The sequence below is a fragment of the Toxorhynchites rutilus genome, chromosome 2 (assembly GCF_029784135.1).
Source record: "Toxorhynchites rutilus septentrionalis strain SRP chromosome 2, ASM2978413v1, whole genome shotgun sequence".
Lineage (NCBI taxonomy): Eukaryota > Metazoa > Arthropoda > Insecta > Diptera > Culicidae > Toxorhynchites > Toxorhynchites rutilus.
In genome coordinates this window covers 157,613,600-157,678,450 of record NC_073745.1, presented here as the reverse complement: position 1 = coordinate 157,678,450, position 64,851 = coordinate 157,613,600, and the positions used below count along the sequence as shown (strand labels likewise).

General features: G+C 39.5%; 2 protein-coding genes across 3 annotated transcripts; one reads left to right on the top strand and one right to left on the bottom strand.

The window, feature by feature from the left end:
• Positions 1–6,125: 6,125 nt before the first annotated feature.
• LOC129769144 (protein unc-119 homolog) lies at positions 6,126–20,058 on the bottom strand. The gene is made up of 3 exons (XM_055771225.1): positions 19,422–20,058; positions 19,178–19,350; positions 6,126–8,506 (listed from the first exon to the last, which is right to left on the bottom strand). The coding sequence occupies exons 1-3, from the start codon at positions 19,868–19,870 to the stop codon at positions 8,394–8,396; spliced, it is 735 nt and encodes a 244-aa protein (XP_055627200.1). The 5' UTR covers positions 19,871–20,058; the 3' UTR covers positions 6,126–8,393.
• An 8,214-nt stretch (positions 20,059–28,272) lies between these two features.
• On the top strand, positions 28,273–36,314 carry LOC129769398 (zinc finger CCCH domain-containing protein 18). 2 transcript variants are annotated; one of them, XM_055771650.1, is made up of 8 exons: positions 28,273–28,454; positions 28,875–29,172; positions 29,844–30,779; positions 33,991–34,691; positions 34,764–35,286; positions 35,350–35,447; positions 35,508–35,709; positions 35,770–36,314. In XM_055771650.1, exons 3-8 carry the CDS (start codon positions 29,852–29,854, stop codon positions 35,958–35,960), a joined length of 2,643 nt encoding a protein of 880 aa, XP_055627625.1. In that variant the 5' UTR covers positions 28,273–28,454; positions 28,875–29,172; positions 29,844–29,851; the 3' UTR covers positions 35,961–36,314. The 2 variants fall into 2 exon arrangements, with proteins under 2 accessions (XP_055627625.1, XP_055627624.1); XM_055771649.1 differs by lacking the exon at positions 28,875–29,172.
• Positions 36,315–64,851: the final 28,537 nt, after the last annotated feature.

Here is a 64,851-nt window from a genome sequence, read left to right as displayed (position 1 = left end):
GAAAACTACGCTCATTCACTCGAAGCTGCGCTACAGTAGGAGGCCGAACATAACGAAGTTTCTCTTAAGGACTGCCGGAAGATGACTGAAACAGCTATCAACAGCGTAGCGTTGAACATCTTAGGTCACGTGGAAAGAAGACGACAGGATGAGTGGCTCGTTGTGGAGCGTCAGCAGGTGTTACACGAGAAGAACGCTACGCAGGAGCTGATTCTACGTCAAGCAGAACGTGGAATGATATAAACAGAAGTGGAGACAGTAAACCTAACTCTTTTGGGAGAAGAAGCGCCGGCAGGAAGAGGAGTGTGAAGAATTAGAACAACTGTATTGCTCTCATGTGACACGAAAGTTTTATCCCGAGCAGACATCGTGCCAAGAGCAGAAATGTGTCGGAATAAGGACGGGAGTATCTTGACGAACGATCGTGAAAGATGGAGGCAACACTTCGAGGCGCGTATGATTTGGCGTACAGCCAGAGGAGATAACGATGGAAGCGATTACGGTGGTGCAAATAATTAAGATGTGCCAACCCCGATGATAGTTGGAGTTAAGAATGCCATCAAACAGAAGAATATAGAGCATTCCCACGCCAATACAGTCGAAAAACATCAAATTTTGATGCGATTCGTTTCGATTTCATTGAAACTTGGTACATATGATGGAAGCTTCGCAAAAACACAATTTTTCTTTATCATACCTATGACTAATTTCAATTACGGATGATTTTTCAAAACGACGTACTCAAAATCATTGATCCTTCTTTCAAAACATCGTAGGTTCTCTGCTCATCTGGAAATCTAGATGTCTGATTAAAATATGATGTTATGATGATTCCATTTTTATTCCTATATAAATTCACGCCTCCTACTTCTGTTCAACTTCTATAAGACCACCCTGAATATATATCATTATAACACAAGCAGTTAGGATTTCAACAATATATTTTCATACATTGTTTAATGGTTAGATATATAGTATATTTACCAGTCCAAAAAATTAAGTTTTTGGTCCTTCATTCATTGCTTAGTTTTCTTGCTAGTATGAATAGTAGAATTCCCCCTTATTCCACGCGGCGAGTGACATGAGATAGCAAAGTTTCTCGCTTCATTGTGGAAGCTACATTACTTTTCAGTACAATCCAAATCGAACTTTTTTCGTCACTGGAAATAACCTATACATTGAAAAACTTTTCGTTATGGTATATAGCAAAATTTATTCCTTTGAAAACAGTCTTTGTCATAACATACCATGCCGCACTGTCGGTTCATGTGAGCTTTGGCGAAACTCAAACGTCTTCCGATGTGAGATGGTGTAAGATTGAGAGCTTTAACCTTTCAAGCCCTCTTTATGTAAGGTCTTTTTACTAAAACGAATTGTCTCGCGGGAAACATTTAAATTCAATAAATGCTTCATTTGCATAATCGATTTTAAAGTATTCGAAGCTGTTCTAAATATTTCTCGCTTATCCCGGTCAAAGAGCTTCGATTTATATGGAGCTCTCTTCTTCTTACCGTATGTTTGAGAATTCGCCAAATAATTGAGAACTACTTGATGGGATTCATGATCCATGGGTCCAATCCTACCAGCAATTAATCTGATACCAACATTTTCTTGGTGAAATGCATCCATTTGTGTTTCTTCTCTCTCCGTCAGCAGTTTTCCCTTCGGATTTTTTCAGATCAAAAATCAAAACAACTGAAACAACTTAAAAAATACAAAAACATTTATTCACGATCAGCGCTTGCATACACACATATTGTATTGTATTGTATTGTATTGTATTGTATATTGTATAATTCATCCGACATTGTGTTTGTGTTAATGAATAAAAACTTAGACTAGTTTACATACATGAAACTCCATATAAATACACAGATAAAAACAGTCATGCTCTCCTCAATCTATTCCTAAATCGGTTTGACGGTTCTCCAAACTCAAACGCAGATTCCACCAAAGAAAATTCACGAATCATCGCTGTCATCGGTTCATGATATCCGTATAGAGTTCGATGGAAACTTGGCTGTAGCAGGGATGATTGCCGCAAAGTCCTTCGGGGAACATGGAAGTCAAGTTGTGCAAGTAACTTTGGGCAGTCCATTTCACCGTTCAGGAGTTTCGCTACGAATACCTGCCGGTGCAGTTTTCTTCTGTCTTCCAGCGTGTCCAAGGCTAGTAACATGCATCGATGTGAATAGGGTGGCAAATTCAACGGTTCACGCCACGGTAGGTTGCGCAATGCGATTCTCGCGAACCTTTTTTGGACACACTCGATCCGATGTTTCCAAATTAAATCATATGGAGACCAGACGATAGATGCATTCTCGAGGATAGGTCGCACTAACGAGCAATACAGCGCTTTCAGACATTGCGGGTCTTTAAAGTCACGAGCTATTTTGGATATAAATCCCAGTTGTCGATTTGCTCTACAGATGATAGAAGAGTAGTGAAGATTGAAATCCAACTTCGGGTCCAATAGAACACCAAGGTCTGTTACACGATCTACTCTGCGCAGCGTAACATTTTCAACAAAGTAATCGTAGAGGATTGGGTTCATAGAGCGGTGAAACGTCATCACCGCACATTTTGGAACGCTGATATTGAGTTTATTGCGATGGCACCAGTCAACGAAAGTATTCAGCAAAGTCTGAAGACGATGGCAATCCTCAATCGAGTAAACAACAGCATACAGTTTAAGGTCATCAGCATAAATCAGTTTGCATCTGACTCCCAGCAGAGCTGCCACATCGTTGAAGAACAATGTGAACAGAAGTGGTCCCAGGTTGCTTCCCTGCGGTACGCCGGAAGTGCTACTGAACGCGAAGAGATACACGAGCCAAGTCGCACCCGAAGAGTTCTTCCCGTCAAGTACGATTTCAACCACGTTATTAGATGCTCGGATACTCCAAGTCGCGAAAGTTTGCAGAGCAGGACTTGTGGTCGATCTTATCGAATGCAGCTTTCAGATCCGTATATATTACGTCCACTTGCACTCTTTCCTCCAGAGCGTTGATGCAAGTACTAGTGAAGTATAAAAGGTTGGTAGTTACCGATCGCCCAGGAATAAATCCATGCTGGTCAGTTGATATGTACCGTTTCGAGCGATTCAAGACTACTTCACTCAAAATAATCTCGAACAACTTGGACGCCGCCGAAAGACTGGTGATACCACGATAGTTTCTTACATCCCGCTTGTCCCCCGCCTTGAAGACAGGAAACATAAATGACTCCTTCCATAATGTTGGGAATTTACCTTGCTCAAAAGATGCATTGAAAATGGCTGCAACAGGCTCAGATAAAGCAGCTGAACACCGACAGAACACCACCGCCGGGATTCCATCCGGACCAGGAGTAAGCGAGTTCTTCAGTTTTCTCGTTGCTGAATGCACCATAGCTGGAGTTACTGTGAATGTGGACAGATCCAAGAAGTCAGCCGGAGTATCAGTTGCAGCAGATGTCGCATCAACATCACAAGTTGTTCTTTGTTCGAAGACTGACACAAAATGTGTCGCAAACATTTCACACGCATCGTCAGGGGATACTGACTCTTTCCCATCAAGAATCACGTTGGACTGAATGCTCGAGTTTTTCCTTTTGCTGTTGATAAATCCCCAGAAGCTTCGAGGGTGGCTCCGCAAATTCCGCTGAACTCTGAGTACGTGAGATTTATACAAAGCACTATTTAGCCTACAATAAGTAGCACTAGCGCGCTTGAAATCACGCTTAGTGTCAGGCGTTTTATGACGACGCAATTTTCGCTGTGCTGAGTTACAATCACGTTTTAGCTGTCTGAGCTGAGGGGTACTCCAAGCTGGAGAAATAGGACGTCGCTTGGGAGGGACATGTGATTCCAGCCAAAGTCGAATTATTTTACAGAAACGGACAGCCATCAGGTCAACATCTGCACATTCGGTAACATCGATCCAGTTCTGACTGAGCAGATATTGCAGTAGGGAGGCATAATCAATTTTCTTATAATCAAGCTGCCTTACTCCATCATTCACATCTCGAGGTATGTAAGATGGGCAAGTATGAGGCACGGCAAGTGAAACGACCAGAGGCGGATGGGGAGGATCGATCGGCAACAATGACACGGCAGATTCATCTACTTTGAAGTCATGTTCATCGCTGCAAAACACCAAATCTAGAGTACGACCGCGTGAATTCCGGACTGAATTTCGTTGAATAAGATTGACGAACTCCATTCCATCAACGAGGGCAGAGCTTGCAGTACTCAACGACGATTCTTCGGAAAGGACAACCCTGTTATTACTGGTCTCCCATTGAAGCAGAGGCTGGTTATAGTCACCACAAATGAGAACTTTGTCCTCAATACTTGTCATGTCATACAACTCCTTGGCAGAGGCAGTGTGAGCGTAAATTACGTCAACATCGCGGCTTCGATCGGGTGGGATGTACACAGCACATACGAAAAGCTTAAAGCCGGGTAATTTTACTAAAACACAGACTTGTTCTAACATATGAAAATCATGCAGTGTATGGTAGTCACCAATACCAATACACAAGAATATAAACTAAAGCATTGTTTGTTAACGACACAAAGCAGCAAGATTATCATCTGGTCTTATATAAGTTAAACAGAGTGTATATACTTGAGCGACTGGCTTCTATTCTGGGACTGATTAAGGTGTGTTTGCCAGGATAATAAAGCGCCTTGGTCATGCTGAAGCAGTTCAATACAGTGGCCCAATATATGTTGCAGTTCGGTCAAGAAGGCGCTGTTTTTCGAACGCATTTTCTCGTGGGTTCGATTTGAGAAGGGTGTATAAGCTGCCTAAATTCGATATTAATAGGTATCAATCAGAGATCGAAATCCTCGCTCGGATGCACGATAAATATTCAGTCAATCAATCTAGTTTTCGATGAACCGTGTATTGTTGATATTTTCGTCTCTTCCTTTTCACCGAAAATGCTTTTTCAGAGAGAAAGAGATGTGGAAAATCTCTATCTCGGAAGTTCAACGAGAATGCTTTTTCGTCTCTCATTTGGTACTGAAAATATGGAGCGAATAATCATAGCTAACTTTACCAACGTTAGTCTGTTAGGACAGCGTCCAAACGATCTGCATTTGGATAGGGTCTGAATTGTACAAATATTAATCCATCTCATGTTCACTTCACGATGAAACCCAATATTGCCGCATATTTTCATCCAACGTTTTCAGCTGTACTGAAGAAGTGAAAAACCATTATCGGCATCAGGGAGTCACTGAAAACGAAACCATTTTTCGGCAATCATAACTCGATGAAAAATAAAAATCGGCATTGAATTTCTCACGAGAATCGAAGTGAGCGTATAACATTTTCTCGCCCCCTATATTCTCAGCTATTTTTCCCTGTGGATGAAAACGGATGTTTTTCGTCTCAAATCGGCAAGCATTTCGATCTCTGGTATCAAGGAATAATCAAGCCAATAATCATAATAAATGGTAGTGTTTAAAGATATAAAAGATTTTAATATTTAATTTAATTTTTGAGAAAGATTTTTCAGCAGTACATTTGAAATATGATTTTTCCTAAAAATTTATTTTGCAACAACGTTGTCACAAATCATATTTTAACATCTGGATTTTGAGTTACAATTTTTTGAAAGAAGGATGAATGATTTTGATTACCCCCTTTAAAAAAATTAGTCATAATTTAAATTGGTCATATTAGAATGAAAATTGTGATTTTAGATAGTTTCCATCATAAATAACTAGTTTCAAAAAAAGGAGAGGCTCGGGTCAGTAGCCTGCTGATTTGGGGTGGAATTGCTTCATACAAAACAAATATCGGAGGGAAGGGGGCTGTATTTTGAGATTTCAATATTAAATTAAATTTTTGAGTAAAATTTTTCGACAGTGCATTCAAAATGTTATTTTTCCTAAATAGTTAATTGATTTTTCAACAACTTTGTCAAACATAATATTTTGATCGGATATCTGGATTTTGACTTCGACTAAATTGTGTGCGAATATCGAGTGAATTGTCTCATTCATTCGAGTCTCGCAGAGAGCTTCGACAAGATGATGGGTTTCTCTTGCCTGCTCAAGTTTTGTGATTCGGATAGCAACCGCAGTAAAGCTAATAATGCAATTGGAGTTATAAGTAAGTAAATCAAGTAAATAGTTTACATCGAACATTTGATAGCTTTTATTCTTCAAAATATTATTATCTGCATATAAAATTTACAAATAATATTCGCACTAAGAACAAACGAAATCCTCTACATGCTATTCTCACGTTGACTAGTAATAGATTCATTTTTTGCTCGCAGTTACAATTTGAATTGATTTTTACGTAAAAGTATTCCTGTATTTTCAGTTGATATTGTAATTTGAATAACCGGATTGAATGTTTAAGGTTTAATGTTCTGCTCTTCACTTCATCAGCATAATGTTAATCATTTCAAGTAGCTATTTTATTGTATATCTTTTGGGCGGTCTATTATTCGTTTTTATCAACGGTTTTGTTTTGTTGGTCAAAAAGTATATTTTCACTAAACTATGTTTCTGCATTTTTTGTTCTCTTCATTTTCAATGGTGTACATTCGTTATTACTGCTTATGTGTTATGTGCTGCACATCTAAACAATGTTTTACATTTTTCTAACATTTTCTTATATCTATATAGTAGTGTAACAAACGCTTCTTTTATTTAGAAGATCTACTTTTTGTCTATCGAGGGTCTAATGGACTAAAATATGAGATCTATGTGAGATCGATTAAACAATACTATGAATAACTGATGGCTTTAAAAAAAAGTCCGAATCCGTCCAAATTAAATTCATTAGAGCGTTCAAATCAAGCCTCTTACAATGTGAAATGTTCGTTGGGATTTAATTCAAAGTTTCATGGAAAAAGACGGTTATCTCATTTAAACGTGAACTTAAGTACAATATTTGGACCAATCAAACAACATACAATAATGTGGTAATGATAAAAAACAGTCCGGCTCCGCGGCTAGATAGTTCCCACTACAGCAATGCTAAACTCGTTTCCAAAAGAACACCCACAATCAAGCTGGGACGAGAACATGTAATTTGGTAGTGTATGAATAAATAATGTATGATAGTGAGTACATAATTTATTAATTTGCGATGTCGAAATAAGAAATCTGTGGAATGATAAAATCAAATTTCTACTCAAGTGGAGACGAACTAGCGTAGTGGTAACATCCATACCTCTCAAACTAAAAACCAAAAATGGAAGTAAAAGTGACGAACCAGCCAAAATGTGTTGAATGTCACTGTAATATAGAAAGAAAAAAAAATCTACTCAACCTCCATCATCGAACGAAATGCATTGAACTGGTGAAGTAATTATGTAAACGTGCATTTGGTTTTGTAGTATACCTGTTATTTGCTAGTGTTCTTATGGACAACCACCCACACTTAAGCTTTGAATAAGGTTCAGTTAATAGCCTTTTAACATCTATTGGATTTCTCAGTTTTTAGTGCTAAGACCTGCATGTAGTTCATTATCTAATCTGCTTCTAGAGACTTATTTAGATGTAAAGAGCGCCACACAGCACTTGAAGTGAAAATAGAACTTTTTTTTCAATATTTGACATAGCTGAAACGTGACATGACTGTATGATCGTATTTTTTTAATTCAATTGATGATTTATACTGATTCGATTCAATCCTCAGTATCGAAGTAAATTGTGATAGATACATATTCGAACGTATGAAGTATACCATCCAATGCGACTCAATGTTAGAAAAAAATTTACACTGCTTTGTATTGCCAAAGAGCTTGTTATATACTGCTTACGATAATGAGTTTCTATGTCACATTCCACTTTGTCATTAGAATTATATCTTTGCTTTTTTTTTTGAACACTATTACTCGCCTCGTTCGATCCACTGGAAATGAAAAATTTCATCAATGCCATGAACCACATTTTTTCACATCCGCTATATATGTATGTACATTCTTATGTGTCATGTCTTGTACGTGCTTCAAAGTTCTGGAACAAAACTGTGTCGTTAGAGTGGGCACAAAAAATCTTAATTATCTGTTCAACAATTTCCATTGCTTTTGGTACTGATCGGTTGCGCTTTTGTGGTATAAAAGTTCATAAACATTCATTAAATAAGTGAGCTTTCTGCTTTTTAACTAGCTTTATAAAAACAATCATTATTTGATATCATCTATGGGAAATTATATATCATTTTTACTTATTTGTGTATCTCCTCTCCCTAATACGAAAAGTTTTTTTAATGATACGATTTTTGCACACTTTAAAATTGTGAACGTGTTTCCCTAGTTGTGTTCTTAACCTTAACGTATTCTTTGTTCGCCTTCTTCAATAATCCTTTTATGGTTGTAATTCACGAAAGTATACAAAACATAAATCCATAAAACAAACATCTATCGGCGCGTTCTTAAACTCACATTCCGCCATTATATGCGTAGTCTGCTTTGTTATGCATCACCAAACAGTTGTCGACGAAGTAAAAACTATCAGAACGTGTATCGAATGGGTTCATAATCATCTCGTTCACTGGAATGTTTTGTTAGAAACGATTTAAAATAAATAAGTTTAAACATTTATCACAATTGATATGTTATCAATTTTCATCAGGACAAACTAGTGGCTTCTCAGGTCAAAAATGGTATTCAAAATGTTCAGAAATCAATTACTAACGCTCTATCCCACCATTTGATTCAATATAGTTTGTTGATAATTAGGAATGCTGAAATAAATGACCATATAGTAGCTAAAAGTTTCTTCCAAACTTTTGCTGAAACGTTGTTACACATGGTAACTGCAAAATCTGTGTAAATTTCGAAGCTTTTCAGTTTTTTCTCCGGATCCACAGGCGATCATAAATACCACTATCATGAGACTTCTATGTAGACGATAACAAATACTATGATCAGACAAAATAAGGCAATATTTCTGATTTAGTTTCCTCTTTTTTAAGAGGTTTTGAAAGCTCCATCAGCCTGTTTCTTCCGCACTTTCGCGTTCCGGAGCAGGCAGATACTCCGCCATCGTGGCTATGAAACAGACTCAGGGTGGCCACTCAATTTCAATTTTTGAATTCTCGCGTTTTTCTCGACTTTTTCCCGCATTAATTCACGCCGTTCCCGACTCTCAAAAATGATAATTCAATAATATTGTGTCGTTAGTTAAAAATAGATTTTTGAAATCGGAATTGTGAAAATATTTTTACTTTATTGTTTCCAGGTTCCTCATGTGACAAAAAATTGGCCATGGACGGGATTGTTTCTGGAATATATGCACCTGGGACCTGAAGCGCTTTAACCCTTTATAAGGCCGTGGTAACTTTATTTCCACCAACAAAAAATTTGTTTTTCGCTGCTCTCGGAATATTATTTCAATATTTAACTTGATCAAAAACTTGTAAAGGTATCTGGCAATACTCCATTTTATACGATATTAATTTGGGAGTCGTTTTTATGTAACAAAACCGCGATTTTAGAACAAGTTTAGAATGCATCAAGTTGATAAGTTTTTCACTGTAAGTGTAGTATTTAGGATCTACTGTGTGAGATCATGCAGTTTTTTCAATGAAATAAATGGTCTATTTGATGAAAAATTCAAATACACTAGAAAAATTGTTTTAATTTTTGCATAACCAAATTTTTTTCTACCGTTTCAATAGTTTGTTTTATCAGAGATAAAAATGTGTTCTTCCTCATGTAAGGATTATGTTCTCTGAAGTTTGAGTCGATAGCTTGCCTAGTTTCCACGGTCTTATAAAGAGCTGATACGTATCAGATCCACCCCATCTCTACTTACTCTCAGCACCCAAAAGGTTTCATTTATTAGAATAACTGATCAGTACGTCATTGATCACATCCAAACATATTTCGAAGATGTCCCGTATATGATCAGTTCCTGAGTTGAACCAAAAATCCATAATGCGACTCTTATATGCAATCGAAATTCTACAATCAATTCAATATAAGTCAAATCAAGTAACTAAGTTACTTAAATCAAATCTCATCAGCATGTCTGCACAATCAGAATACAGTAGAACCCCGATTATCCGCGGAATAGTCTGGCTAGCTCACCACGAATAACGAAAATCGCAGAGAACGCAATAAAGAACTAAAATTGAGGTTCAAACACGAAAAAAAAAATTTCAGCACGAAAACTATCTTTTATCAATACAGATATCATTGAACATTCATCTATAAGGTCGTATACACCAGTGGTTAGATAATGTGAAAGCCACGACCAAATGTGAAAGTGCATGAGCCTATCCCTCACTGACAAAGGCCTATAGATTTACTATGGAACTCGCTGTCGCGAATAATCCGCACCACGGATCATTCGCTCGCGGATAATCGTGGTTCCACTGTAAATGAAAATTTAGCAATAATATATACTCATTGTACTCATTATTATACTCATTATTTTCAGTAAGATTCAGATTTAGTTTCAGTAGGATATGTGGATTTATTCAGGTTTTTATTTAAAATAATAGCCCGTGCTTAATTATTTCATTAACTATCGCAAATGAATTTACACAGAAAACCTGTCTTGTTAAAATAACGCTGAACAAAAATGTTCAGCAGGAATAGGAGCATATGTGACGAGATGGAGTAAATAACACGAATGGACGCAGTGGTTCACACCCAACAGGGGGGAAAAATAACACGAAAAAAGAAGCACTTTTTAATGACCCTTAATCTGGCTCCTTTTTCTTTAAATGCGTCCCATTTTTATTCCAGAGCCTTGATTCATTTTAAGGACTTTTCGTATGCTGGATCTACATTTCAATTATCAACTACTATTTTTTCGAAGAGATGAATGCTCTAAGAAAACCATAAGAGAAAAGAATTTGAATTGATCGTATTATGTTTCTTAAGCGTTATCACAAATCCAGTTCAACTTTCAATACTTTCTGGACACCTGTATCGTAGTAACGACGAGGAACGACAACCAAAATGTGCCTCTTTCCTCGTGGCCAGAATTTTTGAGCATGATTCTAGTCTCCCACTCTATGACAGTACTGTGCTTTCATAGTCTTTTCATAAACTTAGTCGACGTGGCTGTTGAAGTTCAGCCGATCATCAATAAGCACTCACAGGTATTTCACTTCTCCGAAATCACCAGAATCATGGCCGATTTCACTTCGTCTGAGTTTTTAGAAGAGTCTAGTTATTGATTGAGTGATTATTATTTAAACAGATATTTAACAAGTAGAACACGATTTTAGTTTACGTGTGATTTCTAAAACCGTATGTGAGTAGAATTTGACTATTTTTGTCATATCTTCTGATACTTACCAACCTTACCTACGCAGCGAAAAATTTAGGGAGAGGCAATTTACAATCCAGGCACATTTATCGTAGTAGGAGTAAAAAACTAAATCTGTATGTAGTACAAAAAACATGTACCCTTACATCCTCAATCTAAAAATAAATTCATACTCTTCCAGTTTGAGCAGATTCAAACTGAATTACTACAAAAGGTGTTTTAATTCTCAACATTTCTCAAAAGATTTACATAACCTCCCTTTGCGATGGGAAGCTGCCGCTTATGTAATGGCCCGAACAACGAACAGATGGTTGCCTGCGACGGCTGCGAGACATGGTTCCATTTCGCTTGCGTGAATGAATCACCCGGTGTGGAACATCGTGATTTTCGATGCTCGGAATGTGCCGCGAAGAGGGAGAAAAAGGGGACAATATCCGGTAGCAAATCCGAGACCGGAACTGTTCCGAAACCCTTACCTCAGTTCGTGGCTCTCTGTCATCGTCAAGGGGGCGGTGACAAATCGCTTGTTTCAAAAGTCAGCAAACGTTCCACTGTTATGGAGCTTGAGATGCGTCGGATGGAAGAGGAATTGGCGATGAAGGAGAAACAGCTAGAGGCGGAAAAGCTAATCCGCGAGAGGAAGTTGGAAATTGAGCAGTTGATAGCGTAAAAACGATTTCACCAGGAAAAGGAGCTGGAGGAGAGGCGACTGGCTGAAGAGAAGGAGATGCTAGAGAAGCAGCTGGCAGAAGAAATCGAATTTCAGCGAAAGCAGCGCACTCTACAAGAAGAGTATCAGCGTGACCGCCACCAATTGGTTTTGGAAGAAATAGGAAGCGATGACGGCGCAGTCGGAGGAAAATATTTGGATGATTTTTCCGAAAACGATAACCGGGAAAAAGTGCACGATTGGCTCATCCACCATGTCGATCCGGGTACGAAACAGGGGATTCTCAACGAAAGCGTAGACCAGGTCCTGAAAGTGTACGAGAACCAAACGCTCAAGCGGAATACGCGCCAGCCGAGACAACTCCAGTACCAACAGGTCAACCGTCAATTCGGTAAGCAAGAATCCTATAGGGATGGAAGTCGGAGAAATGAGGAAGTATTGTCAACGTCGACGAGCAATTCTTGTGACGGGTCGGAGCCTACCAGGGATGCTCCGGATGTTGTACGGCAGACCCGAGCAGTTTCATTCAGTTTCACGCGCTTCTAAATAAGGTCCGGGAGGCGGATGCTCCAAGAAGCGATCGATTAGAAACTTTTATTCCTTTCGGGATGGCGGTTCAAGAATTATGTGACCATTTGGAAGCAGCTAGCATACAAGATCACTTGGTGAACCCGATCCTAATACAGGAACTAGTCGAGAAACTTCCAACACAACGCAACGAAGCGCGAGTGTGTGCGAGTGGGTGGGTGTCGATGATTGACCGACCGAGTAACTCTTCGGACATTTGCGGATTTCACATCCAGTTCCGTAGCGGAGGCCACTGAGGTGATTTTAGTCTTCGATCCAAAAGGAACAGCATCTGCCAAGGAAGACGGGCCAAGGTCAATGGAGAAAGGATTCGTCCAAGCACACAGCGACCCTAGTAGTCCAGCCATGAAACCTCAACTTGCTTGTCAAGTCTGCAAGAAAGATGGACATCGAGTCAGGAACCGCGACGTCTTCAGGAGTATGACTGTTGCGGAGCGATTGAAATGGAAGGAGCAGTACAAGCTGTGCGAACGGTGTCTAAACGAGCACGATGGTTGGTGTAAATTTAAAATAACCTGCAATATAGGAAACTGTCGTGAACATCATCATCCGTTGGTGCACCGTAATGCAACTACCAACTCAACTCCGAGGCAGGCAGCACCTCCGGCCACAGCACAACATCACGCTCACACCACAGAGCAACGCTCGGTGATCTTCAGGATTATACCGATCATATTCTACTACAATCAACGATTTATATAATTCCGCTTACTTGGACGAAGGTTCGTCTATGACGCTTATTGAAGAAAGCCTCTTCGATGAGCTGAAAGCTAGCGGAGAGCCGCAGCCATTAACGCTTCAGTGGACAGATAATATCGTCCGTCGAGAACTGGGTTCCGTGTGCTTATCATTGCAAGCGTCAGGCGATACAACGGGTCAACGATTGGCCTTGAACGAAGCCCGTACGGTGAAGAATCAGCATCTTCCGAGACAGCGCGTGAATTTTAGAGAGATTATCGGTCAATGACCGCACCTTCAGGGACTGTACACGGCTAACCAAGAAGAAGAGGAGCCGAAGATTCTGCTCGGACTTAACAATATCCATCCGATGGCGCTTTGGAATCAAGAATTGGAACAGGATGTATGCCGAAAAATCAAAGAATAGCAAACGAAGCAGCATGAGCATCAGTTGACGGCAAGATACGTTTGGTCTTAGACGCGTCGGCTCAAGTGAATGGAACGTCGTTAAATTCCATGCTGCTTTCTGGACCGGATCTTTTAACATCGCTGCCAGCCATTATTCAGCAGTCGACCGGTGGCTTTCAAAGCGGACATACGCGAACTGTTCCACCAATATCGGATTCGGAAAGCTGATAAACACGTATTGCGTTTCTTCTTCAGAACAGACCTTTCGTGTAAGCCGGACGTGTACGTTATGGATGTGGGAACCTTTGGGGCAGCTCACCTACATCCACTCAATACAACGGAACGTGTTCTTGGGATTATATGGTGTCCCCAAGAGGATGTTTTTACTTTTTTGACCAACTTTCGGAAGGAATTGCTATCGTACCTTATCAACGATCAGCGATAGACAAAGCGGATTGCTCTCCGATGCTTAATGAGCCTTTTCGACCCGCTCGGATTCCTATCTCCCTTCACAATCCATGGCAAGATCGTTTTACACTATCTGTGGCGTACTGGTTGTGATTGGGATCAGAAGAACGACGACAAAAGCTGCACACGTTGGTCCCAGTGGATATCGAGACTTCCTATGATTGAATAAGTAAAACTCCCGCGTTGTTATCTGCAAGGTGCTTCTCCGAAGGCCTACAAAGACTTACAGCTTCATGTATTCGTCGATGCCAGCGAACAGGCGTATGGTGCAGTTGCTTTTCTCCGAATCGTAACCAACGATGGTATCCGGTGCTCGCTGGTGATGGCAAGAACAAAGGTGGCCCCGCTGAAGCTGATGTCAATCCCTCGTATGGAACTAATGAGTGCAGTGCTAGGAGCGATATTGCTGAATTCAGTTGAAGGTAACCACGAGCTGAAGGTAATGAAACGCACGCTCTGGACCGACTCGCAAAATGTGCTTTCGTGGATCCGATCCGATCAGCGGAAGTATAAACCATTTGCGGCCTTAAGGATCGGCGAAATACTCCAAGAGACGAAGATCGACGAATGGCGTTGGGTGCCAACGAAGTATAACGTGACAGATATGCTCACCAAGTGGGGCAGTCGTCGAATTGATCGAGCACCCATCAAGGTCATTCCAGATGCTACCGAAAGAATGCGGAAATTGATGATTTGTGATGTCAATTATACCATTGTTCTGCTGAAGCTTGCTTGACGTGTTTAGCTTTACAAACTTTGATCTGTACTTACTTCGTGCATATTTTCAGAATGCATTCGAAGGTGAAATATTTTACATGTCCGTTCAACACGGAAGCAAAATAGAAACTGAGGTGCCAATGAGCACAATATTTATAGTGCTCCCACGGCTTTATTCAATCAAGGACTCAAAGGGTTCAATAACCAACACAATGATACAAAGCACAAGGCACATAAAGTTCGCACATAGCACATTCGCACATTTATAACTACTCAAAAGCTATCGATACTCCACCAAAATCTTCCGAATGAAACCAAGGCAAGTACCCTAAACCCACTTTGAAAACACTTGATTAATACGAGTATTAGTCCCGAAAACTGATATGCATCAAACGCTGACCCATTGACTTCCATGGACTTTTAAGCATATTTATAGATTTTTGTAATTCACCAAGATTGCTAGATTTTTGTAATTTCAATAGTTTTCAAAGCAGTTTTAGCCGGTTTGGAGTTCTCGTGAACGTGAACATGAACAAACTCTTTTTTGTTAATAATTCATCAGTCCATATATAAAACGCGAGGAAAACATCTTGTAACGATAGGAAGAAACATTTTCTAGTGGAAAAAATATTCAAACACAATTCATATCGATAAAAATTGAATTAATTCAACATTTCACTACGATTCTGAATTTCCACCTTGGAATCGAGATGTTGGTGAATTCACCATAGTTCGCCGACTTTGGTGAACGTGAACGTGAAAACAGTGGTGAATATAGACGTCAACATATTTCCCCGTACATGTTCACGTTCGAATGTCCCAAGACATTCTGAAAATTATTTCACTGTGAACTGTAAAAGGATATGTTATGCAGCTCTCGAGTTTTCAGTGAAAATTTACATATGGATGCAGTTTTATTGTCGGATCTCTGCATGGGTTGAAAAACTTTATTGATTCGGGTTGATTCGTGGGCAACTGTATATTTTATCCGAATTACTTTATTGAAGATCGATGTTTATTCACTTCACGTTTACTGGCAAACTTTTAATATGAACGTGAACAAAAACATTCTATTCACCACGATTTTTTGAGATGTTTGTTTGCAATGTTGTAACCTGTGAAATACACACCGTGTTGTACACTGTGAAATAATCGTACCTTTTCACCACCTGTTCATGTTCACGTTCACGGGAACTCTAAACCTGCCTTAACTGTGGAAACAAGTTTTTGGGTCAAGAATTAGTAAACATCACTCATACACCTTTTATCTGTCGAAAATGTGTATCATATCACTTCGTTTATATGGCAAAGAGGCGGATGTGTATGGTTGCATCCTCTCCCTCTTCGCAAAAATACCGAAGCGCTCTCCACCAGACGGCATGAAAATCGACGCGGTGCCTCCTCCGAACAAAATTGCACCACTGCGTGCAATATATGTCTTCCATTCTTTATTTGTATCGAGCAAAAGAGCTGTGCCAGCCTCAGTACTGAAGCCGGGTTCAGACGGTGCGAGTAAGCATACGAGTCGGTCTAGTCAGTTACTGCAGTGCAGCTACTCACACCGTGTGAACACATCATGCCAGTTATTGTCATGTGTGATCCGGCGTGCGAGCTACTTCAAAGTTTTTTGAATTTACTCGCACTTGCATGCTTCACAACGTCAAAAACAGAATTTAGCGTTCGAATCAGTGATGCCAAATGTAATGAAATGTCTCTATTTTTAAGATATTTGAAAATATGTGAAGATATTTATAGACTTCAAAATTATTGGAAAAACAAATAAAACCCTCATAGTTTCTAAACGAAATAATTGTTATTTCGTTTTGCACGCTGGCGGGGCACGCTTTCTTTTTGAGATAGTTTTCTTGAGAATCTCTAATATAGAATCATTATCAGATCACAACTTACAAAAAAAAGTATTGTTCTAAGAAACAGAATACATATTCGATTTAAAAAAGTACATTTTCATTCATTATTAAAATTTTTGAAGCGTATTTATTGCACCTGCAAATCGACTATCATTTTCATTTCACAAAATAAATAAAATTAAAAAAAAATCTTTTAGACTACCATTTATAACATCACATCCTTTCGGAATTATCTGAGCTATGGATGTTTTCGAGATTCTAAAAAATATCGACAACAATCCCAACGATATTCCAAAACAAAGGCACATCAATGTCATTTCTAATTTAACTCTTGCAGGTACAGCATCCCTCATGACTGTATCTTGGCGTTGTATTCGTGGAGCAATTAAATCCAACAGTTTTTTCACTTGTTCAGGTGTTATTATCAACACTGCTCTGTAATCTCGGGGATCCTCATCGTAGAGTTCCTTCAATATTGTATTTGTTGCTCCTTTTCTTTGCATCTAATTCCTGGCCCGAATCCTTTTCTCTTTCTGCTTTTTCGGATAGTACCTTCAGTTCAAAGAAATTCAGCACAAAGTATGTATTTTTAAACACGATCAGCGTTTGTTTTGCTATAAAATTGTGTGATGATACATTCAACTGAAAACCTAAGATGAAAACTGCCAATAAAGAAGTCGATTTTGGACCAATCATTTGACAAATTCGGACCTGATTGCTGTTTCTGACTATTTGATGGACATTTGAAAAGTCGCCTGGCATCCCTGGTAAACCCGTGCCGTAGTATCTAGTTTCTCGCCAGCAGCTCACACTGTGTGAACGGACAAGGCGAGTCAACCAATTGTCAAGCGAGTCCACCGGGTCAGTAGCTGCTCATTGTCAAGTCAGCTACTAGCAACGTATAAATGGGCCTTGAGAGAGGCTGCTGTCTGCTAGCTGGAGCGAAACTGTGACATGAATAACGATGAGTATGGTTTGAGTTATAAAATTTTCAGTTCAATCGCCTCTAGACTTGAAAAAACGCCCATTTGGAAAATTAAACCAAATTCTCGGCCTTGAAAAAGACCATTCGCTACCGCCTGGTCGCTAGCCATGAATCAAGAATGCAGTGATATCGCGAATAGTTTGTTTACACTCAATAAATTGAAAACGGTCGGGTTTTTGAATTGCAGTGTTTTCTCTATCCACATTGTCCATAGAAGAAACGCAGCATTTGATATTGCTATATCATGCTGTTTTCTGATTTTGCACCATTACTGAAAGAGGTAGTCCTACGTCAGAAAAAATAGGTGATGAATTCTTAGGTTTTCGTTATTATTACACAAACAAAATAGTTGGAAATAAAGTAACGCCAGATAGGCCAACCAGAAGACCGTTGGGCCATTTGGGATTCTGTATATATGTTGATTTGTTGAATTAAAATAAAGTAAAAATAAACATGATACGGCTCCGAGATAGTTGCAACAACACAGTTTGTTTCTGACTGCCACAACAGTTTTTATTCAATCAAGGACTCAGAGGACCAACACAATGATCTAAAGCACAAGGCACATAAAATTCGCACGTAGCACATTCGCACATTTATAATTGCTCAAAAGCTATCAATACTTCACCAGAATCTTCCGAAAGAAACCAAGGCAAGTATCCTAAACCAACTTTAAAAACTTGATTAATGCGAGTATTAGTCCCGAAAACTCTCTAGAAACGGCTAAAGGCAGTTGCAATAAAAATCGAGTTGACATTTCAAATATGTTCTATACGAATATGAGTTTGTTATTATGCAAAGAAATGGATAATCCTCTAAGCCAGGAAGTTCCTCTGTGACTTTCTCAGGTCGAAAAAGATGTCATCTATTCGGGAAATATTGAAGGTATTTCTCGGCGACCTTCTCAGCTAGCCAATAAATTTTGAAACATAATACGAGTGATGAGCAAAAATATATAGTTCGAGAGTTTTCAAAGGAGTTCTCTCAGTAACCTTATCAGGTCAGGAAAATATCTACGCACGATGAACCACACCACTTACTACAGTGAATTCTGATTTTTCTTACACATTCCCACTAGAAATTATTCATTCCATGATAATCGCAAGGGAACTACGCTATAGAGGCGACCCTTCTAGTCGCAAATGTCATACTAACATTCCTTCCTCTGGTGACTGTAAGGACGTGGACCTGGCCGGCAACGTTACTAACAATATACAGTTCGAATCACCGAAACCGGCACAATGAGAATGATTTACTACCCCCAAGGGTCATTAAGTGTGTTCTTTGTGCAATTTCACTGGTTCAAGTTAATCACGGAGATTAACAACGAAGTGTACAGTCTACCTAAGCTCAAGCTCAGACTAAATCTGCATGGTGGCGTACGAAATCGAGTTTGTACCATTGTCCATTACATTCTCACTGCTAAGCCGACAGAACTGGAATACCCTATTAAGAATATCAATTAGAAGCGATGAACATTTTGAACACCATTAACCTTCAGCTGCCTGATGAGAATGTATGTTATCGGTATGCTATCAAATATTTTATCTACTTGCCTAGATCCGGTGGAATAGTTGGAAATTCGTAGATGTGCTCACAGGTATTTTTTGAGTAAGGAATGCAATAACCAAACTCGAAGTCAAACGATTTCAGCAATCGGTCCTGATAAAAGTGTCTTTCGATCATCCTAAAATTTTTCACACATTTGCTACCAACCGTAAACTCAACGCTGTAAAGAAAACAAAGAATTCAAAATTATTTGGCTAGTGAAAACAAACCATCCTTCAGTTTATAACATACGTTGCTCCGACAGTTTTCAGCTTGAGGAATTGCGGTGTAAATTGGTATCGTACATAACGTCCAGCGTTCGGTTCCAGAATCTCTTCCTCTTCGACAGGATGTTCTTCGCTGCCAGCCACATTGCTACTATTGATTCCCTCGGTTGGTCCCGAACAAGAATTGGAATTCTGGAATGGCTCACTCGCGGACGGTTTAGCTATTTCAAATAGAACTGTTCCACTTTCCAAGTCACGAATTTTGAAGCGAGTAAAATCGATTTCATAAATATTGGCATCCGGAGAACAAAGATAATCGTCGGTTATCTTGTTTAGTTTGAGTACATATTCGGGCGTGATTATTTTCGGTGGCGATGGGTTACCAGCAGAGCTAGATGTATTCCCAGAACTGTCGCTAGGAGCAGTTCCAGGATTAGTAGATATCGAGGACAATTTCTTGCCAATAATGCTCATCTTTTGATTCTACTAACAAACGTACACGTATGTGGTTTCTATTCGTTATACACTGAAGTTGAAGGAAAACCGATCGAAATTAATATTATTACAATGCCAATCTCATTTATTTTCAATTAAAACATTCAGTGTCCTTTTTCACGCGTGTCCTCAAATGTAGGGATGAAACGTCAATTTTATGTTTATTTTTTCACCTTTGCTTGGTGATGAATGAAACGCCGCCGCAGAGTGCAGAGCCGGCACCCTAAAAATGTGATTTCATATTCGATTGAAAATGTCCATGTTATTTTCAATAGAACCGCCCATGATCATTATCATGTTTTAACCTGAGAGAGAGGAGCCAGCTCACGTTTGTTGTGATCACTCTTATGTCAACGCGAACCAGTCACGATGAACCAAGGGGAAGTATTGAAATATGTAGAAAATTTCAACATGAAATTTTTTGGCAAGACATTTTGTGTAAAAATAATTTTGACGTCGGACTACATCTTTCATTTGTATACTGAAATATAAGTTCAAAGCTTCAAAAACGAGAGTGTTACATTGGAGAAACAGGATTTTGAGCAATAAAACCGCTTCGCCGATTGAAAGAAATGGTATGATAACCGCTTCATTCGAAATATAAAATGTCTACGCGTTATAAGTGTGTTACTTATTGATCCAAAAACTTGTTTCAATAGCTAAAAATTGTTTCGAAAGCAAGCTATTGAAATCACAAAAATCTGTATATAAGCAGGTGCCAGCTCGGAAATCCACTCAATTATAATTTAGTTACTGCTGCAAAAAAAAAATTGCTGCTGTGAAGGAGGCGACCAGTACGAAGAAAGCTGCTGCTACTGCTGGTGTGGCTGCCCGAAGAAAAAGTCAAACAAATCCTTAAAAAACACTGCATGCAAGCCGAAAACGCCGAAGCCATAGAAGTCTGCAGCAGCTTCGAAAAAAAATACCATCGCCACACATAACGCACAACACGAGAGAAAACCAGATAGTGTTTTCAGCAAATCAAATCCAGTTCTTTTCAGAGAGAGTTTATCAAATATTGCGGTCGAATACATTTTTTTTTGTATTTTCTCCGATAAACGCGATCAACGTAATATTACAATGTATCTTGAGAAAGACAATTCATTCCTGCTCGACACTCGCACAAACAATGTTTACTCATCAATGTCACAAACGGGAAGTGGGTGTTGTGAGGGAGGGCAGAGTGAGCGCAACATTTATGTAGACTGATTGGAAGCGACAGATATGTTGTCTATGGGAAATTGTATACAAATTATATCACACATAAAAGGGAGAAATAATCTTGACCCTTTTAGTTTTTTGGACAAGACTAATTGGTTCACCTTCACTATCGGTCAATTCAATTGGATCTTCAGTGATACTATTGCCTTGATAAGCTACATGCATGTCAAATTTAGAATTTGTATATGAATGGTCCATCAGTGATGGGCAGGAATAGCATGGTAAATATGACGAGAGACTGGTAGGATAATTCTCATCTTCATCCGAATCGTGATCACTACCTGTTAAAAATGCAGACACAGCATCCGTTTTAGTCAACCTATTATTATTTCCATCGGACATAAACAAAATCCCCTCAAAATGCACCAGAGAGAAATCAATGTTAACTCTTTTCATTGGAAGATTAGCACTTATTTAATATATTCCACATACGCTGCATATTCAAATTGCATCATATACAATCATCGCCCACATTGCAAAAATCGATTCATTGAGCTTACAGCAATAGGTCAACCTGGAACCAGTAAAAGAATGAAAGAATGAAAGAATTCGCGAAAACTGAACGAACGATCGGAAAAAGTCACAAATGATTCACACAAGATCTCCTCCGACAAACAAATCATAAAAATCAGTTTGCTTCTTATTTGTTTTCTTATTGTTTTAGAAATCATCGAAATAATTCGTTAGGACAACTATATCGAAATTATCAAAGTGAAAAAAACTTGTTTGAATGGGCCGATGTTGCTGGCAGCCATGATGTGGGCTTACCTGGTACATCTTTTATTATTTCCTACATGATCAGTGTTCAAATTTTTTACCCCCCATATACTTCTGTTAGACGCAGTCCTACGTCAAAAATCAAATCGGGGATAAAAACGCACAAATGTCCTCACAAACAAAGGTTCACGTCAAGTTTGAATACTTTTCTCGTAAATGAATGACAACAACTTGCTTGATTGAAATTGTCAGATTGGAATTTTCTTGATGAGAATGCGTAAAAAGAATAAGAAGAAAACAAACTATCTGTCATTCAGCTGGCTCCTCTCTCTCAGGTTTTAACCCTTTGTGGTCGTTTGTCTGCTCTCAGCCACCACAGCAAGAAATTATACTAATTTTGTACACTACTTTGTACTATATAACATCATATGCCCTAAAATTTGGTTGCCATATAATGGGCCTAACTGGCATATGCATGCAAAAGTGGAGGCCATATACATACATGGCAAATGCTTACCGAATTTGTTTGGATGAATATGCAACTTTGACCGGCTATGATAGCGATTATGTTGAAATTGAATTGCGATCTAATATTCATGAATTGTCAAAGCACCAAATACGACTTTTGCCATACTCATATACGATTTATTACAGACATAGAAAAAAACAAATGGCGCAAAATATTTTCGTGAAATGTTTATTATAACCGCACGAATCGCCATTTTTATATATGAGTATTTATGTTCGTAGAAATAATAATTGATTGATTGACTTATGTCGGGAGTGGAATATGAATGTTTAAAATGACACAGATTGATTGAAAATTGGTTTGGTGAAAACTGCTCCGATGTGGGTTTGAACTCCCCAGCAAACATTGAATCGCATAACAAGCATATATATAACATCATATGCCCTAAAATTTGGTTGGCATATAATGCGCCTAACTGGCATATGCATGCAAAAGTGGAGGCCATATACATACATGGCAAGTGCATACCGAATTTGTTTGGATGAATATGCAACTTTGACCGGCTATAATAGCGATTATGTTGAATTGAATTGCGATCTAATATGAATATATTCATGAATTTTCAAAGCACCAAATACTACTTTTGCCTACTCATATACGATTTATTACAGACATAGAAAAAAACAAATGGCGCAAAATATTTTCGTGAAATGTTTATTATAGCCTCACGAACCGCCATTTTTATATATGAGTAGTTATGTTCGTAGAAAAAATAATTGTTTGATTGACTTATGTTGGGAGTGGAATATGAATGTTTAAAATGGCACAGATTGATGTTTGGTGAAAACTGCTGCGATGTGGGTTCGAACTCCAGTCATCTAGATTATCATCCACCAGCTATACCGCGCGGCTATCTGAAATTTAATTCAACAGCAGTTAAAACTTTCGAGTGCATCAGCATTTTATTGACATTTCAATGTGATGTAATATGTTCTTTATTAGGATCTAATATGATTTACTGTTTCATGATTTTCTTCAGTATGCAACACGATTTACTACAGTACTGAATCGATTTAAATTATACGCTTATACGACACATAAACTGCATCAGCGTAATATACGCATATGATGCGGATTAAATATATTTTACGACAATATACATCATGAAATTGATGTTTATTATACCGAATTGCGACTTAATTTGATAATGGTATATAAAATCGAGTTTTTACATTTTATGCGATTTCAAATATACACGATACATACTTTGATTGATACTATATGCGATTATGATTAACTCGGATTTCTTGTAAGACATGGCACGTGCAAAATTATACGATTTTATGTTTGCTGGGCCTTAACTGCATTTTGGGGACTGTTTCGGAAGATACCATACGATTTATAGCATATAATATTTATATGGAAACGACACATCAAAACACAATGTTTGGTAAATACTTATCTGCAGTTTACATAAAAATAAATAAATCTTGTTCATCTTTCATAATCTCACGAATTATATATATTCTTCATATAATCTCATAAAGTTATATATAAGTGCTTTTTCAAGTAAAATTTTCCGACCGCAAAGGGTTAATTCACAAATTTCAGGGGCTGTCCACAAACCACGTGGACAGAAAAAGCACGATTTCAAACACCCCCTTCCTCCTGCGTGGACAAGCGTGGACATTTCCTATACCCCTCTTATTTTGTCCACGTGGATTTTTATCAATTTTTTTCTTTTTTGAAAATTTTTGTCATTTTTGTTAAAAATGAGTTATTTTTTTTATGAAAAATCTCTGTTTAGAAGCCCATAAAAATCGAAAAAATGCGATATCAAAAAACGGCTATGTAACGTTTTAGATAATTCATATTTACATGCGGATAAAAAATTTCAGCCAAACCGGTCGAGTAGATCCTAAGCGTAAGAACACACTGGACGGCTTCCCCGCGCGGATTTTGCAATGACAGACCGCCGCGGGGCCTCGATAATGGAATGTGAATGAGATAAAACACACAAGGCGGAGCGGGTACGGCCGGTTCTAAAGTCACTGTTGTAAGGTTCCTCATTCTCTGCGGTGGATCGATGGAGATGATGCGCCGCAACGGTTTTGTGATAGTATTAGTGTTTATGCGGTGCACATGAAGCAAGGTAATAGTTAATGTACTATCGGTGAGCCAATACGTGAAAATCACTCTGCGGTCATGTAGCTGCGGATTCTCGAATACTACCCAAATTATCGAGAAATGCAATATTTCAGACGTGTGCGATCAACTTCTTTCTCCCTCTCGCTCAGGTAAACATCCCTCTTCCGTTTTCCACCATTCTGTCTTTATATACCTCCCCTCTAATCCGCTTACTGTCCAAACAGTTGTACCTTGTACCATAGACTCGTCTTGCATCCGTCTATAAAAATATGATAATGGCCGCTAGTGAAGCCGTCGAAAGCCGCTGAATGTGTTTTTCATCGAGCTCCTGCTGCGACTTGTCATTGCGAGAATCGCGCGGGAGAGCCGTCTAGTGTGTTTCCACGCTAAGATATCGATGCCGCCAGTTGAAGAAAACATTGTTTCGAGAAAAAACGCGGAATCCTTTTAGGACAACATTTCTGAGGACATATCTCGCGTAACTTTTGAAAAGGTCCTATGTAACAAATGTGAACAAATCGAGTTAATGGATGCACGCTGTTAGTTTTCAATCATTGAATGTATTACAAAAACAATCGTTCACGTATCTATCTTCTTCATCTTTTTGTCGCCGATACAAAAAATATCCAATGTACAGATTCGAATTTTAAGCACCCGGCTGTCACTTCGGACGCCACTTTCCTCCGACGGCCGAAAGGTCCGAAGTAACAAAGCAGTCAAAACAACTCGCAGTCGTACTTCGGTCGTTTTGGAATTTGTTTCTTACAGGTGTTGTTATCGATTTCAGTGCAATTCAACGAGTGATAACAATAATAATCAGTGTTTAGAACGAAATGCTGATATTTGGATTGTTGTTTATTAGTTAGTTTCAAATTTTTATAGTGCAACGTAATATGTCCAATGTGCAAACGCGGGCAGTCAAAACGTCCAATGTAACATTTTTCGCTCCGAGGCTTCAACCTTAATCTCAAATCACGGAACAATAGTTACGATTGGTTTTACGAAGTTATTCTTGACAGCTAGTGGTGAAAACAGTGATAAGGATTGATAGCTTTTAAGACAATTCGCGAAATAATGTTCGGGTCTTCAACTACGTTTTTCTCGAGTTGGCGAAAATGTTACATTGGACCTTTTCAAAAGTTACGCGAGATATGTTTCCCAAAAATGCCAAAAAAAATTCGTTTTCTTTGATTTCCCAGACCGGGGTCCTCCCCCTTAAAAGAATTGGGCAGTGGTCTATATAAGTAATTATCTGAAGATTCCATATTCGGTGACCACGGTGAGTGGAATAGCGCATTCCAGCCAAACTCCAAAATTGTTTGCCGGAATGTCAAAGAGACATGAGGCCTTACGTTACTCTGGTCTAACACGACGCCCATCATATTGATTAATACTGAACGGATCCCTGGCCTCAATCCGTCCAGTAGCAAGCTTTATTTATTGTAATTTATCGGCTGATTGTTTTATAGAAGTTTATAACACAGAATTCCTTTCCAATTCCACCAGACACAGAGCATAACTTCCTTCGAGAATGACCTGCTCTAACAGTAGCTAATAGTTTTATGACAATTTTCCCAAGATTTTTCCGTTCAGAATTGTTGTCACGATTTGCAACAAGAACGGCAAACAAAAGCTAGTAGAAACCCACAACTAAGAAAACAATGTCGAGTATTTATTACAATACTAACAGTATGTAGTGATATCTTCATCCTGGTGGAATAAATGATCCTCTACTAACAATGGGAAAAAATCGATCGCTCACAATTCATGTACATTACTCACAGAATATAGATTTCAACGAAGAAGTTCAACGATCTGAGAAAATTATAGATATGCGACCAGCATTCTTAGAGCCTCTTTACATAGTACCAGCAACTGCTGAATTGGTCGAATCAGTTAGAAACGAGAAACTTACAGATAAATAAAATAATAAATAAAACTTATAGATCAGATGAAATGTATTGAAAAAAGATATTACGTGTCCACGTGGAAATTATCTCTACCCCCTCCCCCCTCACCATGGACAAGCGTGGACAGTTTTGTAACCCTTACCCCCCTTAAAGTTATCCACGTGGTATGTGGACAGCCCCTCATGGGATTAATAATTAATTGCGATGGATAAGACTGGAACTGTTGATAATGTGTGTGGTAATCGAACTATTGAGAAAAGGCCTGATTTCCCCCGGACCACTAGCAGGACCTCAAGTCGCTTTCAAACAGTTGCGTTGCCAGAAAATTATTGAGAATAATTGAAGCTGAACAAAACCATGGCTATTATCAGCAGATGTTATGTATTTGTTGTAAATACGAAAGCATTCAGAAGGTAGCATTAGAAAAGTTTCAAGAAATTACTGCCGTCAAGCATTCAGGCATATCATCCTAAATGTTGAACGGTGATAGCGTACTAAATAATTCAAGGTAGTCTATGAGATCTTTGGCCAAAAAATATTGAAGCACAGCTTCAGACGAAATTTTCCATTCTCTTGGTTACGCATTTCGCAGGATGAAGCGTGTGAAACTATTTAAAGTTATGCCGAATGGAAGTGAGCATAAGAATTTGACCTGTGACGAATCAAAAATTTCAACTTTTGTCCCGCGTAGAGGACTTAATTGGTGATCAGTGTCCGAATACAAAATAAAAGTTCTGCGAATACAGATGGTTCATGCTATGCGTGTTTCGGAATCGTTAGAACATAATTCAGACAGACGAGACAATCAACCACCATCGGTATCCTTTCTACTACACTTTTTGTGAGTGGTTGTTTCTGTTGCAGTCGTTTTTTTTATTCTGGGAACCATACCTGAATGTTCTGCGGTAAAGAAAAAAAAAATATAAGCAAATTGATCGGAAACGGAGAAAATCCATCAGTTGGCCAATTCATGGAAAATACAAGTAAGCATTTGGACGTGAGCTCGAGCATATGTGACTTTAATCATGATTCGAACATGTTGATAATTCTTTTTTGCCAATTTTTCGATCCAAATCTAGGTAAAGTTGCTCTATTAACATTGCGAAATGAGTGCTTGTAAATCAAGTTATATGCATCACACAAAAACTCTTGTTTAGGAAATAGATTGCCTAACTGTTTCACAAGGTTCATATTAGTTCTGTTAGAAATTTCGCACTTGTAGTAATACTGCATCTATACAATCACAAGAACCCCGATTGATAATAACTCCACTTCTGCTGCAAAGAAATTACGAATGTAAACAAGCGAATTGTGCCTAACAGACGCTCTGCATGTATGTGTAGCAAGAGCCCTGTTGGTGTATGGGTGCTCATACATTGTTTGACCGAAGCCAAATATTTGACTCTTTTTGACAGATACAATTTAATCAACGTGTACTGATTAATTATATTCGACACAAAACACGACAAGCAAATATTCAGTTATTGGATGCCTAAAATATTTTTTCGGTCTGTTCGTCAAACCTGTCGGTACATGGTTAGGTTACCTTAAATATTTCAGTCGATTTATTTCCATGTTCGATGTTTGAAATTGTTTGCCACTATTGATAATTGAAGAGTGGCAAACAAAATAGTGTTTATACAAAATTCAGAACAAACTTCATCTGTCATGTGTTAAATATTTGACTCAGGACAAACAGGGTACGACTACCTTATGATTTGTGCAACAAAATTTTTAGTATTTTTAGCGGACTTATATTTGTCACACCCCTGCATCAGTCAATAACACAAACACATATGAGGCTATCCATTTCATCTTAAGCCGACATGAATCTGTGCTTTTTTTCGATTTCATACAGCTTCAAAAACAACCTACGTTACTACGAAGTCTATAACGTTTTGACATCTGGCCACATCACATTCACATTTTGCGAAAACGAAACATCGAAGCCATTTCGCTTTGTGAGAAGGCTTGGATCGGTTTAGCAGCGCGCATCAATTTCGTGGCGTGTTTCTAGCGAATTTACGGTATCAACAGGAATATATAATCCAAAATAAGAAAACCGATACACTAATTATCTTCAGCAAATCCCTGTAAGGTAAGAGTCCGAGATCAGGAAAATGTATTTAGTAAAGAGTAAAAAGTTAAACTCCCATCTTTATGAAGAAAGTAGTGCAGAATGGATGAGATGAATCGATTTAAAAATGGTCGCATTCTTTTCTCAAGAAAGCAGTGTGAAAAAATACGGTCCAGTTTTCTTGTAAAATATAGTGAAGTTGAGTTTGTACCGAGAACAGTTGGAAAGAAAACCGGGAATGAAATGAAGAATGATGGACATGAAAGTTGTGAAGTTTTTTTTTCGTTTCGTTTAATTCACGGACTATCGTAATCAAAATGGTGTATAATCAAGTTCAGTTATGTATGATGAAAGTAGCTCCAGCAGGAGCAAATAGAACTGTACACAAGTTGAAATGAGTTTATAGTCATGATGTTATTCGTTTATGTTTTTCCCGTTAAGAACATAGTTAAGCCACCTTCCTATTAGCAACTAATCGATCGATCGATTTATTGAATTCGGCATCCATGTTTTCTATTCTCCGTTGGAGAATAGATGAGTATAGTGATACTTCGGTTCAATAAACGATAGATCAATAAATGGAAGGTTGCATAAATGGAACAAAGTGAAAATCTGAAACAGAGTCAAGTTTGAAAAAAAAGTAGTTTGAAAATTGGTGCTTGTAATCTAAAGTCCAGAAATGAGCAGGGAGAAAGTATCTCCGGCTTCCGGTGGGCTTCTGCTCAATGTCTGTGAGAAGGTAAGACGTGATTGATTGGAACATAGCAATCAGACAATTTATCATCTAATGCGTTTAGATAATTGAAGAAACAGTGAAAGGTGTGACGACTAAAATCAACATTATTACATGAAAGTTTAATAAACACAGCAAGCAAAACGGATTGAGATACGCTAGCTGCTACCAAACGAGTGCGATAGTGAATTATTTTTGAGGTATGAGAATAACCGCTTCCACTTGGTCAGGTTGTGTGGGGGCGAATATCGATCAATGTACGGAACTAGAACGATATTGGAGAACCAACGAAGCTGTGCAATAAAGTTCTTTTTTTTATAGTGGGAGGAACTCACATCTACAAAGCTTGATGACATTTGATTCACACCTTTTGAATAATAAATTCATATCAAAACAACTATAGCGTTCTATTAATTTAATTTATGAACGTTATACGCTGTGTATGCATTAAATTTCATAACTTCAACACATCAGATTTAGGTACGTTGTGAAGTATTAGGGCTTGCATTTGTGCGAAAACTCCATAAAATAGCTTAATGATAGAGTGATTTGCAAAACAGTCAGATTAGGCCTCTGCTATAATATATAACACGAATTGAAAACACACTAAAATATGCATTCACATGTTCGGTTTATTTATTAGTGAAGATGATCTAACAGTTTTTGTTTCGTTCCAGTCATCAAAATGGACAGCGACGAATCCAGGCCCGGATCATCGGCCTCTAATAGTTCCGACTCGGACAACCCGTCCAGTCCGAGTGCCGTTAGCGCTCAAAAAGCACAAGACGATAGCGCAGATGTCGGAGCTTTTCGTTCTCGATCCAGGTCGCGTTCGCATTCCCGTTCCAGGTCACGTTCACGGTCACGATCGCGATCACGATCACGATCACGTTCACAGTCCCGTTCACCCTCGGGATCCCGGTCGCGTTCTAACAGTCCAGCGTCGAGCCCTCTGGGAGCGAAGAAAAGTAGTCCAGCATCGAGCCCGAAAAACTACGATGATGTACCATCGCGCTCGAATTCTCCTTCATTTCGTAGTGCTGAAAATTCTCGCAATTCTCTGCCTCCGAAGTCTCCACGCAGTTGTAGTGGATCGCCTGACGGACGATACAATCGATCGCGATCGGGTTCCAAAGATTCCAACCGTTCCGATTCATCAGTGAAGCGACATCGACGCCTGTCGCGACACTCTAGTGGATCAAATCTCAGTGAGAAACTGAAGGGCGAAGAGATCTCAGATTGTGAGATGGAATCCGATCGCGAGGATAAGGATAAAAGTAACGATGGCAAGGCTGAGGAAAGCGAATTACCGTCAGGAACTAGTGGCGCGAAGGATGCTCTTGATATGAGTCACGAAGATCTGAGTGATGTTAGTCTGGAGAGTGAAAATGAACCAGAAAACGAAAAAGAGAGCGATCGAGAAAGCGACAGGGATGAACTTGACGAGGAAAACGTTGAACCCCCAAAGGAGCGAATAGATGACGAAGAGGAAGAATCCGAGACACAAGAAAATGAGAAGATGAAAATTACTGATCTGCGCCAGAAGCTTGAGGAAAAGAAAAATCAGCTTAGGAATATGGAAGACAAGCAACAAATGAATGGGTCGTCTAGAGGTAAGTACATTTCTTCTAGAGATGGGCAAAACAGTTCACTTTGATGAACGGTTCAGTTCATCTATGTGAATCAGTTCTTTTGAACCGTTCTTTCGCTCTTTCGCTCAGCGGTTATTAAAAACAACATAGAATGTTAGCTGGAACCCATCATCAATAGACGGCTATCCATAGATATCGTTGGATTGGATAGGAAATTTTTTGACTCGTATGGGATTTGTACTTTCGAAATTTAGTAGGGATAGATAAGTTTAGTCTAGATTAGCTTAGCTGTCATCCTTTGTGGAGAGAGTTTTCCTACCGTAATACGAAACCAAATCACTGACATATTCCAGAACATTTATTTTATTGGTGAGCTGATGATAGCTTAGCCTGATGATTCCCCACACAATTGTGTAGCTCAGAACCTTAATGCAATGGCGTCAGTTTCATGCAATGATTGCAATGCCAGAGACATCAGCGAGTGAATAGTTTGGTGGCGTCCACAGCTCAATCCGAAAAGAAGACATGTGATGACGCAAAACGAAGAACAAGCGATGTTCTTTAATTTGAATACAGAACGAGACTGAAAGTTTGCCTTCCTTCCTTGTTTGAGACTTTAAACTTCTTCAGTTCATTCGTCTCTTACCTTCAAAAAGGCACTTGGAAAACTTTACTTTCTTCTTCTTCTTAAATGGCACTAACGTTCCCAGTGGAACTTCGGCGTCTCAACGTAGTATTACTTGCGTCATTATTAGTACTTAGTTAAGACTTCTATGCCAAATAACACGCCTTGAATGCATTCTGAGTGGCAAGCTCTAGAATACGCGTGACCACAGTGCAATTCAGAGGAAATCTCTTTGACAAAAAATTCCCCCGACCAGAACGGTAATCGAACCCGAACCCCCGGCATGTCAGTTGTGACGCTAACCAATCGGCCACGGGAGCACCTCAAACACAGCTATTCCATTCAGATTAAAAACTTTACTTTGTCCATAATATTACTCCTCCACCCCCATTGCCTTGAGAAAGGCATTCGATCCCTCGCCATCCAGCTCGCCCAGCAACGTTGTTGTTCAGTCAATTTCCTCACAAAGAATGAGATTGTGCCTCAGCGAGATCCACTGTTTTTACTCTAGGCAAATATTCTCCTTCGTTCTTCTTCTTTTCCTTCGTTCATGGAGACTTTATGTCTTACGGTTTTCCCTTCGTTGCTCGTCGATAAGTTGCTCGTTATTGATAGCTCTGTTCGGGAAAGCACACATATTGCCAGAACAAATGTATGAGGGAATGGGAATGCTTCCAATTTTCATCAATTTAAACCATATACAGACTATAGGATTGTATAGTATATCAACCAAATCTTAGGTAAATTCCGAGATTCGTTTGGTATGCAAATCGTGATCATAACCTGTTTTCCGATTTGGCACCCTTAATGAAAGACGTAGTTCTACGTCAAAAATCCAGCAGCGATTTTTTTTTCAATTTTCACTAACAATCAATTATACAAACAATCACGATAACACGTACACGCAAAAGGCCATATGATGGATTGAAACAACGAAAAACTTAATCATGAGTAGCGCTTATTGATCCCCCGTATCGGCTACCACGATCCAAGCATATTATATTAAAATCGTGGAAAGATCATTTCGAGAAGAAATTCAAGTTTCGAAAAGCGCAAAACAACACAACTGAAGTTATGAATTAAAAATTTTAGTGTATCCAATTTCGGGATAAGACTATGACAATTCAATGAGAATGATTTGCTACTCCCAAGCGTCATTCAGTGTGTTCTTTGTGCAATTTCGCTGCTTCAGGTCAATCACGGAGAGCTGTCAATAACGAGCAACTCAACGTCTACCCAAGCTCAAGCTCAAGACTACGACAATTCCTTTCTAAAACAGTGATATCTCCGACCTCTTTATTCGAATTAGACACCGAGAAAGATAATCATTGCAAGGAGGGGTCATGTTTGCATCAAAAAGTATCTTTACTATTAGAAACATTGCAAGGATCTGATGGAGTCGGAAACATGAATATTTGATCCACAATGTCAGACAACCTTTTAATTTACGATTGGCAAAATGTATTTGACGTAACAAACGTAACAAACTGATATGTGACCAACTGATTTGCATTTTTGGCAAATCATGGACTTTGACACGAAGAGTCGCACTGGTAGCCTCAATTAGTCCATCATACCGTAGTCATGGAGGGCAGAGCCAGCAAAAGTAACTTGAAACCAGTCGGACGGCGTATGTTTCGCTTTCATGGGAAACTTTTCCCAGTTGGTGGTAGCCAAAGGTTTTAACTTTCACGAAGGGAGCTTTTCGAACCCACCCTCTCCTCTTTCAATTAATTCACACGTCAGACCCACTTCGGTTATCATCCCCGAAATTTCTACGTTATAGGAAGAGACGTATATTCGATATTCTCATACAAACCGCTTGTTCATAACAATATTGGTAGCGGGCTTACGGTCCGCGACGACAACACGCTGTTTGAAAAAAAATTAGAAAATTCGACCACGGAGGAATATTTTGCCAGATAATTCATGATCTGAAAGACATTGAGAGCTTTTTCATTAGGTTAAGGCCGGAAGAAAACAGCCCACGGACCAGTTCCAGGTGCAACTACTGCATATACCTTGACACGGACAGAGGACACGTCAGAAGGGGAAGACGAGGTCGCTGGCTGAGTCGGAGCGGGAAATTGAGGGAGTGAAGAGGAAACGTTTGCAAATTGTCTGGAGGGTCTTGTTGAGGTGGGTTGACTCTTCGTCTGGGGAGATATTTTCCCAGAGCATTTTTTCTAATGCATTTAAGCGACTTCCCAGCACCCATAACAAGAGAGAAGGAAACAGTGGATTCAATCTCCATGTCAACGGTTCTTCCCCTTTTTTTTATTGTGGCAGATTACACTTCATCGTAATTTTTCGAATGCTTGTTTTTTTTTATTTCTTAACCAAATAACCCTAACCAAATAAATTTTATTATACATATTGAGCACACCACTGCGGTGCAGGCCTTCTTCCTCCCTACTGTTGTGTCTTCGCTGTGTTCGCAATACAAGGAACACCGTTGGGGTACAACTAGCACTTTACCAGTCACGAAAATAACGGTTTCACTTCAACGATAACGATACATAAACGTCCTACGACTTCAAGCCTACAAAGACGAATGAGCACATTTGTTTGCGAAACGACTTTTTAACAATTGATTTTATCTTGTAGGACATGATAACTTGTTGGACGGTGCATTGATGGATAAAAAGAATGATGAGGATGCTCTAGATTTTGAAGCAGAGGAGGGTGAATGCAATGACCCTCCAAAAGAGGCAGAAAAGACTGAAGCTGGCAGAGTACCGGTGCAAGCTCCGGAATCTGAAAAGAAGAAACTCACTGACGATGAATTGGAGGAGGGCGAAGAGCTAGAGGAAGGAGAGGTATCCGATGAAGACGAAAAAAGACCCGAGGAAACGGAGCCAAAACCGATTTGTCGTTTTTATACCCGTGGACAATGCACGTGGGGAATGAGTTGCCGCTTCCTTCATCCTGGTGTGACAGATAAAGGCAACTATACCATGTTCGATATGGTACGACCTGTTCCAATCCCACATCAGCCACCTCCATATGCTTCTCATCCAGTTGTTTATCCACCCGATTATCGCATTGAAAGACCTCCAATACATCATATGGCACCGCATCACTCCGTGGCATATGCTGCTTCGAGTGCTCTACCGCCACAGGTTCGCGCGCCCGAACCGTTAGGGGAAAGTGCGTGGGAACGTGGACTACGAACAGCTAAAGAAATGATGCGTAAAGCGAGCAAACGTAAAGAACAGGACATAGACTTTGAAGATAAGAAAATGAATCTTTCCCTAACTCAGGACGAGTTGGAGAAGGATAATTATTACACAAGAGGATCCCCTGAGGTAACTCGAATTCATATTGCCATTGGCAATAACGTTCAATCAGTTCATGTGCTTTTCTTTTGTATATTATAGTCACCGACATACGCTGGACGGCCTGTTGTTGCTGCTGCTGCAGCTGGTGCATATGATTATAGCCCACCACCAACAGCGAAATTCACTCGTGCCGGGCCTACATTCGAGGAGGATGCATTCGGTCGAACCCCTCGGTATCGGGAGCTACCGTCTCATCGAATGCCTCAATACGAAGATGAAGATATTTCGAAGCGTCGAAATCGTGCCACCCGCGAAGTGATTGTACAACGCGCCGACGAATGGAACGACCCATGGATGCGTTCTAAATCTCCAGGACGAGAAAAACGCACCAATCGTCGGGATCGACGCAGCTACAGTAACAGTTCATCATACAGCAGCTCGAGCAGCAGTTCCAGATCCGGATCCAGCTCTGATTCTAGTCGGTCACCAACGCCCAGCACAAGACGGAACCGATACGATAGCCATCGTTCAAAGGAGAGCGATCGTCATACCACGCATGTACGAAAGGTTATTCGTACACGATCTCCCAGCGCAAGCCCTAGGCGTAACAAATATTCACCGGGTAAGATAACAACTGACATTGTTGAAAGAAAGAAAAGAAAGACCTGTATGAGATTTGTTTCAGTTCGCAAAGTCTCGCCGGTTGCTGCTAAAAAGCGGAACACATCACCACTTACGGATAAAAGGGCTGTCGAAAAATCAGTATCCACAAAAAGGAAGAAGGTAATGTTGTTTTCGAGTATTTCAGTGATTGTTAGTGGGTTATGAACTATTTTATTATAGTCACCACCAGCGAGTAAATCTACCGCTGAAAAACGCAAGCGACGCTCAAGCTCCTCTGGCTCCGGATCGTCGGATTCCAGTGATTCTGGTTCTGAAAGTTCATACTCATCGACGTCGTCTACATCTTCACACGGTAAATCGGCGTCTAAGAAATCGAAGGCACCAGAGAAGTCGTCGAAAGCTAGCGCGGCGTCTAAGAAAGGTATAAAACAATTATGATCCTTTTAAATTTGGACAAAGTTTCCATGATGGTTCTTTGCAGTTGAGCTGAAGAAGTCCTCTGGCAGCGATTCAAAACCAAATGCTCAAGTCATTCCACCATCGAGTGCTGCTCTGGAAAAAGCCGCTGCGAGTGCCAACGCATCGAAGAAATCGTCCCGGAGGGAGGAGCTCCTTAAACAGTTGCGAGCTGTGGAGGAGGCTATCGCGCGAAAGCGTACGAAAATTGCGTAATTCGTACAAATATCATTGTTTATAATGCACTTCATCGACAGCGGAAGCTAATACTACTTTATTTATCACTGTTCTGTCAAACTTACATCCCTAAACCAACATATCACAGATGTTGGCTTGTAGCGTAAAACTAAATAAGTTCATTTCCGACAAGGTGAATCGCCTGTTGTTGGGCGATACAGAGATCGACTATAGTTAATCAACCCAATTTTTTAGCCTTAAACACCTTTCCATAGGCCACATGTAGTTGTGCTTGTGTGACTTCGACAGGAATTTGTTTTTTAACTAAATGAAAAAGAAAACAATAAGTGATACTGATAATAAAAAGAAAAAAAAAGTTCAACTATCGTCAAATGTTTTAATTTTATATTATTAGGTGGGCAATAATCTTTCCGAGCTTCACAAATGGGCGATACCTACTGTATACACTGGGTACTTTAAGGCGCAATTCCAACAATGAATATGATACTTGTTGATACTTGCGCAATTTTTTATTTTGTTTTCCACTTCAGCAACTGTACAGTAGAATGGAATCGCTCACTGAACCAACACATCTGTTCCGACACTATTGGGCTCTATTATATTAGGTTGGGGAGAGTGAAATTCATCATTTTTGCGTGAAATTCAAAACATTATTTAATATGCTTCGGATTGTCCGATTTTGGATAAATATGGTCGTTGTTAAGACCGGACCGGACCGGACCATGTGACATCACTAAACCACCGATAAACTGATGTTCTTGAATGAACAGAAGTGGAATAACATTTCGTCAATCACTGCATTGATTGAGGAGTTTTCCCATCGGAAAGCCATGTTTGATCAATATACGATCCCTCTTTTTCCATTTTCTATATGAATGCTCAGGTAGTGACACTTAAAATACTGTAGTTTGTGAACGATTAAACGAAATGTCAATAAACTTCACACATAAGCTAGTGACAGATCGAATTGAATCTTGTTCATTTGTAGTGGCGCCATCTGTTGAAAAACTCCGGAACAACTTCCGTAGTACTTCTTCTGCACAAATCCGTGCAAAAATTGAATTGGATTTATCTAATTAAGATATGAATCGAATATATGCCTAAAATTTGGCTCATTAACTGAAAAATTATTTAAGCTAGACAATAAATACAAACCGGAAAAGTTCGTAATGACCTCAAGAACCGGATAGTAAAATTTAATCTACTATATCGCCAGTGCAATGTGCATGACACGGAACGACTCATCGGAATTCATTGTTTCGGTACACCAAAAATGAGCTGTGAATGAATCATCAGTCACTGAAGTGAATGTATAAATAGATCGATCCAGGAGGTGAGTGCTAATGTTGCTTCCCCTTATTATGAAGAGTGAATGGAATTTTTAAAATATTTTTCATTCTGTTAGAAAGGCTAGGCTCAGAATCAATTGCCAATCGCAATTGTTGGGTCATTAAAATTGTATCCGCAGTTTTTTGTCACTAGATGGTGTCTTGGAAATTTTGATGTCAAATATCGACCTAGCTTTGGTCGGCCAATTACTGAACTGATCGAGTTAGACCAGTAGTCATTTGAAAAATATCGGTCACGCAAAGAAACTCATTGAATTAACACACATGAATTAACGCAAAGAAACTTGAATAACCGAGTTTCCATCCATGGAGCACTACTAAAAGGCAACGAAATCAACTCATTTGTAAAGCAAATTGGTAAAATTGGTAAAATACACGAATATTCTCCTCAAAAGATCATCGAAAAAGCGCGACGAACCACCACAAACAAATTTTAAAACATCGAATTCGGAATCGAAAGTCGCCCGTTAGGTACTGTCAACATACCACGTGGACAGAAAAGCACAATTCTAGACACCCCCTCCCCCTCCGTAGACAAGCGTGGACCTTATCTATACCCTTCCCCCTGTTGTCCATGTGGTCATTTCTCCATTTTTCGACAGAAAAATTCGGAAAGTAATTGATTTGAATAAATTTAATTTTAAATTTGTTCCTATTTTCTATTCCATGGCTTGACACTGATAGAAATGATAGCTTTATAAATAGTAACGGTTTGCTCTCAATTTATTCCCCATTTTATTTGTATAGTTGTTTAGTTATTCCAAATTCCATTAACGTTGTTATTACGTTATATTACGACTTTTAGCTATCCTCTCCTCTCCTGAAACTCCTAAGCTGGCTCGTCCCAAAACGCTTAGGTTCAAACGGGGGTGCTTCCATACAAATGGAACACAAATTTCTGCATTACTCGAGAATTAATCAAGCAAATGAAACTAAACTAGTTATATGGAGGTTTTAGGGTACAATAAATGTTTCTATGGTGGTTAGACACTCCTTTCCCCTTTCTAAGGGGCGGGGGCATTACTGCATTACTCGAAAATTAATCAAGAAAATGAAACCAAATTAGGCACGTGGGGGAAAAAGATCTTCGGATCACAATTTCGTGTTTCTATAGTGGTTAGACACTCCTCCCCCCTATGTAAGGGGGGGACGCCATACAAATGAAATACTAATTAGAGATTTTAGGGTACAATAAATGTTCCTATGGTTGTTAGACACTCCTCTCCCCTCTTTTAGGGGAGGGGGGTATCTGCCATATAAATGAAACACAAATTTCTGCATTACTCGAGCATTAAGCAAACAAACAAAACCAAATTAGTCGTGAGGAGGTTTTAGGGTGCAATAAATGTTTCTATGGTGGTTAGACACTCCTCCCCCCTCTTAAGGGGGGATTTCCATACAAATGGAACCCAAATTTCTGCAATACTGGAGAATTAATGAAGCAAATGAAACTAAACTAGTTATATGGAGGTTTTAGGGTTGAATAAATGTTTCTATGGTGGTTAGACACTCCTTTCCCCTGTTTGAGGGGGGGGGATGTGCCGCCATACAAATGTAACACAAATTTCTGCATTACTCGAGAATTAAGCAAGAAAATGAAACCAAATTAGGCACATGGGGGCTTAGGGTTCAATAAATGTTTTTATAGTGGTTAGACACTCCTCCCCCCTCTGTAAGGGGGGGGGGGGGACGCCATACAAATGAAATACAAATTTCTGCATTACTCGAGAATTAATCAAGCAAATGAAACCAAATTTGGCATGTGGAGGTTTTAGGGTGCAATAAATGTTTTTACGACGGTCAGACACTCCACCCCCCTCACTAAAGGGGAACTGCCATACAAATGAAAGACTAATTTCCGTATAACTCGAAAACTAATCAAGTAAATGGAGCCAAATTTGGCATGCGAAGGTTTTAGGGGACACGAAACGTTTCTATGGTGAATAGACACTCCTCCCTCCTCCCCCTCTCTCTGAGAGGAGGTGGGGGACTGCCATACAAATGAAGAATACATTTCTGCATGAATCAAGATCTAATCCCATCCTACTAAGAGGGGGGGGGGGGGTGGTAACTGCCATAGAAATAAAGCACAAATTCAAATTTCTGCATAGCTCGAGAATTAATCAAGAAAATGGAGCCAAATTTGACATGTGAAAGTTTTAGGCGCCCGAAACGTTTCTATGATGAATGAAATACAAACTTCTGCATAACTCGAGAACTAATCAAGCACAATTTGGGATGTGAGGGTTTTTTGGTATAACAAATGTTTGTATGATGGTATGACACCCCTCCCTCCTCTGGAATGGAGAGGAGGTCCCATAAAAATGTTACACATATTTCAACCAAAAATTTTCGGAAAAGTCTAAAGGAAAAAGGGAAAATTCAGAAAATTAAATGTTATGTTCTACAATAGTGACAAGCGTTGTTAGTCCATTTGATGTTTGCGCTAAGGAAATATCTTTATCTTCTTCTATCTATACCACTAAAAATGGATTGCCGAATATGTTGATAAGAGCAAAACTCGGGGAAGGAATTGTCCGATTTAGGGCTGTCTTCATTCTATCATATTTTCTGTATCAAACATTTATTCCATGTAACGGAGAAACATGTTATTTATAAGTGGTTGAAAAATCTTGAACGAGAATTGTGTCAGAAAATAATCTGATATTATAATGATGAGTTTTGGTAGAAGTACTAGGAATTTCATAGTAAAAGGAGAATTCAACGGGGTCGATTAGAAGATCAATCAATGAACAGTTTTGCGATTTGACCCATGAACTTAGCGCTTAGTGAAAAACATGAATGTTTGAAGGTATTGATAACAAAAAGACGGGTGGGTAATGTCGGGGACATAACCGGAGTGACGTAGGACTATACACAGGGGACAGCTTTTGTTAAATATATATTTTAAATATATTGTTTTATTTTCTTCTCCTACGTGAATACCTACCTATCTACCTGAAAAATGGATTAGTTTACTGTTTACTCTTTATGAATATGTTGATGGTTCTGAAAAGAACCTTTGGTGTTGTGTTTTTGTTATCACTCGATATTCCCATCTTGTTCGGTTAAACCTTCCTGTTTAGCTATTGCGTTTGCCACTCGCCACAGCTTTCACAGTTGGAAAATTTCTTCCCATCCAGCTTGTGACGTGTTGTTCAGTAAATTACATTTAATGCGACGTGCCGGAGAAACACTTTGCCACTCACTGAAACTAATTGTTGCCTTGATGAGCGCCGAACCGAAGCTGCTCTGTTCTTGATGCGGGTTTTCTGATTGTCGTGAGCAGCTTTGCAAGCCAACTCGAGCACTCCGACGGCCGAAACTCTATAATCGCTGTTAGGTATACTGGTGCTCCGGCACCAATCCGTTCGGCCTAGTTACCCTTGCTGAGCAATCAGTGAATGCGACCAACAGGGAACTGGAGACCTGCACGGTTCGAGTGAGACTTTGCCTTTCCCTTAACTTGTCCTCCTTTGTTACGTCCACGATGCCGATGCCGTACAACCACACGGGTTTACGGTTTGAAAGAAAATAAGATATTTTTTGGGGTCCGCGTGTTTTATACTCTAGCGGTACACACTAACAGGATAGAGACAAATCGGTAGACTTAGCCAGAGGGACGAGTCCAACGAGGCGAACGAATGAGCGTTAAAAGGGAGCGATGGCAAAAAAATACATTCATTACGATTTGTTCGCTCGTTGGATTCACATGCAGGCTAAAAAGGGTCCTTTTCAGGATCACAAAATTATCTTCAATCTAAAGAGTTTATTGTTTTGTTATCACTCGATATCCTCATCTTGTTCGGCTAAACCTTCCTGTTTAGAGATTTGTTGCCACTCACCACAGCTTTCACAGTTGGAAAATTTCTTCCCATCCAGCTTTGTCACATGTTGTACAGTAAATTACATTCAATGCGACGTGCCGAAGCGCCACTCAGTATCGCATTGGAGGCGATTTTAACCTGTAATTGAACATTTGCGATGACAGTGGTACAGTGCCGACTTTCAATGTGGGGTCATAATTTGGATCTCTATGTTTACAAAAATTTCCAACTAAATAAGTCGCATTACATGTCCGTCCAATTAGCTTAATGTCGAACTAATTGTAAATTACTGTACTTTCAATCTGGAAACAATTTAAGAATTGGTGAAAATTGAATAATCAGGAAAGTCCCCAACTATCAATAAGCTCAGAACAACTGTCAAATTCACATACTCATCAGATCCTGGCAAACAAATTATGAAAAAATCAATTTGTGTTTTATTATTATTTTGGATAATGTTTTAGAAAGCATTGAACTGTATTTCCTAAACTCTTTTTTGGAAGGAAAAAAAATAATCCGGTAGCCACAATCCTTTCTTACATCGTCAACATGGTGCTACAGGGTGGGCCATTTAAAGTGGAAGGATTTGTTTTTGCAATAGCAAAGTAAAGAAGTGGAATTTTAAATTTTTTTTTTGAAATTCATTTATTTTGGTCCAAGGAGATTTGTTCTAACTACTTTTTGATTATGATATCTCGTAAATGACCGCCTCTGGCCTTGACCGCAAAATGTTCCCTTTTTTCGGCCTTTTCCATCACTTTGTCCAATGTTTCGGCCGATATGGCAGCAATTTCTTGTCGGATATTGTCTTTCAGCGCAGCCAGGGTCCTTGGTTTACCAGTGTATACCTTGGATTTTAAATATCCCCATAAAAAAAAAGTCAGGAGGCGTCAAATCAGGTGATCTCGGTGGCCAGTCATAATCGCCGTTTTTCGATATTAATCTTCCGGGGAACATTTCGCGCAATAATTTGGTCGTGGCAGCCGCTGTATGGCATGTTATACGGATACATTTTAAAATTCTAGACACGAATACTGCCTTCAAACAACGTCAGACCACACACTTCCTTGTTGACGCGCCAAAAATTGGGGGAGCTTGAATGGGGTTTTTTGATGCATTTACCGTATAGGCCGGATCTTGCACCGTCGGTCTATAATTTGTTTTGATCTATGCAGAAGACAGCTTTCGGAAATCAATTGACAAAGCAATACACCGATGAACCACAGAAGTTCTACACAGATGGAATAATGAAATGGTCAATATACTTGATAGAAATTGATTAGTAACGAAAATACATTTGACATTAATTGAACAAAAACCGATACTTTTCCGCTGTCCCAATAAATCGAATATTTTTTATCTGAGTCTGAATAGTGGTAGACACAATCAATCGATGCCAAAACAAAATCTGCTGAATCATATTGCCGAGGATCGTGTAGTTTCCTTCAATCGCAATAAAATGAGCACATTTTTTTTCCATACTTTTCCCCACGAACTGTGACTAGTATTTGTACAGAAAGCCATACGATCGTTATAGTTCCCGTTGTATCGTTATAACAATCAACAATCGAAAATTCACTTATTACGGGTGAGAGGTATGTTAGACCCGTTTCCAATTACAAATTCATTATTCCAGCCGGCAGCGTGCAATAGTTCGAGAATTAACTATATTTCTCTTCTCTTTTTGCCATCCTCTTAGCCAGACGACGTTCAACATAGTCGTGGCCTTTGTCGAATTTCACAGAGATCAAGGACAGCTCTTTTTATACGTACCTGCGCAAAAGTGTATTTGTCTTTTTGTTCACCTCAGCTTTGCGTAAATAAATAAACTTTTCAATGTGCACCCGAGCTGAAAAAAGTCGCATGAGTTTATAGTACAAATGCGAGACGGTTGTCCCGGGTTGTGATTTCATTGAGATTGAAAACTAACGCACTCACTTGGAATGGAAAACAAATTTTATTCGAATTTGAGGCGCATCCTCAGTTATAGTAAATAACATTCGGTATATCAATTATATGTACAAACACCTTCATATGTACGGAATGTAAATGATGAATGCTGATAACAATCATATGTAACACTATCTACGCCACAATACTTTCGAGCGCCTTCTTTTATTACTTTACGATAATCATAACAGCGATTGAGTATTGCGATAAAAGGCAGTAATAACCTCAATAAAAAATTTAATAGCTTCTATTTTTCGTTTTTTGGTTGCGAAGCCACATGTTGTAGCACGGGTTCGAATAATAATTGCACGAGATAAAAATTTCTCCTCACACGAAGTTTGATCATTCATTGAATAGTTTCTGCAACTATTCCTCCTTATCTCAAGATCGCATGGTCAAGCACTACAGCACACAAAAATAGAGAACATGGTAATCAGAAGGCAGATCTCAGATTGTTTGATACGTTGATCTTCTGTTCGCAGCCAGCAGCCGACCTCCTGCGCCTTCTTCATTCACGAAGCAGATGCGGAATAATGTGTATAACAGCTTGCAGCAGAATGTAGCCGACAGTGATTCTTCGCCGGTGATGAAATTCACGAGAAAATCACACTCCTCGTTGGCACTAGGCGTATACTGTGAACGAAAAGGTTTATCATTAATAAAGCGCTCTTTATAAATAGTAATAGATAAAGATGTTTAAAAACCCGTTCTGGAAAAATTGGATTATTTATAAGTATTACCTCTCGGGTTACATTTGCTGATTAATCTTTAATCCAACCTCATTAAAATTCATATAAAACTTTTTCACAGTTTGGCTAATTGATACTTTGTTGTTTTATCATTTTTGTTTCCAGTATCAATTGTTCAAAGTCGGAAAGAATATTTTTAACATCCGAAGATGAAATGGATCGCTCCAGATACTAGCATACATTATATTTATCTATAGATCCGGGAAAATAAACCTGTTTAGAGGCAAGCTGCATAAGAAACGAATGTATCGAGTGATGCTCGTAAATAATTCGTGCAGCTTTGGCATTAAGATTCTTGAATTCCGATTTATTCGCATGACGACATTCAGTCCGGGAGGAATACAAATTTTCTTCGGGAGCAAGGTGAGAAATGTCTAGTCAGACAGGTCGCATGCTCAACAAGTCCCCTAAACGATTGATACCCAGCATAGAACGAGGCAAGGAAATTGTCGTTATATCAAAAATGTGTGTTGTTTGGAAACGCATTATCTGTCCTTTACATATGCTACGCTATGCAGACTGTTCTGCATGACTCTGACGCGTATCAATGCCTGACTTAATGATTGAGTAAGTGGTGATACGTTTTTACTTGTATGTTCAGAAAAGTGCTTTTCTGCACCAATCACTTATTAGCTCAAAAGGAGTGGATTGTACACTATCTTTAGCGCTTGGATACTCCGAAGTAATATTCAGAATTAAAATGCATCCATTGAAGGTGTGAATAACCACTTTCATTGAATATACGATTTCGAGAAAAATGTTCCCCGATGCATTTCTGTAATCGAGTAATACAGATTTGACGCTAACCACAAGGTCTCGGGAGCACAGGATCACTACCTAGTGATGGTTAAAATCGCCCAACGGACAACGGATAGTAAACAGTATTCGTTACCGATGCTTATCACGCTATAACTTTTTTCGCGCGATTCAAGCAAGTGGCTGTCACCGAAAATACCGCACATTCGCTCGAAGCTTGCGTTGTCGGAATAGGACGAACTTAACGAAGCTCTTGAGGACTGTTGGAACATGACCAAAACAGCCAACAACAGCGTAGCGGAGGATATCCTAGTTCGCGAGGAACGAAGACGAACGGATGACTGGTTCGGTGACGTGTGTTAGCCGATGTTACACGAGAAGAACACAAATGCTACGTTGATGAATCCATCAGAACGCAGAACGATATAAACCAAAGCGGAGACAATAAACCCAACACTTCTTGGGGAAGAAGCGCCGGTAGGAAGAAGAGGAGTGTGAAGAACTAGAACAACTGCGCTACATTCATTATATGTGATTTTTTTTTACCCCGAGAAGAAATGTGTCGAAATAAGGATGGGAGTTTCTCGACGAACGATCGTTAAATGACCGAAAGCTGGAGCCAGCATTTTGATGAACACCAGAATAGCATACAGGCGGAGAACCAAGAAAATCATGGGAACGATTACGTATTTTCAGTAGATAATGAAAATGTGCCAGCCTCAATGATAGGTGGAGTTAAGAATGCCATCAAATAGCTGAAGATCAACAAATCATCTGAAATGGATGTTATCGGGACGGAAGTTTTCAAAATGGTCCCGTAACATTTGATTTTGGAATAAAAACCAGAAGGGTGGAAAGATGAGGTTATCCGCCCTATGTTCAAGAAAGACTGACTCTCAGATTTTGGGAAGAGCATACAAAAATGTTAGCCAATGAACTTAGCCAATTTGTCCCCTTTGGCATTAATGTTACCGTTAACGTCTAACAAAGATACCAGTCGCGAGATCCGGAGACGCGTTATCAAAGGGTGTTGTGCCTATTATGGTCTCCACAAACATTTGAGGTCAAACAGACTCAGTAAACGCGCGAAATGTTTCCTATACGAAACGCTCATAAGACCGATTGCCATTTGTGGGCAAAGGACGTGGACAATGATCGAAGAGGACCTGTGAGCACTCGGAGTCTGACAACATGTGTTCCGTGCAGGAGGACGGTGTACAGAACAGAACTAAATTCGAAAGGCTCCAAACTATCCCAGCCTTGAGTCAAAAGTTTTTCTGTGTATGTCTGTTTACATGTCCATAAGCGCAGACCCTTCTACCTTTAACGTAGAATTACGTTTATGAGGAGGGTAATAGTATAAAGTTAGAATCAATTAAACGTGTAACGTAATTATGAAAAACTTTCGAGCATTTATGACTGGACCATTGCGTTGATGATGGCCTGATCTTTGCAGCCATGCGTATTTCTCTTTCTGCTCTTCTGCGATGGTGTGATATTGTTCGCAGTGGGCAAAAACTTGGGCAGTTATGATGCTGCTTAGTATCTTGTAAAAATTCGATAGGCACGTTATCGGTCTGTACTTTGATGGGTTCAATGTGTTGCTGTCTTTTGGGAGGAGGAAGGTGACGCCAAGGGTGGCGAATTCAGGAGGGTTTTGTGGGTCACGTAGCACCTACAGCCGTACTGAACTTCATCTCGACACATCGCGTGCTCTGTTTGTTCTGTTTCTCTGTACCTGCTGTTTGATCTCATCGATTTGCGTTTGGGAGAGACGAGCTCTGGATACGCTTCCTCGAACATTGTTAGTATTCAATCGCTCATGTCCGTCTCCAAAGCAGTACAGATGTAATAGGCACGAATCTTTTCATATCATGTGTCCACATAATCCTTCGCCTAGTGGTACCCATAAGTGTGAACGACTGTCGTCTGGCAGTCGCAACACGGTTCGTATGCGCAACGTTTCTTGGGTGATGTCGATGGCTGCTGTTTCCGTGTGTCGGTAACTCTTCGGGTTGAATCCGGCTGGTGGCCCGCTCTTGCACATCGCCCTCCAGTCGCTGGCCGCTCGCTCTTACGCCCGTTCCCGGTCCATCTCCAGTACAGGGACCCTACTCGGGTGATCGCATTCTTACTATTGGTCATGATTTTAGCTCCATTATTTGGGTGTATCTCCTTTTTCCGGGAGACAGCGGGCTGGCAAGGTATATTAGAGTCCCACCTTGCCAGAGGAACGTTCCGGGCCGTCCCGAACATGGAGAACAGCGGCCTTCTCCGGGAGAGATATAGCGTTCTGACTCGGTCGCGCCCCCTCACTTAGCCACTTTCGGAGCCAAGACCTAATGTGTGTTTCCAGTTCACGCCCGATCTAAAAATGTAGCCATATGGTCTTCGTGGAGGCGCGACATAGGAACATTTGTGGCCAAGAGGCATGCCATACCCACGTGTGTATCCCCATTCGAGAACCAAACCGGAACCAGACTAGATCTCGTCCGGGTATTGGAGATCTATAAAACTGATCTCGCCGATGTTAGGTTCCTGCAGCATGCGATGAGGTAATGGAGTACGTCTTTGCACCTCAGTGATGGGAAAAATTTGTTGCAGTCTAAAACGCTGCAGATAAAGAGGGGGATATTCCAAGGTGACTCTTTCAGACCGCTTTGGTTTTGTCTGGCACTGAACCCCCTCAGTAGGACGCTCAATAGAAACGGTCGTGACTAGAAATTAAGGTATGGGGACGGCGCCCACGAAGAAGTTACCCATACCTTCTACGTGGACGATCTCAAGGTCTACATTGATTCATGTCAGCGCCTAGGTGTAGCTATCATGGCCGTCGAAGAAATAAGCAGGGACATCTGAATGGAGTTCGGCCTCGACAAGGGCCGCTGTGTCCATCTGCTGAAAGGGCAGCTTACCTAATCCGGAGTTTACGAGGTCTATGACGACGAGTTGATAAGAGACATGGTTAGTGGCGAATCCTATAAATATCTTGGATTCCGACAGCGCACCGGGATCTGCTATTCCGACATCAAGACGGAGCTGCGAGACAAGTTCTTGAGTCGAGTGAACTGTGTCCTAAGGACTTTCCTCAACGTGGGGAACAATGTACGCGTGAACATTCGCGGTTCCACTGCTGACCTTCAGTTTTGGTGTAGTAAAGTGGAACAAAACTAACCTAGAAGACCTTGAGCTGAGGAAAGCGTTCAAAGAGGAATGATCCATCCTCAATCGGTACTGGAGAGAGTATCACTCAAAGAAGGGGGACTTGGAAGAGTCGATATATTTGCACTGTGTGTTGCCGAGGTACGACAACTGCGCGAGTACTTCGCAGAACGCGTCAATCAAAACGCGCTATACCGGGCTGTCTGCGCCGACGGAGGATACAGCGCTCTGCGCAAGCTGAACTGCAATCTGCAGTAGTGGAGGAGAAGATTGCAGCTTGGAAGCAGAAGGCAGTGCATGGGGCCCACACCTATCAACTGGACCAGCCACACGTCGACAAGGCCGCATCTAATCTGTGGCTAACGCGTGGTGAACTCTCTTCAGTAGTAGAAGCCAATATGATAGCCATCCAGGACAGAATAATGCCGACGAGAAACTGCAGGCGGTACGTCTGGCATCAAGCTGTTGATTACATTTGCTGGATGTGCCATCAACCAGGAGAAAACATAGAGCACATTAAGGGATGTTGTCCCATTTTGGCCAACGCAACCTACACCGAGCGCCACAACAACGTGGCCCGAATTGTTCATCGACAACAGGCGCTCCAACGTGATCTGTCGTCCCAAACGTACCAAAATACTGGTACCTGAATTAGCGGCTCCGCAACGCTTATGCGATTGAGCCTTACAAATAAATGAATTGGAAAAAAAATTACCGGTACCTGCTTGCACCTGTCCTGGAAAATGACTGGGATCGCATTGTTCTGACCGACCTCCTGATCCACCACAACCGTCCAGATATTATGGTGTTTGACAAGAGCGAGCGACAAGTCACCATCATCGATGTCGCTATTCCACTGAACCAGAATCTGAAGGAGACTCACGGTCGCAGAATCCGAAGTACCGACCATTGGCGGCGGTGGAACTCAAAGAATTGTAGGGTCTAAGGGAGGTCCCAAGAATTGTTCCAGACGTTCACTCTGGAACTAGAATTGTCCCGGAGACTCTTCTTGAAGCACTTAAGGTGTTGAATATGGAGAAGGAATTGGCCGGCGTTCAAAAATCGGTCATCCTTAGCACCTGCGCGATTGTCCGATAATTGCACCATCCTCGGTCAGGACTGAAACAGGACGAGCATGCAGATTGTAAATATTTCTACCCATATATAAAAATAAAGAAAACTACAATTCGTTGAAACAAACTTTCGAATAGTTGAAATATGTCAAGCTTCATATAAACGAAACGTCTATATTCTGGTCCAATCTGTGCTCCTCAAACTAAATAAAGCGAACAAGTAACGTTGCAGCCAGGTAAAATTCGAATATCACAAAACACTTTACAAAAAAATCATGGCAATTGTGCATGAATCTACTCAAGAGAATGAGAAAATGTAAGCTTCCCCTTTGCTAAACCGCCACTAAAACTCTTCACTAAAGAGTTAATTCGAAAATAACATCTGAAGTGATAAACAAGTGAATTGAATGAAATAATTCCGAAATACAACGTCAATAATGCGGACGGCGTCAATTCTGGACAACAACTCTTACATCTTTAAATTGTTTTTTATTATATTTTCACGATGCTCTTTAATTTGTGCATTCTTTTAACTGTCCAAATCCTATTTATTAATTAGATAGCGTGTAGCGTGTTCCATGTCTAGAAACATTTGTTTCCAACAAGAAAATCAGCAATATCTAATACTATAATGTGAAAACTAGTGATAAAAAAACGTATGGAAAGTTGCAACGACAATTTCAGCTGGCCCTAATTTATGGCTGTTCACTCGTTTCAAAAAATTCAGCGTGGGAAACTGTTTTCATCGAACGAAGAAGTAGTAGCAGTTGTGGAATGTCGACCATTCTTCTGATTCTCCCTGCATGGATAAAATCTATAAATGAGAAGAAGATCTATAAATGAGAAGGAGAAGGTCAAGTGTGTTGGAATTTACAGAGATTGTATTCAATAGTAACAATACTTTCATAAGGACAAAATTCGTTTCCAGGGTAAATTCCGTACCTTAAAGGTGAAATTACTCCATAAGGAACTTACAGTTTCAGAAAACGAGCATTTGCAGGATTGGGGGACAAAAATTTGATGTCTAAAAAAAATTGACGCACGCATTTTCGGCGCTTCGATGCCTTGTTTGTATCGTTCTCACAACGCCTCACTCCTCGGCATTTTTTCCGAATATAATCATAACTAAAATCAGTTCAGCAACGATACGATGAATACTATTCTGAGACCAGAAGATTTGATTAAACATATTTGCTTTGTATAAGCATCATCAAACACTCGAATGACATGCAGATGTAAGTGTAATATTTGTAGTAAATAAATGAGTTTTTTTTTTGATTCTAATAAAATACATATTTCTACATCGAATATTTTCGATGGTACATATTTTTGGTACAGTTTTTTTTGAAGAAAAAGTACAGATGGAAAAGATTTTTAACCCCTCTGGTACGGATTAAAATGTGGCAACACTGCTTACAACATTTATTCAATAATCTGGTATAAGTTTGGACGAAAAAATAAGATTAAACCATTTTATAGGATCGAGTTGCTCCCTTCACCGAGTGGTTGGTGGATCTAATGTTCATCATACAGAGATGAATATTCAGTAATCAGATTGTATTTAGCTGAAATATACCCCACTTGGAATACGATCGAAACATAATCGGAAATGAAACGTACTAAAGACAACAAATCCTTACTTACTAGTAATTTTGCAGATTCTAAATTTGCCATTCCGGTAATTTATTTGAATGTGGCTTAATTCGCTTTACTTTCAGTACTTTTTATTCTGTAGTTTACTTGCATCACTGAGGGTTGATTGATTGATATTTAATAAATCAGACAAATACATGTGATATTCGGTACGAGTCTGCACTTACGAAATGATTTCTTGCTCATTCTGATGTTCCGGCAATGTTTTCATCATGAAATAAATGGAGAAAAGAGCGTTAATTTTTTACTTTCATTTACTTTCAAATTCATTACAAATAATAGAAACAATCAAAGAGAAATGAGTGTGTTGGTGAATACAAATGCGCTAAGAACGTTTGCTAATCAAAATTCGTTTGCTGAAACGACGCAGTCATCCGAAACAGGTTAGTAACGCGCCTCATCGCAGCAGAAAACCAAGGAATAGTGGAACTCAATGGCGAGAAACAGTCAAAACAGTTTAGTATATTCCCGAAATATAGTGAGAACGAAAGTTCAGCGTTCGTTCCCGCGTCATCTTAGAACGGTGAACTCACCGGCAGGTTGCCTTTTGTGAAAAATAAAAAGAAATCGCTATGAATTATTAAGCAGTTTCTTCTATTCATATTCCTCAACGAACCGGCTTTGCGCACCGACAACACCCAAACACTGTGGCAAGATTCTGTAAACTGTGGATATTAGCAGTCCATCATTGCATCTCCTAACATTCATTAGAATGCAGTATTTCATGGGCTCCAGCGAATCACTAGCCATTTATTGAGTGATGCCAGCCCTTACCGTGTGAAGCTTTTGAATTATTTGTACTTACGTTACAGGTTTTCTATAGAACAAGTTATAATATTGCTAAATTTTGGGATGGAATAGTTAATTTTCTTTATTCTCAAACAGTTTTTTTCCATATAGATAAATTAGCAGTTTTAAGAATAATGAAATGAAAAACTAGTATTGGCAGACACTATCTTCTAGTTGTTGAACCACAAACTTTGTTATTGGATGCACACTTATTTTTCAACGGCATTCATGTTTTCTGTTAAGTCCATATCTTGAGTGGGGTGTAGTACACTTGCATCGCGAATTGCATACGCACACGAGTTCTAAACTACAGAATGGGTTGAAACGTACCGTCCTGTTCGGGATCTCCTCGACGCCACTTTCGATCGTGATGATAAAACTAGTTTCGGTGATTTTTCTTTTGAGCAGCGGCATGCTGAAGTTTTTCTCAGCGTTGGACCGCTTCAAGGTATTGACTGAAACTGGTACACAACTTTTGCTCAAGCTATGCGCCGTTTGTTGACTGTTGTGTTTGAAGCTTTTTTTTCTACCATGGTAATGCGTCTGAAGGTTCAACGTTTTAGCGCATTTTCTTCTCTCGCTCGTATTCTCTGTATCTCTGCTCTCAGAAACATATGACTCGAGTAAGGCGAATCGCGGTACCTTCTGCGCGAACCTCGAACGTGTACTTGTTTGGTTTTCATCATGCGAATATTGCACAATCTCGTAAGCTGCGCCGGCTCAAGCAACGCGAGAGAGAAACTTAAACTTTACATTTACTATAAGCATGCACCCCATTCACCACTTTTGTTTTGCTCTTGCAGTGCTTGATATGCTCTAGGGTAGTATCAATCGTTATTGGTTCGTGAACGACGTATAAGCATTCATCATCAGGGAGCATAATTCATGTACGATGTACGCGGAATCACTGCCAACAATTGGTCAGTGACTCCTACCGGTTTCATGGTATGAAGTATAGTAATTTTCCTTCATCATCTTCAAGGTCGCTCTCCAGTTAAGATTCCGCTCATTGGCTCCGGTATTGATGCCTAGGGCGGAAAGAACGGCCGCCTACTAACAGATACAATGCAACGGAGCTGCAAACTTCTTATTTTAAGATTTATAGATGAATAGACACTGATTGAACATGCTTGCAAATAAGTATAGATAGTTTTTATACCTAAACTGTTATAAATACCAAATAATATTTAAGGATATGTACCACGTTTAGATGAGTTTTTAGATGATTGTGTTGAAAAACAAATTAAAAAATGCCTAAAATATTATTACAAACTACTTCTACTACTTTTTATACTACTAAACATAGAGAAAAGAACGACACCGGTTTTTTTTTGTTCGTAAATGTATCTTTCATCAAGAAGTGAGTGAGCGCAAAACGCGACGATGAATGTTGAAATCAATCAACCGAAGAAGTTCCGGATAGTGGATATTTGTAGAAATAAAGTAGGATGCGAAAAACACCTTGGTTACACTCTTCCTGAATAACGATAAGTAATGTAGGTCCCGCCACATTTCCCTACATGGGTTTCAGCTGGTCGATGATTGATAATTAATTTATATACAATCAGTGTGACCAAAATCGAACTGATTCAAGCTACAGATATCATGGACACGTTTGTAAGAAGTACAGTGAACAAGGTTGTCAACTATAATTTTCAAAAATCTGGAAGAAAGAAAATAAAAATCAGAAAGAAAGCAGGATAGCCCGTATTGAGTTGTGCGGAAAGTTCGTGCAGATTTTTGGTACAACTGGAAGCATTATGTTTATAGGCAGATATACATTTATTCAATTATATATATATGCACAGTATTGTTCCACAATCTTTCGACATCTTTCACTCAGCTTAAAAATTTTATCCTCCCAGAACATGTTTCTCATCGCTCAAGGTATTTTCATGCTGTTCATAGAATCATAGTCTACGCCCTTGAGATAATTTCGCGGGTACCCTAACACGTGTTTATTTGAAAGTGCAATATAGCACCTCTCAACTAGAATTAAAAATCATTTGTCGTGTTTTCAGAAAGAATTGCTCTGATGGAACATATCGCCACATATCACATTGACTAATTCTGGAAATTTGTTCTGGATAGCTACCTTTAATTGATTTAGTTGCGAGGCCTTAAAAAGGTCAATGAGAATATCAATCAATGAATAGCTCTGGGATTGATTCCACGATGGTTCGGTTTAATAAGAAAATTTGATTGTTCGAAAGTATTCATATAAAAAAAAAACAATTTTTAGGCAGTACGAAGTTCGCCGGGTCGGCTATAAATATTATTTATAATTAATTATAAATGAAAAATCTGCCAAATGTCAGAAAATCTGGCTTCCTTGAAGTGATTATGGAGTGAAAAAAAAAGATTTCGCCATATTATTCTCAATGTTCATTCATTCAATTCATGTTGGCGGCATTGAACTTGGTGTCCTGCCATTGAGAAGACATTGATACCATTGATGAATTTCAAGTTATGATGATGAGTTTCGTGGAAGTATCATGAAATATATAGACAAATAGTTAAGTAAAAGTCAGGACTACGTGTTTGAAACATTCAGAAAAGATTATGTAAATATTAATAACTCGAGAACTGTTCAAGCAAATGGAGTCAAATTTGAGATATGAGAATTTTTATGTACGAGAAACTTTTCTATCATGGTAAGGCACCTTTCCTTCCTCTGGAATGGAGGGGGAGTCCCATAGAAATAATACACATATTTAAACCAAACATATTTCAACTAAACATGACAATTGAAAATTTTCGGAAAACTCTGAAGGAAAATGGGAAAATTCGGAAAATTCAATTCGCATTTGCTCTACAATTACATATTGACAAGCGTTTTCAGTCCATAGATCTTCGCTTACGAAATAGATCTTCGAAAATGGAAATGGATTTTAATGTGATAAAACGCACTCCTTTATCGTTTTGTATCTATATATAAATAAAAATGTATCGCCGAATGTGTTGATAAGAACAAAACTGGAGAAAGGAATTGTCCAATTTAGGGCTGTCTTTATTCTATCATATTTTCTGTATCAAACATTTATTCCATGTAACGGAGAAACATGTTATTTGCAAGTGGTTGAAAAATCTTGAACGAGAATTGTGTCTGAAAATAATCTGATATTATAATGACCAGTTTTCGTAATAGTACTAGAAATTTTATAGTAAAAGGTAATTTTCAAGGGTAGATTAGAAAATCAATCAATGAACAATTCTGCGATTGGACCCATGAACAGCGCTTAGTAAGAAAACGTGGATGTGATAACGAAAAATAAATTTTGGGCGAAACGAAATTTGCCGGGTTAGCTAGTATTATATATAGTATATTATATTTTTTATTATAGAAAAAATTAATCGGTTATTTACGGACGGCGGTCATCTTGGACTTGATTTCCTAATGATCTACTGTGTTCTACTAGTCGAGCACTTTCATTTGACACCAAAATTGATAAGGTATTGAGAAAAATATATGTAGGGGAAATGCGGTTAAAATGAACACCCTAATGAATATGCTCGTTCACTGCGTCCGCATACCGCTACAATATCCGTTCTTCGAAGAATATTATAGCTTAACTAATTGTTGTTTAAGATATCAAACGGTTTTATAATAAAAAATAAAAATAGTACATATTTCTTCAAAAGAAAAATAGTTGTAAAATTAATCTTTTTTTTTGTGTGCGGTTAAAATGATCACTTGGTGGTGGTAAAATGAACACCTGTACATATTATGCTCAATGAGTTAGATTTATACGTTGTTTCATGTAAAATTTTTTTTTGAATCATTGAGAAAGTAGGTATATGTATGAAATAATCTGGACCTATTCACCTAGAGTAGTAATTAAAATTTTCTCATACGTACAAAAACGTAGTAAGAAACACATAACGCTTCACATATTGAGGTTGTTTGGGGTGGCATATTTTCCCAGGGTCAAAGTCATAAGAGGAGCAACTTGAAGGGCAACATGTGATAAGATATATCAGCTCCAGAAAACATAACATTGTATGTCATTATCCAGTGGTGGCTCATTTTACCCCAAACAACAAAGTAATTCCGAATGCGAATTAATCGGTGAAATCAAACAAAATATCTGTTTACCTTCAATCGGATAAGGTAACAGTCATTCAAACTGATAATTTGTCGGAGATATTAGGTCGAATAACTTAAATTTCACGGGAAATTACTCAAATACGATGCGCGCAAAATTACATCCGAATGGCTACCGTTAGAGAAATTTCTGTTTTATTTTTTTCTTTTCTACATTTGACAGTTTCATGCATAACAGGGTGTCTTAAATAGCTTCTAATGTTCTAAGAATAGGATAATCAAGAAGTATCGATTGGTTTTTAGTTGAATTTTCGGAATTTGAGCACCGGTTCATTTTACCAACCCTGTTCATTTTAACCTCATTTCCTCTATCTCCATTTTGTTGTGGTGGTCATTTTGGATTTGCCAATTTAAGAAATAACTGTGTTCATTTAATGGATAATAATAATAAGCTTTTTTATTCAATGGATTTGCATTTTTCTAAAAATAACTCTACTAGTATTTCATTTGATACCCATATTGATGCGGTTCAGAGAAAATATGTATTAGGTGTACCGGTAAGTTTCTTCGGTTTTACAACAGATGGCCTAACTTGATTATTATTCCAGTGAATCAAATTTCCAGACATTTGTTGGAAAGCTACTGTCATTGTGCGTCTTTTTCGTAATATATCAAATAGTTGAAGCATAAACAACATAGTTTTTTTTGTCACTTCGAATATGTCGGATTTCGTAACAACGAGAAAAAAACTGTCAAAAAACTGAAAGTCATCGCATTTTGGTGGAAGCTTATGGTGACCATGCTCCAACTGAGCGAACGTGTCAGATGTGGTTTACACGGTTAAAAAGTGGTAATTTTGACTTGGAAGACGAAGTACTTTCCGGACCTCCAAAAAAGTTTAAATATGAAGAATTGGAGGCTTTATTCGAGTAGCTTGGAGTAGCTCAGCAAACCATATCCAATCGTATGAATTGAAGCCACGAGACGTCGAACGACGTTTTTCACGTGCGAACAACTGCTCTAACGGCATAAAAGAAGGGGTTTTTTTTGCATCGAATCGTTACTGGCGATGAAAAGTGGGTCCATTACGACAATCCTAAACGTCGGGTAACCTGTGGATACCCCAACCATGCATCAACATCGACGGCCACGCGGGATATTCATGGCTAGAAGGTTATGCTATCTATTTGGTGGGACCTGCTGGGTGGGGTGTACTATGAGCTGCTAAAACCGAATGAAACCATTACGGGGGATCTCTACCGACGACAATTGATGCGTTTGGGCCGTGCACTGAAGGAAAAACGGCCACAATACGAGCAAAGACACGATAAAGTTATTTTGCAGCATAACAATGCTCGGCCGCATGTCGCGAACCCGGCCAAAACATACTTGGAAACGCTGAAATGGGACGTCCTATCCCACCCGCCGTATTCTCTAGACATTGCTCCGTCCGATTACTATCTTTTTGATATCGATGCAACATGGCCTGGTTGACCAGCACTTCTCCAATTTTGATGAAGTCGAAAATTGGATCGAGCCAACAAACCGGTCGATTATTTCCGCAAAGGGTTCCGTGAATTGCCAGAAAGGTGGGAAAAAGCTGTGGCTAGCGATGGGCAATACTTTGAATATTAAATTTGTAACCATTTTTTGCAGAATAAAGCATTAATTTTTGAAAAAAAAACCAAGAAACTTACTCCTATTATTATTATTTATTGTTCTTAGTATTATTATTAGTATTAATTCTCCATTTTGTATCGTCCGCCAGCTTGGATTTGTATTTTTCATAAATAACTGTTTTCTACTAGTGAAGACTTTTCATTTGATACCCATATGGATTGGGTTTGAGAAAATATGTAATCCGCCATTTTGTAGCGGCCGTCATCTTGGATTTTCAGAATCATGGAATGCGTAGTTTTATAATGACAGCAGAGATAATTATGTGTTCCAAATTTCCAAAAAAAGAGTACATGCCTAGTGAAGATCGATGTTATTGTTTGTTTATAACAGATAGAAGCCATCTTCGATTACTAGGAAGCAATTTTTTGAGCTCCTTCGGGAGAAAGTGAATCTTACAAGAGATGCGCAGAAAAAGCAATTGACTGATGTTGGCAAAGCTTCTCGAAGTTTGTCCCGGAAAATATGACTTGGGAACTTTAGTCGTTCGAATTTTAACATTGCGTTTTTCTCCAAATTTTATGCACGATGGAAAAAATGGCGCAAAAATCTTTCCGTATTTTTGTCCTATTAAGGCTGATTTAGACGATGCCAATTACTTGTTCGATACTGGTACAAGTAACTTGGACAGAGTGTCTGTTCTCTGTTCACTGGATACCTCAACTAGAGCGCTGACTGGCATCGTCTAAATCAGCCTTTAGGATGATTGGTTGGATGGCAACATTTTGTTTGAGATACCAGAAAATTCAAATAAGAAACGATGGACTAAAGTTGATCGTCCGTCGATATTGTTTGAGGATTCGACATTTCGGAAAAGCACTCTTCTGTTGAATTTTTGTATGCCGCTGCTACTAAATTCGAAACGGATGGCGAGGAACATATTTCAAAACTACTCTTTATCATTTTCAATAATCCTCAGATGGCTGATAAACTTTTTGGATTCGTTTAAGAGTCACGAAGAACTCATTCTTTCTGTAAAACTGAATCCCGAAGAAAGTGTGTCTTTGATTTTCGAAGTGGATCTTAGAATAGCTCAGTATCTTTTGGTGAGATCGATTGCTAAAAATCATCATGCTGACGTATTTCCTTCTTATCACACTCTCCTTGAGGCTGAAGAAAAAGCATATCCCTCTCCAGATTCCATCGAAGTTACTGAAGTGAGTGCGGAAGTAATGCTACAAAATCTTTTGGATTTGAATGCATCCCGAATTGTTGAAGCTATGAACAACAACGTATTACTAAGTAATTTGACTGAAACAGATCTCAATCTTTCATATAAGTGGGGGTGCGATGGAAGCGGTGAACCCGTTATGGTCAGGGATCATAAGACCAACTTCTCAGAAGACACCGGGTTCGAAAATATATTGCTGAGGAATTATCTATTTCGATTTGATAACTTTTTGACCACTGTGCATTTTATCAGTAAAATTGTGAATTAAACTATTGTCATCCCTATATGATCATGGATCATAGGATCAACTTTGGATAAGGCACAATGTCTCTAGAAAACATTCCTGAGAAGTTATGATTTTTTCTCCGTTTGATTTTTCCTGACCACTGTGCGCCCTAACGTCCTAATATTATGTGCTGTGCTGCGTCGCGTATTATCAAGCGACAAGGCGACATCCGATGGTGTCCACGACTTCCGGGAGAACTCCTATAAAGTAAATCCGGCCATCGATGTAGTTTAAACTACTTTATGACGTGGATGCATTTCTTGGTGTCTGGGTTTAGCTGGGTGTGTGTTGTGAATGATCTTTCTGTTTTGTTTCAGAATGTGTGTTTTTTACCACAAAACGATGTTGAAACAATAAAAAAATTAATAAAACTACTAATACTCGTTTTCTGTTTTTCGTAGAGCAAAAAAAATTTTTTTTTTCATACATACATTTATTGAATCTCCCATAATGTGGAAATAACAATAATTGGTTATACATTTAGTTCTAACATAATAAAGTATTACATTTGTTGTCAATTCTTACAGTTAAAATTTCACATGTGTGCTGGAGCACAACACTAACGTTTGACCACGTTCAAATAATTAAGGTTTTTTTCTTCAGACGTGTTACCATAGGTTGACCGAGTCGCCTTGCTAGTGGATTTGGATGATTCTTCACCTTTTCCGCATATTTCCTCCTCGTTTTATGAAGTTCTTCTTTAACCGTCGCCATCCTTAAGTCTCGATGTATGACACTATTGCGAATGTACCAAGGGGCGCCAGTAATTTGTCTTAGCAGTTTATTTTGTACTCTTTCGATGATTTCGATATTACTTGCTGAAGCTGTTTGCCATAGTTGACAGCCGTAATGCCAAATAGGTTTCAGCATGGATTTTTATAGAAGTAGTTTGAACTCTAGTTTTAATTTCGACTTCCTCCCGATTAGCCAATGTATTTGTTTTGCTCGCATCTTCAATTGCGTTTTCTTCGCATCTATGTGTTTCTTCCAGGTTAGACGACGATCTAGATGTACACCAAGATATTTAATTTCATTCGATTGAGGTACTGCAGATCCATTGAACTTGATTTGTGGGCATGTGTTCTTATTAAGCGTGAACGTAACGTGGACACATTTTGTTTCATTTACTTTAATTCTCCATTTTTGAAGCCACTTTTCCACGACCGTTATGTGTTCCTGGAGATCCCGTGAAGCAATCGTTCTGTTTTTGTGACTGCTGAGAATAGCTGTGTCATCTGCGAATGTTGTAGTCATTAAGTTACGCGCAGTCGGGAGATCAGCTGTGTAGATGAGATAGAGAACTGGTCCAAGAACACTGCCCTGAGGAACGCCAGCATAAATTTCTTGGTTTTTTTTGGTTATACCGAACATGAAACTCTCTTCCCAGTAGATAAGAACGCATAATTTCATATACTTGTGGTAGCAAATTTTTAATTTTATAGAGCAGTCCTTCGTGCCAGACTTTATCGAAAGCTTGAGCTACATCAAGAAAAAGCGCTGAGCAGTATCCGCGGCCTTCATATACTTTACGAATTTCTTCTATCAATCGGTGCACTTGTTCAATAGTGCCATGTTTTGCTCGGAATCCGAATTGATGATTCGGGATTAATCTTTCAATCTCGGGCGCTGATTTTATCAGGATAATTTTTTCGAACACTTTTGAGAAGATTGGAAGGATGCTGATAGGTCTATAAGATTCCACTTTCTGTGCGTCTGTGCGGCTTAGGAATCATAATGATGGTCGAAATTTTCCATGCTTGTGGGAAATATCCTTTATGGGTCATTGCGTTGAAAATTCTCGTGAGATGTTTAATTGCTAGGTCAGGTAGTTCCTTGATCATATATCCGTTGATGTGGTCGATACCGGGTGACTTTTTCACATTGATATGATTATTGATAACATGTCTCACCAGCCGATGTTTGATTTTCATTTTGTTTTGGTTTATAGCACCAGAAAATTCGAGCGTTTCTTGATTAGGTCCGGATGGATTCGGAGTGAAAACTTTTTGAAGATGGTTTGCAAAAGTTCACTTCTGGCCCAATTACCAGAGGGCATTCTAAACGGCGGGACCTGTAACTGAGGTCGTTTTAGATTCTTAGTTGCCTTCCATAGTGAGTAATTATTATTTTGATTTGGCGATAATTCAGTTAAGTAATTATGGAATTTTTCATCTTTCTCGTCTTGTAATAGCTTTCTTAATTTACGTTGTGCCACATTGAATTGGTTTTTAGATTCTGGCGATCGTTTGTTTTGCCAGATACGTCTTAGTCGTCGCTTTTCTGCAACTGCTGCTTTTATGTGGGAGGCAGTAATATTTTTTTTGTGTTTCTGAGGCTTCATAGATGGGGTAGCTATCTTCGCAGCGTTCTTCATGAGTACACTGAGCTGGTTAACTGCTTCCTCAATATGATGTTCGTTATCCAGAGGTTCGTTATCTGATGTTGTAGTAATCCGTCAGATGAGTTTCATTGATAAGAAAAACGTCAATGTCGTGTTGGTTCAAGAATAGTTTAATTTCATTCAAATGGTTATGTATCCCGTTTGCATTCCAATAGCAGATTTTCAAAAAAATTATTTTGAACATTGCAATTTTTGGATGAGAAGTTGCTGGCTGCGCAACCTTTCTTGCATCATTGTTTGAATTGATGTCATGAGTTGCATAATTGAACCCATAAATACTTGTAATTGGTCCGCGGGAGGAATTATTGGTGTTGAAGGTTGGGAGAGTAGAGCATCCCTATACGATGTGCTAGGTGTAGGCGTGAAACCAGGAGGTTGGGGTTTCGGGTGTGTGGCTGAATTTACCGTTGGTTGCAGGGTTGGCTGATAGTTTGCAGGCCTGCTAGTTGCAGCTTTTTGTCGAGATTCTTGCGGTTTTTTCTTTAATGTTGTATATACAGGGCACCCCCTGTAGTTTGCAGTGTGGTTGCCACCGCAGTTGCTGCATTTTTTTGCTTCTGTTGCTGTTCTTGAGACTGGGCATTTTTTTGTCTCATGAATGCCACTGCAGACTACACAGACTGCTGGAAGAGCAAAAAATAATAATATCGAAAACGATTGGGCAGAGCACGTCTATAGCTTTGTCAATTTAGATTCGGTATGCTTTTTTGTCCAGTACTGCGCTCCCAGTGACCGGTTCTGGAATATTTGACACCAGTTTGTTTATAAAGTCTTGGAAAATTCTGTGCAAAAGTTTACAAAAAAAGATTGTGTTTGTTTATTTATTAATACAGTCTTCACCAAAAAAAATGTCGGACAGACTAAAATTCAACTATTAATCCTTATACTAAACGCCTTTCTAGCCATATCAAATTCAAACAGAAAATACACATCATGAAATTGTTTGCAACTAACATCGAAAGGATTATTTTGTCCATATAGAGTACGATGCGTTGCCTGCCGGAAGAAAACAACTTGTGTAGTTGATCTACCCGAAGGGTTGATACGAAGCATGCCCAAAAGTTCTGCACAGTCAAGATTGTTGCCAAGAAGGTTAAAAATCAGCAGTCTCTGGAGAAGCTCACGTCGTTTTTGCAGTGTTGGTAAACGGATCAGTGCACAGCGTTCTTCATATGAGGTCAGATGCTGATCGGTGCGCCACGGAAGATGACGAGGCGAGCAATGTGAACAGCGTGGTATGGGGCCCAAACAGTGACACCGTATTCCAAAATACTGCGTACGAGAGACACATACAATGCTTTGACGCAAGTGATGTATACATCACTAAATGCCTGAGTGTACCCGATTGAAGTCGTCTTATCAATCCGAGAATGGTAAAAGCCTTCGCTGTAACTGTTGCAATATGCTCCGTAAATTTTAGCTTGTTGTCGAGCACGATACCAAGATCTTTGACAGCTGCAGCCCTTTCCACTTCGGTCGATCCCATCGTATAATCGAAAGTTATTGGTGAGCAAAGCCGCGAAAATGTTATCGTGTGACATTTTCTGATGTTCACTTCCATACCATTTATCAAGCACCAATCCAGCAGAGTGTCTACATCCATTTAAAAAGCACAGCAATCCGTATGTGATGTTATCACACGGAACAATTTCAGGTCGTCTTCATACATCATTTTAGGTAATTTGAGAACAGCGCAAATATCGTTAATGAAGAGTACAAAGAGCAGTGAACCCAAGTGACTGCCCTGCGGCACGCCAGATGTGACAGAAAAGGGCGATGAAACTGACGAGCCAATCCGTACGTATGCACAACGATCAGTCAGAATCGAATTAATCCAATCGGTCAAAGAAAGCGGAAACCGTATCGCCTCAGTTTTTCCACAGCAAGGGTGTGGGGAACGCGTTCGAAAGCATTCGAGAAGTCAACGTATTATTAAATCACTTGCGGTGAATAATATAGAAAAAGAGGATTCATTTTGCAAAAAAAAAATTATAAAAATCTGACATTGTATATATCCTTTGTGGATCACAAAGGAGTTGAAAATGGCCAAAACCACAAGCTGTGAAGTACTAAACATTTCAAGGAACGTTTGTCTTTTTTTTTGCGGATAAGTTTGTCGATAAGCTGATGAACGGTAAGGAATCTGCGTCTATGGCTGGAAGACATTGAATCTCACTAACTGCCCGGAATTCCATCCAATCGTAATGTATTGGGGCCAAAGCTCGTATTTTCATTCGAGAAGATTAAAAATCGCTAAACCCATATTGTATCTTTCAACTACAATAAATGCAGAAAATATTCTTCTTATAACATATCTTCCTAAATCAGACATATTCTGAGCTATACCCGATTGAAAGCGTATCGACTATAAATTAGCACTCCTTTTTCGGCTTCGATAGCTGACGCGTTAATCTCATTTTCCGAAAAAACCTAAAGGGTGTGTCACATCAAATTGCATCACGGAAAAAACACTGTAGACATTCGCCCAGTAGACCGATCCTTTTGAAAATTTTAGACAGTAAAATAAAAACTATTAAACAACTTTTGGCATTTTCTTTTTATTCATACTTCGAGCCCAAGCCCGTATGCTCGCACCTTCCTCTTTACCCCGTCCATAAGGTTCTGTACAACGTCAGGTGCACCCGTGGCCGAGTGGTTAGCGTCTCACATTATCATGCCGGGTGTTCGGGTTCGATTCCCGTTCTGGCCGGGGGATTTTTCGTCAAAGAAAATTCCTTCGACTTGCACTGTGGTCATGCGTATTCAAGAGCTTGCCCCTCGGAATACATTCAAGGCGTGTTATTTGGCTTAAGAAATCTCGACCAAGTATTAATAAATGACGCTAGTTAATGCATACGTTGAGACGGCAAAAGTTCCACAAGGGAACGTTAACGCCATTCAAGAAGAAGACAACGTCAGGTTGTAGTTTTTTTTAACAGAAATCCATTTTCTCTTGAAGTCCGCCTCCGATTTGACAACTTTTGGGTTCTTCCGGAGGGCCTGCTTCATAATCGCCCAATATTTCTCTATTGGGCGAAGCTCCGGCGCGTTGGGCGGGTTCATTTCCTTTGGCACGAAGGTGACCCCGTTGGCTTCGTACCACTCCAACACGTCCTTTGAATAGTGGCACGAAGCGAGATCCGGCCAGAAGATGGTCGGGCCCTCGTGCTGCTTCAATAGTGGTAGTAAGCGCTTCTGTAGGCACTCCTTAAGGTAAACCTGCCCGTTTACCGTGCCGGTCATCACGAAGGGGGCGCTCCGCTTTCCGCAAGAGCAGATCGCTTGCCACACCATGTACTTTTTGGCAAACTTGGATAGTTTCTGCTTGCGAATCTCCTCCGGAACGCTGAATTTGTCCTCTGCGGAGAAGAACAACAGGCCCGGCAGCTGACGAAAGTCCGCTTTGACGCATTTCGGTGTACAACTTCCGGGCTCGCGTCTTCCCCACCATGTTTTGCCTTTCGTCGCGGTTAGGACCCTTCTGAACCTTGTATGTACGCAGGCCCTCCCGCTGCTTGGTCCGCTGGACGAATGAACTTGACAAATTCAGCTTATTGGCGACATCCCGGACCGAACTTCTCGGATCACGTCTAAACTGCTTAACTACGCGCTTGTGATCTTTTTCACTGACGGAGCATCCATTTTTGCCGTTCTTCACCTTCCGGTCGATGGTTAGGTTCTCGAAGTATCGTTTTAGTACTCTGCTGACCGTGGATTGGACGATTCCCAGCATCTTACCGATGTCCCGATGTGACAACTCCGGATTCTCGAAATGAGCGCGCAGGATTAATTCACGACGCTCTTTTTCGTTCGACAACATTTTTCCAAATTTACGAAAAATTGACAGTGAAGCATGGCCAACGTGATCTATACACTCTTATCTGATTATAAGCGAAAGCTGAAGATATAATTCCTAAAAATTAAATTTCTACAGCGTTTTTTCCGTGATGCAATTTGATGTGACACACCCTTTAAATCGGTTCGATTTCTCCTCTTGCCAACGCATATCGTATGAAGTGGT

Excerpts from the sequence above, each read along its gene's own strand:
- LOC129769398 (XM_055771649.1), top strand. The coding sequence starts at position 29,852 with ATGGACAGCGACGAATCCAGGCCCGGATCATCGGCCTCTAATAGTTCC. Across the intron at positions 34,692-34,763 it reads ACACAAGAGGATCCCCTGAG|TCACCGACATACGCTGGACG; the intron begins GTAACTCGAATT and ends TGTATATTATAG. Across the intron at positions 35,710-35,769 it reads TAGCGCGGCGTCTAAGAAAG|TTGAGCTGAAGAAGTCCTCT; the intron begins GTATAAAACAAT and ends GGTTCTTTGCAG.
- LOC129769144 (XM_055771225.1), bottom strand. The coding sequence starts at position 19,870 with ATGAGCATTATTGGCAAGAAATTGTCCTCGATATCTACTAATCCTGGA. Across the intron at positions 19,351-19,421 it reads CTGAAAACTGTCGGAGCAAC|CGTTGAGTTTACGGTTGGTA; the intron begins GTATGTTATAAA and ends TTTTCTTTACAG. Across the intron at positions 8,507-19,177 it reads AACTATTCCACCGGATCTAG|TGAACGAGATGATTATGAAC; the intron begins GCAAGTAGATAA and ends AAAACATTCCAG.